General features: G+C 42.8%; 1 long non-coding RNA gene and 1 pseudogene across 1 annotated transcript in view; one reads left to right on the top strand and one right to left on the bottom strand.

The window, feature by feature from the left end:
- LOC143131562 (uncharacterized) overlaps positions 1-20,057 on the top strand; it is a 26,562-nt gene extending 6,505 nt beyond the window's left edge. The window contains exon 3 of the long non-coding RNA XR_012988123.1: positions 20,008-20,057. This is a non-coding gene — a long non-coding RNA (uncharacterized LOC143131562). The remainder of the gene's footprint in view (positions 1-20,007) is intronic.
- A 9,933-nt stretch (positions 20,058-29,990) lies between these two features.
- LOC143130829 (checkpoint protein HUS1-like) lies at positions 29,991-35,546 on the bottom strand (annotated as a pseudogene).
- Between the last annotated feature and the right edge of the window lie 36,543 nt (positions 35,547-72,089).

Here is a 72,089-nt window from a genome sequence, read left to right on the forward strand (position 1 = left end):
GTCCTTATTGCTTAGTTGTGTTTTTATATTATATACTTTAATTACTTTTTCTGCTGTTAATGAATGTGTGTGTGTTGTCTGTATGCTACTGAGACCTTGAATTTCCCCTGGGGATGAATAAAGTATCTATCTATCTATCTATCTATCTATCTATCTATCTATCTATCTACATGAGCCCTTTTGAGGGGAACCCTCTGACAAAGTCAGCCGATTACATGCAGACAAATGTGTTCCATAATGCCACATCTCATAATGTGCGTTTGTGGGAGTGGCCATACCACCATCAACATGTAACGCATATCAATAGCTCTTCTTTTCCATGTGCTCTACCTGGCCTTCTTTTCCATGTGCTCTACCTGGCCTTGAGAGACTGTGTCTGTTTGCGCCGTGTAAACAAAGTGACCAAGCCCATTATTACAGTGTCTGGGGAACTGTGTGTGTGTGTGTTTGTGTGTGTTTGTGTGTGTGTGTGCGTGCGTGTGTATGTTTGTGTGTGTATGCGTGCGTGTGTGTGTGCGTGTTTGAGTGTGTGTACGTGTGTGTGTGTGCGCGTGTTTGTGTGTGTGTGTGCGTGTGTGTGCGTGTTTATGTGTGTGTGTGTGTTTGTGCATGGAGGGGGGGATCTGCAGGGGTGGAGGGTGTGATAACATGTGTGACTGTTTCCTGTGTAAGTGCTAATGCCTGCTGTGTCTGCATTTGTGTGTGTGTGTGCATGTGTATATGTGTGTATCTGTGACAAATGTGAAATGTGTAAATTATGTTTATAGTATTTCTGCATATGTGGGCCTTTATCTTATTCATGATGCCAACATGGACAGCAATGAGTTGGTGCATCTGAGGGAGTGTGTATGACTGTTGAGAGTCAGTGTGTGTGTGAGTTTGTGTTTGTGTGCACGTGAGCTTGAACATGAACTTCGGTGTGTGCATGATTTTCATGTGCGCGTACGTCCATTTACTGTATGTGTGTATGTGTATATGTGCATGTTTGTCTGTATGTGTGTATATGTGCATGATTGTGTGTGTGTGTGTGTATGTTTATGTGTGTGTGTGTGTGTGGGGGGGTGCGTGTGTGTGTGTGCGTATGTGTGTGTGTGGGTACATGTGTGTGGGTGCGTATGTGTGTGTGTGCGTATGTGTGTGTGTGGGTACATTGCGTATGTGTGTGGGTGTGTGTGTGGGTACATGTGTGTGGGTGCGTATGTGTGTGCGTATGTGTGTGTGTGGGTACATGTGTGTGGGTGCGTGTGTGTGGGTGCGTGTGTGTGTGGGTGTGTGTGTGTGTGTGTGCGTGTGTGTGTGTGCGTGTGTGTGGGTGCGTGTGTGTGGGTGCGTGGGTGTGTGTGTGTGTGGGTGCGTGGGTGTGTGTGGGTGTGGGTGTGGGTGTGTGTGTGTGTGTGTGTGTGCGTGTGCGTGTGTGGGTGTGGGTGTGGGTGTGGGTGTGTGTGTGTGTGTGTGTGTGTGCGTGTGTTTGTACTTAACAGCTGAGTCATGGTGGGGTGCTGCTGTGTTCCATCTCTCTCTCTTTGTTTTTCTCTGTTTCTCTCTCTCCCTCTCTCTCTCTCTCTCTCTCTCTCTCAATTCAATTCAATTCATTGTGCTTTATTGGCATGACTGTTCAGGTTACAATTTTGTTACAATAGGGGACATTAATAATAATTATACTAATAAAAATGATAAGATGATAATGTAAATAATAGAGGGAAGAAAAAGTAGGTTAATAGAATAGTGAAATTGGTGGGGGGGGGGAGAAGATAAACAACAGTATGGGTGGAATCACTGGCTTACGGTTGCATTTCGTCTTTCGTGACGGCTAGTACATATTTTCCAGCTGCCAGTGCAATTTCTGGAATTTCGCCCAGGATATATTTTAGCTTACCCTCGTTATTTTCATCGAAGATTTCAGGGCGTATGGTACTTGCTTTTGTAAGGAAGGTTTCTCTGAGGTCTGTGTAAAATTTGCATTCTGTTAGGAAGTGTAGCTCTGTTTCTATTTTACTTTCCTGGCAGTGGTGGCATAGGCTGGCCTCTCTTGGTAACCAGGTCTGTTTCCTTCTACCTGTTTCGATGTTCAGATTGTGCTCGCTGAGTCTGTACATAGTCAATGTTCTGGACAATTTTGTGTCTTTGAGCGTTTTTAGATATGGGGCCAATTCATATTTGTGATTAATTGCAAGATAACATTCAAGTTTATGTTGGGTTTTTGTGATTTCTGTCCAATATGATATATATTTTTCTTTTTCTTTTTCTATGATAGAATTTGGACGGATTTTATTCGCTAATTGAATTGAATCTTTTTTAGTTTTGGGCGTTGTCAAATTAATTGGAGTGAGATTACTGTGCTTTAAGATGAATTGATTTAGGGGACTTTTCTCTATATTTAATTCTGAGCTTTTTAGGGCTTTATAATGTAATGAATTGGGGTCACTAAATTGTATGTGTTTCCAAATTTTTAAAATTCTTTTTTTAATTTTGATAATTAATGGGAACTGGCCCAGTTCAGCCCTGCAGCCATTATGTGGGGTATTTCTGTGAGCTTTAAGAATGTTTTTGCAGAAATCCATGTGCAGGGCTTCAATTGGGTGTTTTTCCCAATCCGCAAAATCATATCTTGAAAGTGGTCCCCAAATTTCGCACCCATAGAGGGCAATAGGTTTACCGACTTGGTAACACTTTCTATGAAGGTTGTATTTATAACGCCCTATGAATGCATTCATAATGTTTTATAAGGTGTCTATAAAGCATTGTAATGCTCATTATTACCATCTATATGTATTCACAAGTCATCATAACCAACTTCATGATGCATTATGACAACTAATTATGAATGATTATAATTTTAATCTGAATAATGCATTATAAATATGTCAAGATCTGCCGACTCACTTGTCAGTTTTATGATGCATCATAACTACTTCTCTCTGCTAAATGCGTAGTGATGCATAACGAGTTTTGACTTCTACTGTAGTCCTATATATCTAGAGCTATAAGTATATGTAATAAAGTTATAATAATTTATACATCTCCCTACAGCACACAATTATAAACAGCTATGCAATATCGTAAGTGTTATTTGTCAGCTCTAAGTAAAGTGACAAGAATATGACCCTATTAACAGATATAAGTTCACTGAGTAATTAAAGGGTGCAATGAACTAAGTACTGAGTCTGCCATCTTTACCCCATATGCACAATATTATAAATTACTATGTTAATGTCATTGTCAATGTCAGGTGTTATTTGTCAGCTTTAGGTAAAGTAGAGCAAATGAGGTGTTGTTATATATATAGATATAAGATCATTATAAGCAAATATGAGGCACAATGAAATGAGAGACATGAAAATAGAAAATGAAAATAAAGTGAACTAAATGCCTTTTGTCTTTATGTCCAGGCTCTCATTTCATTGTGCCTCATATTTGTTTATAATAACCTTATATCTATTTATAACAATACCTCATTTGCTCTACTTTACCTAAAGCTGACAAATAACACCTATGACATTAACATAGTAATTTATAATATTGTGCATATGGAGTAAAGATGGCAGACTCGGTACTTAGTTCATTGCACCCTTTAATTACTCAGTGAACTTATATCTGTTAATAATAGGGTCATATTATTGTCACTTTACTTAGAGCTGACAAATAACACTTATGAAATTGCATAGCTGTTTATAATTGTGTGCTATAGGGAGATGTATAAATTATTATAACTTTATTACATATACTTATAGCTCTAGATATATAGGACTACAGTAGAAGTCAAAACTCGTTATGCATCACTACGCATTTAGCAGAGAGAAGTAGTTATGATGCATCATAAAACTGACAAGTGAGTCGGCAGATCTTGACATATTTATAATGCATTATTCAGATTAAAATTATAATCATTCATAATTAGTTGTCATAATGCATCATGAAGTTGGTTATGATGACTTGTGAATACATATAGATGGTAATAATGAGCATTACAATGCTTTATAGACACCTCATAAAACATTATGAATGCATTCATAGGGCGTTATAAATACAACCTTCATAGAAAGTGTTACCAACATGGGTAACCATATTCTTATGGGAATATTGGTTTGAAATGATTTTTTGATAGCATATAGAGATCGTTGTGCTTTTTCTTTTAGGTTTTTTACTGCCAAATGAAATTTTCCTGTTGATGGAGATCCCTAAATAAGTATATTCCTGTTGAGTTGATGGAGATCCCTAAATAAGTATTTTCCTGTTGAGTTGATGGAGATCCCTAAATAAGTATATTCCTGTTGAGTTGATGGAGATCCCTAAATAAGTATATTCCTGTTGAGTTGATGGAGATCCCTAAATAAGTATATTCCTGTTGAGTTGATGGAGATCCCTAAATAAGTATGTTCCTGTTGAGTTGATGGAGATCCCTAAATAAGTGTATTCCTGCTGATTGATGGAGATCCCTAAATAAGTGTATTCCTGTTGAGTTGATGGAGATCCCTAAATAAGTATGTTCCTGTTGAGTTGATGGAGATCCCTAAATAAGTATGTTCCTGTTGAGTTGATGGAGATCCCTAAATAAGTATATTCCTGTTGAGTTGATGGAGATACCTAAATAAGCAGTGTTGGGAGTAATGCGTTACAAAAGTAATGCAATTACTGTAATATATTGCTGTTTGCGGTAACGCGGTAATGTAAGGCATTACAAAAAATAAATTGGGTAATATTTACTCGGTACAAACTTCAGTAACGCGCGTTACAATGCAGTTTAACCCAAAATGAAGCGCTTGTTTTGTTTTGATACATATTAGCAAACACCACGGGAGAACAAGGAGAAAAAATCCGTAGAAAAATAGTAGAACGTTATCTCCTGATACTGGTTGAATATGACTGTGGCTGCAGCAGACTCGCAGGCGGACTCTATTTGCGGGATGGACATAAGCCTACGCTCATTATTTTCAGCTTGTCAGAGACAAGGCTATGAAGAACATAATAGTTAGTGCACTTTGTGTGCGAAACCGAAAGATCTCTCAGCTCGCGAAATAGCACAAGTAAATTAATGAAACATCTAAAGTAGTGCCACGCTAATCTTTTTGATTCTTGATAAAACACAAACTATGCTGTTGTGCATGTCAGCTTTGTGTTGTGAACTTGAATTGAAGAGAATAAAGGGATAGAAATGCAGAAAAAGATTGTGTAGCCTGGCAGTGCCACCGCTCCCACCACGCGCATCACGCACTTTGCGTTGGGCACCAAAGGACAGAGGGGGCACCCAAATGTAACCAATGAATAGTAGCTTTACTGCAAACTACGTTTCACTCTTCATCAATAACGTTTACAATGTCAAAATGCACTAACACGATGTTACATGCAAGTTTGATACCTTTTGGGTTCTCTCAATCACCACGTAGTACTAGAATTGGTGGGTCTTCAATCATTCGTTTTCCAAGCATTTAGGCTACATGAAGCACATGATATGCTGAGTCGACTGAAACGCATTCCATTCAGATAGCTAGGTGGATACCAGGCTCATAATTCACTTGTATTCGCAAAACGAAATGTGAAGCAACATGTCATTGCATACTTCCATTTCCAAAGCAATGAAGGTTGCTTAAAACAACTTAACATTGTGCATATTATTGTTAATATTGTGCTATCAATGTAACTCAAACAAATAAGGCTTGTAAACAAGAGCTGGCAAAAGGGCATTATGACAACGTAAAGATCAATGCTCTTAAAGTGACAGTGCACCATTTATAAGTAAAACAGCATTTCTTCAGAAATTAATGTTTAAAAATACACAGTAATGGTCTGTAAATAATAGGCCTTTTATTTTACTTTAGGTGTTTGAGTTATCATTTAAATGTCACTCACTCAAAGCCACTCACATAGGGCACCGAAATGGCCAGCAGGCCACCATCTTGACATGTCTTTATTAAAGGAACCGTATGTAAAAAATGTATTTCAATTAATCATAAAATTGCCCTGATATGTCACTTGAGATTAAGAAATCATGTTCATTTCAAATTCTTATATCACTGACAACAGTAGTCTGGCCAGGATATTGTCATTTAAAAAGTGAAGTTGCAGCCCTCAACTGATGTTGATGTTGTCATGTTGTGTTTTGGCCTAATGCGCCACCCTCCACCTATCTACTAATCACAAAGTCAGTAGTGTTTCGTCATCCGGTTGCCAACTCTGCCAGTCAGAGGGGAGGGGAAGGGGATACACCGCTCTACAGTAATTTGAAAATGATTGTAGTACCCGTTTTGGCCACAATCTTACATACGGTTCCTTTAAGCTTTGATTTACAATATAGTAGGCTCTCTATTGATTTTAATGAGTAGGCCTAGGCCTTAAAGTTACAGTATTTCTATCACAATTTACCAGACTTTGACCTTTTGTCGGTTTTTAACAAAATTCTGACTATGATTGTTCCTTGTATTGCATTATGAGCACTGCGCCTATTGCATTCTACTGTTGCCTTAAGCCTAGCTCAGTCATTATGCTATACCACATCTCCCTCCATTGGAAGAGCAAGCTGCATTGAGCGTAATAAACTGCATTTAGAATGGCAAATCCATATTTCTAGATATTTTGGTGAAAGTAACTTAAAAGTAATGCAATAGTAGTGTAATGCCTTACAATTCAGAGACAGTAATATTATAATGTAACAAATTACTTTGAAATGACAGTAATAAGTAATGCATAGTACATTACGATTTTGAAGTAACTTGCCCAACACTGTAAATAAGTGTATTCCTGTTGAGTTGATGGAGATCCCTAAATAAGTATGTTCCTGTTGAGTTGATGGAGATCCCTAAATAAGTATTTTCTTGAGTTTGTTCGATTAGTTCTTTGCAAATTGAAAATTTCATAATTTTGTTATTTTTGTTTTTTCTTTGGAAAACTACAACTTTTGTCTTTTTTAAGTTAAATTCACCTTTAGTGACCAATTTTCCACGAAAATCTATCATCTCTCTCTCTCCCTCTATCTCCCTCCCTCCCTCTCTCTCTCCCTCTCTTTCTCTCCCTCCCTCTCTCTATCTATCTCCATCTCTCTCCCTCCCTCTCTCTCTCCCTCCCTCTCTCTCCCTCCCTCTCTCTATCTATCTCCATCTCTCTCCCTCCCTCTCTCTCTCCCTCTCTCTCTCTCCCTCCCTCTCTCTATCTATCTCCATCTCTCTCCCTCCCTCTCTCTCCCTCCCTCTCTCTATCTATCTCCATCTCTCTCCCTCCCTCTCTCTCTCTCTCCCTCCCTCTCTCTCTCCCTCTCTCTCTCTCCCTCCCTCTCTCTATCTATCTCCCTCCCTCTCTCTATCTCCCTCTCTCTCTCTCCCTCCCTCTCTCTATCTATCTCCATCTCTCTCCCTCCCTCTCTCTATCTCCCTCTCTCTCTCATTCATAGACCTCATCTCTCCACTCAGCAGGGGAGTTGCTGCATTGATCAAACACTCAGCCCTGCATCCCACACACACACACACACACACACACACACACACACACACACACACACACACACACACACACATACACTACAGATCTGGGGACCTGGTAATCAGCCATCACCACCACGCCACACACAAACACACTCACAAGGGACATATTTCCCTACATCATATTATCTTTCGTCTAGCTGACCCTCTCGTCCTGAATAACTCACTGTGAACTAACCGCAAGATCCACCTGGAGCCACACGGGGGTTAAATGCCTTCGGGCCCCTGGGATCGAACCCACAACCTTCGGGTGCGACACGCTGAGGGCCCCTGGGATCGAACCCACAACCTTCGGGTGTTCCACTTGGAAGTTCAGGTCCTCCACACCGTGTGTGTGTTTGTGGGAGTGTGTGTGTTAATGTCCACAGCGCTAACAGGTGCAGCTCGTTGGTTTATTAGCCTGAGGTGCTCATTTGGTTTGAACTACTTTGCCAGTCATGTGCAGAATAAGAGCAATCTCCAGTAATAAGCTTACCGGTGCATCATCATTTTTAATAACTAATCTGCGCACTAAAGTGAAGGCGGGAGATTAAGAGATCTGTGTGTGTGTGTGTGTGTGTGTGTGTGTGTGTGTGTGTGTGTGTGTGTGTGTGTGTGCAGCTAATGAAGCTTCAGGGGGTGCAAATCCTGCATCAGATAAGGAAGCCAATCATATTTAGACCCTTTAGAGGGATTGGGAGCGAGCTCGCTGGTGAACTCCCACTGCTGAACCCACAGGCCGGACTCTGGAGGAGTGGACGAACGGATCCTCACGGTCCTCTCAGCAGGAGAGGGAGAGAGAGAGAGGGAGAGAGAGAGAGAGAGAGGAAGAGAGAGAGAGGGTGACAGAGAGAGAGGGAGGGAGAGAGAGGAAGAGAGAGAGAGAGAGGGTGACAGAGAGAGAGGGAGGGAGAGAGAGGAAGAGAGAGAGAGAGAGGGTGACAGAGAGAGAGGGAGAGAGAGAGAGAGGGAGAGAGGAAGAGAGAGAGAGAGAAAGGGTGACAGAGAGAGAGAGAGAAGGTGAGGGGGGGGGGGACACATCTTATTTCCTCAAACTGTGAGATTTTCCATGACTGAAGCATGTCTTCCCAGCACGTCAGAGCGTTAAATATAACCAACCCCCCCCCCCCCCCCCCTCCAACACACACACACATTCCACGGCCTGCCCTTTTCAAACGCGTCTCATGAAGGAGACATACACATCCGTAGCTCTCCACGGCCAGTGTGGTGTAAAAGCGCCACAATGCTCCGGAGTGGAGCGTGACGCGGCGGGCCCGATTTGGAAGCCATTGTTCAGCAGGCAGCACACACTCCCCGCACCGAGCTCTTATTCTCGGGTTTGTTTAGCTTCCTGTGTGTGTGTGTGTGTGTGTGTGTGTGTGTGGGCGTTGGGGGGTGGGGGTGGTGGTTCTTTGATGTCCGGGAGGAGTGGGAGTGGAGGAGTGGTGGTGATGGGGAGGGTTGGGGAGCACAAACACACACACACACACACAGAGGGAGAGAAAGAGAGAGGGAGGGAGAGGGAGGGAGAGAGAGAGAGAGAGGGAGGGAGAGAGAGAGGAAGGGAGAGAGAGAGAGAATGGCTTGGTGATAGGAGAGAGAGAAAGGGAGGGAGAGAGAGGGAGGGAGAGAGAGAGAGAATGGCTTGGTGATAGGAAAGAGAGAGAGGGAGAGAGAGAGGGAGAGGGAGGAAGGGAGAGAGAGAGAGAATGGCTTGGTGATAGGAGAGAGAGAAAGGGGGAGAGAGAGAGAGAGAGAGAGGGAGGGAGAGAGAGGGAGGAAGGGAGAGAGAGAGAGAATGGCTTGGTGATAGGAGAGAGAGAAAGGGGGAAAGAGAGAGAGAGGGAGGGAGAAAGAGGGAGGAAGGGAGAGAGAGAGAGAATGGCTTGGTGATAGGAGAGTGACCAGGGGACAGGGGCTGGGCCGGAGGTTGGGGGAGGGGGGGTGGGATCGGTGTCACTTCCTGTCCCTCTGGGAAGGATGACACAGGAGGCAGCAGAGGAAGGAAGGAACACACGGCTTCTGTGATGTGGATTCAAAGGCTGGTCTCACGCTGACCATCTCACGCTGACCGTCTCACGCTGACCATCTCACGCTGACCGTCTCACCCTGACCGTCTCACCCTGACCGTCTCACGCTGACCGTCTCACGCTGCCCGTCTCACGCTGACCGTCTCACCCTGACCGTCTCACCCTGACCATCTCACCCTGACCGTCTCGTCTCACGCTGACCGTCTCATCTCACGCTGACCGTCTCATCTCATGCTGACCGTCTCACCCTGACCGTCTCACGCTGACCGCCTCACGCTGACCGTCTCATGCTGACCGTCTCACGCTGACCGTCTCACGCTGACCGTCTCACGCTGCCGTCTCACGCTGACGTCTCACGCTGGGTTCCACAGTCTCCACTTACGCACGCAGCGTGGCATTTGGAATGCTCCATTCCGAGTAGAACACAACCCCAAACCAAATCCCACTCCGTGTTCTCAAGCTTCAATGATGCCAACGGCCTACAGTACCTCATAAATGACCGTTACGGTATAAGGGCCTACAGTACCTCATAAATGACCGTTACGGTATAAGGGCCTACAGTACCTCATAAATGACCGTTACGGTATAAGGGCCTACCTCATAAATGACCGTTACAGTATAAGGGCCTACAGTACCTCATAAATGACCGTTACGGTATAAGGGCCTACAGTACCTCATAAATGACCGTTACGGTATAAGGGCCTACCTCATAAATGACCGTTACAGTATAAGGGCCTACTAGGGGTGTGAATCTCTCATGTAAAAGACGATACGATTCACATCTAGATACATGGGCACGATTCGATACAAGAAAAGATACATGTTCATAAAAAACGATTCAGTACGATTCGATGCGATGCGATTCGATGCAGTTCGATGCAGTTGAAGAATGGAAAGCATTCTGAAAGATTTTTTATCATTTGCTTAAGGTGCACATTAATTTTATATTATCAATTATCATGGTCATGTCAATTAGGCAAATACAAATGTGTGAATATGATTATCTTAACTGAGGTTTGTATCCTATACTATATTGAAATGAAAAAAAGAATATTCATTTCAGCCAAACAAAACAGCCAAATACAACATAAAAAGACATTTTTATAGACTTTATAGATTTTCTAGAGTTATATCTGATTGTTTTCAATGAGCTGTAGCCTATTGTTGAGGTAAGACAATACCAAAATAAAATCAAGTCTGAGTGAATATGAGCAAAATAATAATAATTTGTAGCCTACATCGTTTTAGCAGCAAGGGTCAAATTATTCTTTAACTTTAAGGAAATCCCTTCATCAAACGTAAGGCTACTCTACAGACTATCGTTGCCATTTAGGAATGCTATAGTAAGTGTTTAATTTCGCGCTACATTTTGACAAACAAAAGAGTAAAAACTGTCAAACACCGACAGAGTGCGAGTTGTCACGTGCTTAAGTTGCAGTAGATGTATGGGTAATGAAGTTCTTTGACTACTTTGGGCAATGAGTGTAGCCCAAAACGAACTATATTACCCACAAATCCGTGCCACGTGTAGTTTCAAAACAGGAAGTGGGATGAACGCGCTGCTTGCAACGTAAATCAGTCTAAGCGAGCAGAAAAGGTTGTGAACCGATTTGTAACAAGTAAATCGATATAACGACCGGTTCATTTCAGTTTTATTCCGATACGGGGCTTCACATATCGATGTAGCCGTATCTTACACGTTAAAAACGGATACCGATACGTATCGGTTAATCATTACACCCCTAGGGCCTACAGTACCTCATAAATGACCGTTACGGTATAAGGGCCTACAGTACCTCATAAATGACCGTTACGGTATAAGGGCCTACCTCATAAATGAACGTTACAGTATAAGGGCCTACAGTACCTCATAAATGACCGTTACGGTATAAGGGCCTACAGTACCTCATAAATGACCGTTACGGTATAAGGGCCTACAGTCCCTCATAAATGACCGTTACGGTATAAGGGCCTACAGTACCTCATAAATGACCGTTACGGTATAAGGGCCTACTTCATAAATGACCGTTACGGTATAAGGGCCTATCTCATAAATGACCGTTACGGTATAAGGGCCTACCTCATAAATGACCGTTACAGTATGATGTATCTTTGAAGTGCACCTGTATTGCTATAATGTGCAATTGAACATACAGTACAATGTGCAACTGATCCAAGGTAAATCATAATAATAACCTCTATGGTTTTTGGGGTTTCGGTTTGACTGGCCCCTCAATATCAGTATAGTCATTAAGCAGCACACACACACAGAGTATAGTTCTTAAGCAGCTCACACACACACACACACACACACACACACACAGAGTATAGTCCTTAAGTAGCACACACACACACACACACACACACACACACACACAGAGTATAGTTCTTAAGCAGCTCACACACACACACACACACACACACACACACACACACACACACACACACAGAGTATAGTCCTTAAGTAGCACACACACACACACACACACACACACACACACACACACACACACACACACACACACACACACACACAGAGTATAGTTCTTAAGTAGCACACACACACACACACACACACACACAGAGTATAGTTCTTAAGTAGCACACACACACACACACACACACACAGAGTATAGTTCTTAAGCAGCTCACACACACACACACAGAGTATAGTTCTTAAGCAGCTCACACACACACACACACACACACACACACACACACAGTATAGTCCTTAAGTAGCACACACAGACACACACACACACACACACACACACACACACACACACACAGAGAGTATAGTCCTTAGGCAGCACACACACACACACAGAGTATAGTCCTTAGGCAGCACACACACACACACACACACACACACACACACACACACACAGAGTTTAGCCCTTAAGCAGCAGCACAGACACACACACACACACACACACACACACACACAGAGTATAGCCCTTAAGCAGCACACACACACACACACACACACACACACACACACACACACACACACACACACACACAGAGTATAGCCCTTAAGCAGCACACACACACACACACACACACACACACAGTATAGCTCTTAAGAAGGCCTTATGTCCTTAAGCAGGCAGCGGCTTTGAATATGAGATTGTTGTGCATTGCAATATACAAAGCAGGAAAAGCCACAGTGCGCTAGATTCAGACAATATCATGCTTTCTAACGCCATGATTGCCAACGCACCAAGTCTCTGAGTGCTCTCCTGCGCTCATTATCACACACACACACACACACACACACACACACACACACACACACACACAAAAACCTACACAGAATGTAGGACACAAACAAACCTCCACAGAATGTAGGAGTCATGTCAAGTGCCTGGAGCACTGTGCAGGAGAGGCTCCTATGATGTGTGTTGGTGTGTGTTGGTGTGTGTTGGTGTGTGTTGGTGTGTGTTGGTGTGTGTTGGTGTGCCTCAAATGTTCTCTCCCACTCGTCCCCGTTCACCTGTACAGGTGAGATACAGTACACCTGTAGCAGTTACATCACTAACACTTCACCAAACCACAAAGACTGTGCTGTAGCTAATACTACAAGCACAATGCAGGTGGCCTAGGTCTTGACATGTAGCCTTACTGTATGTCTTCACATATAGGCCTATTCACTTTCACTGGAAGGCACTAATTCTATAGCTTATAGTGCATACAGACATTCAGCAAAGCCTTGCTTTCAGTCGGACATGTGACTAACATTTCGTACGCCATTCATGAAAATCTGGCTCAAGGACATGCACATCTGTGTGTGGGTTTTCCGTCCACTAATATGAGTCAAACATGGATATAATCATAATCTAGGGAAGAGTTTTCATCAGTTGTGGGATCAAAATGTATCCAAATAAATTGTTTAAATTGTAATAAACTTCAATAGCGTTATACTTTATGTGAATCAAGAGTTAATCTACTTCCTTCAAGCGAATCATACTTTGTGAGCATTAGAAGATTGAATGCACATGTGAAGTGTTTCCTGTCAGGATCTCTTATTTGAGTGGTCAGATGGAAACCCAGCTTGTGGCACACAAAGCCTCCACAAATTCACTTTGGAATTGTCTAATGAGGGGCTTGAGCTGCACTCCTGTTGTCAGGACAACAGCCGTTTGTGTTCTCACTGGTCAAGCTGGACATGAGAGCATGAGGCTTCAGGTCTCAGGCCAGAGGAGGAGGGGAGGAGAAGGAGGAAGACCCTGCCGTACTCCCCCTCCTGCTCCTCCTCCTGCTCCTCCTGCTCCACCTCCTCCTCCTCCTCCTGCTCCTTCTCTGAGGGTCCAGATCCTAGGGTTCCTGCCCTACTTCTCCAGACCGTTCGGCTGTCCGCACCGGCGCCTAATCCTGGTCCTGAGGGAAAATGTCCCACATCCCAGCACTGCGGAGGCCATGGGGTGCAGGGGGGGGGGGGGGGGGTACACACACGCGCACACACACACACACACACGTTTACCCTGGGGCTCTTTCTACTACCACAGGATCAGGCCTTTATGAGATATGACAAAGAAGAATTACTGTGTGTGTGTGTGTGTGTGTGGATGGGTGTGGGGGTGTGTGTGGATGGGTGTGGGTGTGTGTGAAAATGTGTCACTTTGGGGGGAAAGAGAGTGATGATGTGGGAGATATCAGCTGGACTTCCGTTGTTAATGCACATTTTGACCATTTCAATAAGAAAACCTGACTGGACACGCATTCCCATACAGGCTTCTAATGCGCATAACAATCTGATTGACGGGAGGGGGGAGGATTGACTGTTGACTTGCATAAGTATAACATGATTAAAAATGATGAAAACAGTTCTACATACTGTACATGTTTTCATACACGTTGACGACCTGATGCCCACCACTGTCCAGAACGCCACTGTCCAGAACGCCACTGTCCAGAACGCTTCCCTTAATCAGTGCATTTTAACACAGTGGACAGAAACACATGCAGGCTTCTCATAAATACACTTAGAATATATGAATGAGTCACAGCTAGATAGGAGACACAACTAGAGAGGAGACACAACAGGAGACACGACTAGACACACAACTATAGACACAACTAGACACACAACTAGAGACACAACTAGAGAGGAGACACAACTAGAGACACAACTAGACACACAACTAGAGACACAACTAGAGAGGAGACACAACAGGAGACACGACTAGACACACAACTAGAGACACAACTAGACACACAACTAGAGACACAACTAGAGAGGAGACACAACTAGAGACACAACTAGACACACAACTAGAGACACAACTAGAGAGGAGACACAACTAGAGACACAACTAGACACACAACTAGAGACACAACTAGAGAGGAGACACAACTAGAGACACAACTAGAGAGGAGACACAACTAGAGAGGAGACACAACTAGAGACACAACTAGAGAGGAGACACAACTAGAGAGGAGACACAACTAGAGACACAACTAGAGAGGAGACACAACTAGACACACAACTAGAGACACAACTAGAGAGGAGACACAACTAGAGAGGAGACACAACTAGACACACCACTAGAGAGGAGACACAACTAGAGACACAACTAGAGAGGAGACACAACTAGAGACACAACTAGAGAGGAGACACAATTTTTACCATTTCAATAAGAAAACCTGACTGGACACGCATTCCCATACAGGCTTCTAATGCGCATAACAATCTGATTGACGGGAGGGGGGAGGATTGACTGTTGACTTGCATAAGTATAACATGATTAAAAATGATGAAAACAGTTCTACATACTGTACATGTTTTCATACACGTTGACGACCTGATGCCCACCACTGTCCAGAACGCCACTGTCCAGAACGCCACTGTCCAGAACGCTTCCCTTAATCAGTGCATTTTAACACAGTGGACAGAAACACATGCAGGCTTCTCATAAATACACTTAGAATATATGAATGAGTCACAGCTAGATAGGAGACACAACTAGAGAGGAGACACAACAGGAGACACGACTAGACACACAACTATAGACACAACTAGACACACAACTAGAGACACAACTAGAGAGGAGACACAACTAGAGACACAACTAGACACACAACTAGAGACACAACTAGAGAGGAGACACAACAGGAGACACGACTAGACACACAACTAGAGACACAACTAGACACACAACTAGAGACACAACTAGACACACAACTAGAGACACAACTAGAGAGGAGACACAACTAGAGACACAACTAGAGAGGAGACACAACTAGAGAGGAGACACAACTAGAGACACAACTAGAGAGGAGACACAACTAGACACACAACTAGAGACACAACTAGAGAGGAGACACAACTAGAGAGGAGACACAACTAGAGAGGAGACACGACTAGACACACCACTAGAGAGGAGACACAACTAGAGACACAACTAGAGAGGAGACACAACTAGAGACACAACTAGAGACACAACTAGAGAGGAGACACAACTAGAGACACAACTAGAGAGGAGACACAACTAGAGAGGAGACACAACTAGAGACACAACTAGAGACACAACTAGAGACACAACTAGAGAGGAGACACAACTAGAGACACAACTAGATGTAACGGATGCCAGCTAGCTTAGCTGTGCTTGTGGAACGTTGGTAAACCTCACTCCCCGACGCCTCAAGAGTACTGCTGGCATGCGAGCCAGTAGCCTGGGCTATTGGCTCATTTGTTAGCGCGCTCGCCTCCCAATCCGAGGTGCTGCTGTTCGCGGGTTCGAGTCCGGGCATGTGCAGGGCTGAATCGCGCAGGTTCAACACAACGCAGGTTACATAGAGACACAACTAGAGACACAACTAGACACACAACTAGAGACACAACTAGAGACACAACTAGAGAGGAGACACAACTAGAGACACAACAAGAGACACAACTAGAGACACAACTAGAGTAGAGACACAACTAGAGACACAACAAGAGACACAACTAGAGACACAACTAGAGATACAACTAGACTATCTTTCTAGATGACCAGGGTCTGGAATCTCCAGGCTCGTCAAACACTGACCTGTAGTATACTGTATCTGATGTGGTCAAACACTGACCTGCAGTGCTGTATCTGATGTGGTCAAACACTGACCTGCAGTGCTGTATCTGATGTGGTCAAACACTGGCCTGCAGTGCTGTATCTGATGTTAACAGAGCTCTGGCTGCAAGGCAGTGGGCAGATTTCCTCTCCCTCAACAAACCTGTCTGGCCTCATACCTATAGAGTGTTCTAGATTCTGTCCTCAATACCTGTAGAGTGTTCTAGATTCTGGCCTCATACCTATAGAGTGTTCTAGATTCTGTCCTCAATACCTGTAGAGTGTTCTAGATTCTGTCCTCATACCTATAGAGTGTTATAGATTCTGTATCAGACAGAATGTATAAATCTGGCTGCTTTAGGCGTCCCAACAAATAGCCCGCCATGAGGATAACTAGCGTTGCTGCGTCCACTTGAGAGTAATTAAAGTGCAATGCTCAGTCACCATGAAGCCTCTCCGGCAGGCCTTTTGATGATTACAGCCAATTAGCCTCTATGCTCAAATGCTGCGTACGCATTCATTTTACGCTTGTTTGAGATCCAGCACTTGTGTATCAACACACAGGTAGAGTAATTCGAGAGCTGAAATACATGACATACAATCAAGGCCACTGTTCATTAATACAGTACGGGTTTATTATAAGATATATACCCCCCCCCCCCGCCCCCATGCCTGACTGCTCACTTCATTAACCACTGATTGAAATGAAAGCCAAACTGAGACAAATGTTATCTTAACAGCGTATTCTGTGATTCTAATCCAAAGCATCTGTTTTTAAACTCACTTAATTGCTTCTCCCGCTGCTCTAGCTGCCTGTTGTGTGTATAAGTATACTCTTTTGATCCTGTGAGGGAAATTTGGTCTCTGCATTTATCCCAATCCGTGAATTAGTGAAACATACTCAGCACACAATGAGGTGAGGTGAAGCACACACTAATCCCGGCGCAGTGAACTGCCTGCTACAGCGGTGTCGGGGAGCAGTGAGGGGTTAGGTGCCTTGCTCAGGGGCACTTCAGCCGTTCCCACTGGTTGGGGATCGAACCGGCAACCCTCCAGTTCCAAGCCCGAAGCCCTAACCAGTAGGCCACAGCCGCGCTATGATGCTGATTGGGCAGTAAGGGCCACCACACACCGAGCTATGATGCTGATTGGGCAGTAAGGGCCAGCACACACCGAGCTATGATGCTTATTGGCCAGTAAGGGCCAGCACACACCGAGCTATGATGCTGATTGGGCACTGAGTCGCCTTGTGTTGCCTTTGTGTGGCGAGAAATAGTTGCAACGCACACACTGCAAAGACACACAGCTCACCGTCAACTCACACGAAGGCTCTAGTGTGCTGCTTGCCTTATATGCAAATACATAGGTACAGATAAACAAACAGCCTCATAAACAAATACACAGGCACAGATAAACAAAGCATAAACAAACTCTTGCTCACCAAAGACAGTGCATAACAGGCCTATGTCTGTACTTCTATTTAGGAATATGAGGGAAAACGGGCAAGTTGCAAATGACCCTGGCATGGTCAGTCCTGGGGTTCAAATGACCCTGGCATGGTCAGTCCTGGGGTTCAAATGACCCTGGCATGGGGTTCAAATGACCCTGGCATGGTCAGTCTTGGGGTTAAAATGACCCTGGCATGGTCAGTCTTGGGGTTCAAATGACCCTGGCATGGTCAGTCTTGGGTCTTTTAGTGACGTTGCAAATGACCCTGGCTTGGTCAGTCATGGGTCTTTTAGTTGGGGAAGAAAGAAAGAGGTGGAGGAGAAAAGAAACTGAGAAAGTGCCTCATCTAGAGACAGAACACACCACAAGGACCGTGTTTAGGATATGTTTAGGGATATGTGATGATAACACTGTGTTTCTTGACAACAGGTAAGCAAACTGAACTACTAATCAGAGCAACACTTTTACCCACAGCAGATTCAACATGTCACATCGATCATGACATGTCACATCGATCGCAAACAAGCCGACGGTGGTTGGTGGGGTTTGACAGTGCTGCGTACACCGCAATTATAATTGGGCCACAGACATCGATTAATCAACTGACCCAACATTGTCAGACATCGATTAATCAACTGACCCAACATCGTCAGACATCAGTTAATCAACTAACCCAACATCGTCAGACATCAGTTAATCAACTAACCCAACATCGTCAGACATCCGACCGTCAGCAAGATGTGTGTCCCCTCTAAGCCGACGGATATCACAGAATAAAGATTCACAGAGACTAGAGAGAGACTCAAGAGTGGCACGTACGCTTTCCCAGAGACTAGAGAGAGACTCAAGAGTGGCACGTACGCTTTCTCTGCTGACTAACAAACAACCCGCATCTTCATGTCAAATTGAAGTAGGACTAGAAACACATTGTCTGAGATGCAGTCACTGTAATTAACGTAACATCCACCACATGCTGAGATGGAAATGTGTGTTAGAGGTGTATGCTTAGAAAAATGGTAGCAGAAAAAAACAGATAACCTTGGACTTATCAATAACCAACACTCCAACCAAAGTGATGAACAGAGCTGTGCCAGTCAGCCTTCCTTTTGAAAGTGCGAGAGCAAAAATCCCATCAGCTCTCATGAAACAACGTCAGATAGAATGCCTGTGCCAGCCTGCTCTAGGAGTAGAGTGAAGAAGTATTGGAGTCAGGGAAACAGCCTCTTAGATCTCTCTCTCTCTCTCTCTCCCTCTCTTTCTCTCTCTCTCTCCCTCTCTCTCTCTCTCTCTCTCTCTCACCCCCCCTTAAGCTGAAACGGTGGCTTCTCTGACTGCTACTGCATGGTTCCCCTCCTCTCTCTTGGCGTTCAGAAAGATTCGTTGTTACATAATTCTCTCAGCCTCCGTCTGTCTCTCAGAGGAGAGTGAGCATGTCAGGCACATCCTGCGGATGAACAACACCAGGCCTTTTTTCAAGTTAGTTACGATCACTCAGGCCTTTTTCACATGTTAGTTACGATCACTCAGGCCTTTTTCATTCTTTTTCACATGTTAGTTACGATGATGTCAATATGGACAGATTTACAAAAGATTTACTACATCAGACACTTGAACTTTTGCAGGGTTGAATAATTGAAACATCTTATGTAATTTTTTTAAAATATGCAATCATAGCTCAGTGGCATCCAAAGGGGAATTCTGATGGGACATAAATATTTGAACATAATTTAGAACAATGTTTTTTGACATATGCATCTCCATGTAAGAGTGGACTGTGTGTACCTCTGACAAACACACACACACAAACAATATACATACAAATGCATTCAATACATACACACACACACATATACACACACATATACACACACACACCACAACTCCATATTTCACTGGACTGGGCGTTGTAGTAAAGTGAGTGAGTAGTACACCCATCTAGCTGAGATCCTGAATGGTCAGTGGTTTTGAAAAGCATGAACTCTGGCAGTGCGCCCACTAATCCTGTGCTTACTGCCCCCTTTCATCTTGCAGGGAGCAACGAGAGAGAGGATCATGGACCAGGACTGGGGCCCACAGAGAGGAGGAGGTGGAGGGAGGGGGGTGGAGAGGAGGAGGAGGAGAGGGGAGGGGTGAGGAGGAGGTGGAGGAGGAGAAGTATGAGGAGGAGGAGGAGGAGGAGGAGAATGGGGGGGAGAAGAGGGGGGGGGAGTATGAGGAGGAGGAGGAGAAGTATGAGAAGGAGGAGGGTGAGACCAACCTGGGCCGGAATATTCTAGATTGTACAGAGATCCCGGGGGTGAGGCCCAACATTCATAAGAAGAAACTGTGAGGGGGACAGTTCTATCTGAGTTGACGTGTGATTTCCATGCATAAAGTTCTAAACGTCAGTGCATTGTGTATTACGTGTGACTTCCATCCATAAAGTTCTAGAACGTCAGTGCATTGTGTATTACGTGTGACTTGCTTTGTGGTTTGAGCTTCGAAGGTCAACTGGGAGCCCTGAAGGAGAAACAATAACTGATTTTCTATTAAAGGTTAGCAGCACCGACTGAATGGATATCTCTCCATTGCCATAAAGGTCAAGCAATTTGCACTCCACCCCTAGAGGTAAGAGAATACCAGGACAGATTGCTAACAGGCAGCTAATGAATTTGACCACAAGGGCTATTCAATCTGACAAGAGGGAGGATGAACACTGACCAGTGCTTCAAATGTTGACTGCTGCAAAGCCTAAGGGGTGTTACGCACACTGTGACTGTGTGTGTGTGTGTGATTCTATAAATGTACAGAGAAGCCAAGTCGGTGCTATGGCTGTCCCACACACGTACGTTGCGGCCTGCATGTGAAGTCGAGGGCTGTTTTCCCTCTAAACCACTGGGCATCAGAAGCCTCTGTCTGCTTCCATGCAAATGCACTCAAAATAGACTTGTTATGCCTTACCATGGCAGGGCTAGCTAGCCGTGCGTGCGTGCGTGCGTGCGTGCGTGCGTGCGTGTGTGTGTGTGTGCTCATATGGTCCACAGAGTTCCACGCCCTGCTCCTTTGATTTGACTTGAGCTAGAACTGCCCTCATAACAGAGTCTTGAGCTAGAACTGCCCTCATAAGAGTCTTGAGCTAGAACTGCCCTCATAAGAGTCTTGAGCTAGAACTGCCCTCATAACAGAGTCTTGAGCTAGAACTGCCCTCATAACAGTCAGGATAAGCACAGCATGTGGGCGTCACATGTTAGCCCAAGCGTCCAAAGAGTCCACTGCAGTGGCATGCAGTGAAGCAGAGCAACAGACCCATCCTATATATCCCCACGATGCAGGAGAACTAAACACTCTAAGCTCCTACAAACCCATCCTATATATCCCCACGATGCAGGAGAACTAAACACTCTAAGCTCCTACAAACCCATCCTATATATCCCCACGATGCAGGAGAACTAAACACTCTACCAAGCTCCTACAGTATCTTTGGAGCGCTAATGGTGTTAACCAATATACTGCTTTAAAAAGGTTTTTCATACACCTCATCATAATTCTTATATGTTGACACACATATCCCAAATCTCTTGAATGATGTTGATTCAAGTTTGAGGAGTTTGAGTAGCTGTAGCTGTAAGACTTGTTTAGGAACTTTAGCATCACTTGAGGAGTTTGAGTAGCTGTAAGACTTGTTTAGGAACTTCAGCATCACTTGTTTAGGAACTTCAGCATCACTTGTTTAAGAACTTCAGCATCACTTGTTTAAGAACTTCAGCATCACTTGAGGCCAATAACAACTAACCAAAGGCTGAGCAACGTTCCCAACACCAGAACCTTTGAGAACATGTGCTTGCACACTAAACTAAACAATGTTCCCAACACCAGAACCTTTGGCAAAGAGAACATGTGCTTGAACAATAAACAACACCAGAACCTTTGGCAAAGAGAACATGTGCTTGCACACTAAACTAAACACTAATCCCCTGAATGGTCAGCCTGATGCTGTTCACCTTACCCAGCTGACCAGGCCAGGCCTTTTCTGTTCACCTTACCCAGCTGACCAGGCCAGGCCTTTTCTGGGGAGCCGATACAATATATTCCCCCTGATGTCCAGGTTGTCTTTGGGACAGCATGCGCTTTACAAAATCCTTCTGTGCCCACAAACCCAAAGACACAGCAATGGCAGCAGCTGCAGAAGCGGGCACAACAGACCACCAGCTGGCCGCGGGACAGAGAAGCTGGTACTTACGCGTTACAGTACGGCTTTTTGTCGTAGCCTTTGTAGTTCTTCATGTTGAGGGTCATTTTGCAGACCTCACAGTGAAAACATCCTTTATGCCAGTTCTGTAATAAAAGATTATACGGAATTGAACGACCTGATGATACTGACAATAAAAGGCATATAGCAAGTTACATGAGGACTAAATTCCATCAAACATGTAATGAACAGATTATTCTGCATACGTACTGCAAAATAACTTCTGACCTCTTGTGATCTTGCTAAAACAAATGCCATTGAATTGATATGATATAATGGGTGTGTCAAATTTAGTCTTCGAATGATCAAATGATCAAGCATTGACACTATTCCTCAGTACCGGGGGGGAATAGTGAGCAAACTCTGCTCAGGGCTCTAGGGCAAGGGGACTTTACTCGAGGGCTTTTATACTAGCTATCACATGTGGGTCTAATACCATGTGAATCAATCACTGGTTCCATCAATTGGACAAGTAAGGAGACATTATAGGTGAATATCATCAAATGAGGCTACAAAGGTTCATTTGTAACAAGGTTCATATTTGTTATGTGTCTTCAGGCCTTCCACTATGCAGCTCAATCATCACAAGTAGGCCAATGGGAAAGTGACATGTATAGCGTCTATATACTATACTATACAATATTTATAGGCCTAGATGGTAGATCCCCTTACCAGCCCATTATAGGACTAAGGCCACTGCCACCATCCAAATGCCACCATGCCCAGGAGTAGTTAGGTCTGCAGCTTATTTCATTTGAATGACGTTTCTATTAGCTATACTCCATGCAAAGAAACCCGTCGTTCTGAACAACTTAAGCGCTAGGGATGCGTATGTATACTTTGTGTGCCATTGGTTTAAATGTGCATGACTGCCACTTGGCATTTGTCTCCCTTGAGTGATTAGCCTACATGACTACTTTATAGCCCACTGCTGTTTCAGAAGTGTCCTATGTCACAATATCAGCGCGACACTGAAACATCAATAATGCACAACCTTTATTATGTAAGACTTCATTAGTGTGCCTTTGAGCGGCATTCCACTGCTTACTACTGTTGAAGAAGTATAAGAACAAAATAAAACTATGTACAAACTGAATTAGGCTACAAGTTAAACAACGTATTCCTCTGAACGTTTTCAAGCATCCAACAGCAGAAACCCCTGTCAATCGCATTGTTGTAAAGCGAAGGTGTTGTGCTTTCTGCCTTGTAGTCTATACAATTATGCTGAATACGGTAGGTCCTTCAGAAAAGTCATATTTATTTCTGTTTGGGAAAGTCACCATTGAGAAATTGCCGTTTCCATTTCCAATACTTTGCCCGGCCACTGTCGCTGCACCAGCTAAGCTACAGTTATTTGAGGACTTGCTGAAGTCTCTGAAAAGGGCTGGGAACTACTGCGACAACGTAGACTGATACCAATTTTACATGTTTCAGCAGAGAATAATATTATAAACTCACCTTATCGAGGCAATTCACTTTCTCTGTCGGATAGACAATTTTCCCACATCTTGCGCACGGAGGATTCATTTTGAAAACACGCGAGTCTGTCAATTTCGTCTGTTGTGTAGGCTGCAAAAATATGGTATCCTTTCAAAATAGTTCCTAAATGCTCATTGTTCACATCACGAGTAAGGACAAGACGACAAATACACTGACGACCGGGAGTATGGTCGATCGCTCTCTTTCGCGTGCGCGCACGCAGTTAAATAAATACAGTAGTTCCCACGGATGCGATGCTCCTGTCTTGTGGGTGCCGCATTACAATTGCACAGACGTGTACAAGCTGCGCGTGTGACACAGCACCTTAAAACGACCAGACAGCGGGAATCACCGACGCGACAACAGCGACTTCCCCAAACCACATGATCCAGTTTTGCGCTCGGGCAGGCAGGGCAGTGGAATGTTTTCGTGATAGAGTTTCACTCCAGCTGGGATGAGCCAAATGCGTAGGTCACCTTTACCTGTTTGATCAAACAGTTTATAGTTACGCCAAGAGCAAATGACACCCATATGCTCATGCAAACTAGATGTGATACTTATTTTAGCCTACTATTCTTAAACTGTGACTGGACCACTGAAAAACAGCAGCAAATGTATCAGCAGAAATCAGACACTTTTGTTTTTATTTATTTTTTCACCTCGAATAGTCTTTTATGGTATTAAGATGCAAAAACTTCATGTAGCGTTCAGTAAACATGCAAAGTGCATTTGGTCTGTTGATTTGGTATGTTCGGTACACAATTGCTCAACACATCACACATGCCTAGTGCATCAATGGAGTGCAGACACGGAAAGCCTCATGGTAATTTGGACCAAGAGGAGCGTTACATAACGGGTGCCGTCAAGGAGATCAAAGGATCAGTCTGCTTTCACTGAAGGCTAGTAGGCTACACATGAAGAATGGAATATGTCGTTTGAAGAAAAGATCACATTAACATTACATTCAAAGTGGCAATTTGTGTGAGTGAGTGGGTATTTAGCCTAATCCCATTTCGAACTAATTTACCCTAATGTTCGAATTAATCGCATGCACCAAATGCACTAAAACTGTGGTTTAACTGTGGAACGTGGTAAAAGTGTTGGTCAGACACCGAACTATTTAGCTCTTGATGCTTTCTCAAACTATTTAGGGGCAACCGATTGAACTTGTGGAGCACGCGTCAAAGAGTTGCCAAGATACAGTAGGCTACTCAGAAATTTAGTATTGGTGTGTCTGACCATTTGTGTAGGCCTAACACCTGCTGACCATTCGCCAACATTTGTCATGTTTTATCGCCCCCTGCAGGATAGAATATGAAATTAATCCATGTAAGCCTACCATAGCATATATATATAGCCTGATGCAGATTATGAACCATAACTTGGCTGATGTCTGAGCATTTGAGTGACAAAGATAGACTTTTTGGACAAAAGGTCAAGAAGGGGAATATGCCTTATTATTCACATGAACAACTGAAATCATTTGACGCAAAATAGCCTAAACAAAACAGTTTGACCATCGGTCAGTCAACAAGCAATAACTTAATAGGACAATGGTGATCACAATAATGGTTGCCTACATCTTTATTTTATTTAACACTATTTTAATAACACCAAATGTATGTTGATAGGCTATTAAATATTGTTGTTGTTATTATTATTATTACTAATAAGTTTAATGTTGGCCTTTTCAACTTTATCTTTTAAACAATTATATAGTGTTTCTGTACGTTGCTTTGGACAAAAACGTCTGCCAAATAGGCTTACCATAAACATAAATATTAACACACAGATTCCGTCTAGCCTATCTATGATCCTCTGGTGGCCACCAACTATTAATTCGATTGGCCACTTCCAAGGGTATCCCATCATGCACCAGCAAACAATATGAAATAGGGTACACTATAAATACAAATATGAAATATTCGTTTTGGTGTTCATATTGTGAAATATCATCAAACCCATACTAGCCTACCGCTATGTTATCCGCTGTAAGGTATTTTTTGAACGACGCATCATAATAGTACTACCATAATAAAATGTATCACTCGTTCAGTAAGACATAAATACCATGCCCTACTAGACTATCATACTGGCTGGTCCGATGTCGTGAGTTTCACTAATTGTTATTTCTCTCAGTCAGTTACCTATGGTCCCTGTTTGAATTCCCTTCCTGCTCACTACGTGATTTGACCAGTCTTTTACGGGCTTCGGGACACACAACTAGTCTAGGCTGCATTCAGATTTAATAAATAATTTTTGTGCGCTCCCGAAAATAAATAGCATCAAAATGGACTGCCTGCATTGGCGCATAATATGTATGCTACGTCGTTTAATGATAACATAGGCTATAGCCTACGTTTCGCATTTGTCCGGTTGTAAATGTTATTATTAATGACAATCGACGGAGATTGTTATCCTCGTAGGGGTAAGATAATGATATGCATACCAACCGGCATGCATTGCGGTTATTCAGCTGTTTATAAAACGTGCAAAACAAAGATTCCTCCACAAAGCATTCAATTTTGAAACAAATGCACATCAAACAAAATACCTTTCCACATTATTAACAGCTTGTTAGGTAGTGTTGCTACTCGATAACTTACGCACCCTTACTAAAAGCACCACTAGAAACATTGCGATATAAATACAAGGCAATCACCTACTCTGATCGGTCGGTCCGAAAGCAGTGGGTATTTACAATTGATTGCTACAGTCAGTTACAGAAATCCTTGTTTCTTCTCTCCCCTCTCCCACTGCTGTACTTGACTGGCTTTTTACAGTTTTGAACGTTATCCACAATTATGTAAGACATTATGATGCTTCTACATTGCTGCCACTTTTTATATAAATAGTTCAATTGTTTGCTTCACGCCATGAATAATACAATATAGCCAAGTGGGATAACGTAACCAAATTAACTTACCACAACAGGTTTTGAAATGTCCTCTTCTTTTGACACGTCAGTCTGGACCCAAATTATTGTAGAGTAAGCCATTTAGCATGAACAAACACAAACAAACATGCCCGTTTCCACACGGATATGACCACTATAGCAAGACTTTGGCACAAAAAAGTAGATAAAGTGAATGTAGAATGTATTGTTACTTAATTACAATGACGTAATGGGAAAAACTGATGGCAAGCAAATTAAAGTATTACAAAATATATATATACATATATATATATATATATATATATATATATATTTATTTGCTATTGATAATTCAGAATTGAAAGTCAACAAAACACTCTTTATAGAAAGCACAACACTCTTATTTTGGAATATTTAGAAAAGGAAATAACTAAATATTTATAAACAGGGCATCTTATAGCATCAACTTGTTATTCAAAGCATCAAACTCACATAGGTACAATAAGCTATCTACACTGTAGTATTGAACTCCTACCAAGTATCACACACTCACAATGGCAATGATGCAAAGGTACCAGCAGCATCAACTTGAGAGCAGCAAGCTTGTAAATATTAGATTTCACTTCCTGCCTCATTAAAGATCAGAGAATGCAGTACATCACTGCCGAGACTCTAGTCATCTTGCGCCCACTCTGAAATGGCTCCTCTCCAGGACACGCAGCGTCCAGGGTCTGAACTCTTCAAAAGAGACCACACCAGATGCCCACTCATGCCACGGCAGGGATGAGGAGAGCCCACCAGATGCCCACTCATGCCACGGCGGGGATGAAGTACATCAGGGATACGTCCTCGTGTAGCAAGATCAAGTGCACAATTCGCTTGTGAACGATGTCTGTTGAAGGAGGAGCAGAAAAGAACAGAAGAGGTTCTCATTGTTGCATAACTAAAAGAACTATCGGAACGTCACCTATTACCGCCCATCCTCTATGTCCGCCCTCCTACGTGTATGTGTCACTTAATACTCATTTCTATACAAACCAAGATGGCAGATTCCTAAAGAAATGCAAGCACCCACCAGGGTTGTGCACAATTCGAATTGCTTCCTGTTTTCTACCTCAATTGAAATGCAAGTGAAATTCAAGAATTGAATTGGAATTTAAGAGCCAGTTTCAATTCAATTCTGGAATTTTGCACAAGCCTGCCACCCACACCATAAGTGTATCTAAATGAGCTATGTGCCAAAAATGACATTTGACAAAAAAATAGCTGTAAAAAAATTTGGATATTTCAGGCAGTAAAAGCCCCGGTAAGAACCAAACCAGATTTTGTTCAAACACGCACTGTTAACACACTTAAGGCTACTGAAAAATGTAAGGTTCATTTATCAAATGTTATTTGGAAGCAGGCTTGGAATTTCACCATTCTGGGGGCAAGGCCACTTGGCCTTCAGTTGGGCATATTTGGTGGGGGGCACAAAGGCCACATGTCAGGGCACCAAGGCCAAAGTTAACTATACAGTAGTAGGCTATACAAATTATCAAAGTTTTATTTAGCCTATTCACTGCAGTAGACCTGCATCACTGTATGAAACATTACAAAAACATGAAACATGACATATTACATAGAACTGTAAATCATCTGATCATCTAATATTTACAGATATCTAGGCTATATATAACATTTATTTTATATTTGGCCTGTTATAAAATCATGTATTGAACAATTTAACCACAGCTCAGCTTTAAGAAACTCAAACTGCCTAGTTGCATGCTTAGCATTTTGTGATCATTAGACTAAGGCTACTTTCACAAACTCAGTCAGCTGTCCTCTGATTTACCAATATCTAGGCGATATTTGTAACATTTATTTTGTATTTGGCCCGTTATGAAATCATGTGGAACAATTTAAACACATTGTAAAAATTAAAGCCCAAATTTGGAAACATCCATGCATGTCGAAATTTACTGCAAATTCATTGCCATGTGTGTGTGCGTGTGTGTGTGTGAGTGTGTGCCATGTGCGTGTGTGTGTGTGTGTGTGTGTGAGTGTGTGCCATGTGTGTGTGTGCGTGTGTGTGAGTGTTTGCCATGTGTGTGTGTGTGTGAGTGTGTGCCATGCGTGTGTGTGTGAGTGTGTGCCATGTGTGTGTGTGTGTGTGTGTGAGTGTGTGCCATGTGTGTGTGTGTGAGTGTGTGCCATGTGTGTGTGTGTGTGTGTGTGCGAGTGTGTGCCATGTGTGCGTGTGTGTGTGTGTGTGCCATGGCCTCCACGTCACGGCTCTGCGACGCGTCGTCACCTGCAGGGGGAGACAGGAGGACAGACCAGAGAACACGCCGCACCACACGCAAGAGGAACAGCATGAGGTTGGGGTGAGCACGCTCAGTGCTGTGTTTTCATGTGTGTGTGTGTGTGTGCGCGCGTGTGTGTGTGTGTGTGTGTGTGTGTGTGCGTGTGGTTCAGGTGAGCACGCTCAGTGCTGTGTTTTCATGTGTGTGTGTGTGTGTGCGCGCGCGTGTGTGTGTGTGTGCGTGTGGTTCAGGTGAGCACGCTCAGTGCTGTGTTTTCACGTGTGTGTGCGCATGTGTGTGTGTGTGTGTGTGGTTCAGGTGAACATGCTCAGTGCTGTGTTTTCGTGTGTGTGTGTGTGTGTGCGCGTGTGTGTGTGTGGTTCAGGTGAACATGCTCAGTGCTGTGTTTTCATGTGTGTGTGTGTGTGCGTGTGTGTGGCTCAGGTGAACACGCTCAGTGCTTAACAACCAAAGTTAATGCATGGACAGGACCTTATAATACATATATGTGTAGGAAAAAAATCTGATGAATTTGTGTCACATACTTTTTGAATGAGAAGCCCTCAAAGGTGATGATGTCTTTTCACATTATGAATTTATAGCCATTTTCAGAGCTTTGCAGAGGGGAAAGTATACAAGATACGTCTGATCCGATTGTATTTTTTAATTCAACAGGAAAATGTACTTCTATTCACATAGTTTCACTAATGTGTGTGAAATACCAAAAGAGCCAATAATACTGGAAGTTGAACAAAAAGGATTGTTCACCACAATGCTTAAAATGACTTGAAGTTTCAAAGGGCTGTAGTTTTGCAACGATTAGTTATACAGATATACTATTTAAGATCTATGCATGGATTTGGTCTACAAACACCTGTGATTTTTTTCTGATTTTTTCGGAGAGGGTCACCTGCCAAATTGTGCTGAAATTGGGTGATTTCACACGGAATGACCCTTTAGTTCATGCATGAGACACTTTACTCATGAAGTTGGTGGTTTGCCCACCGTTTACATCAAGTCATGGTCATACCAGAGACGGTTGATAAAGTTAACTATAGAATCTTTGGTAATACCAGAGACGGTTGATAAAGTTAACTATAGAATCTTTGGTCATACCAGAGACGGTTGATAAAGTTAACTATAGAATCTTTGGTCATACCAGAGACGGTTAATAAAGTTAACTATAGAATCTTTGGTCATACCAGAGACGGTTGATAAAGTTAACTATAGAATCTTTGGTCATACCAGAGACGGTTGATAAAGTTAACTATAGAATCTTTGGTCATACCAGAGACGGTTGATAAAGTTAACTATAGAATCTTTGGTCATACCAGAGACGGTTGATATGATAAAGTTAACTATAGAATCTTTGGTCATACCAGAGACGGTTGATAAAGTTAACTATAGAATCTTTGGTATGTCATACCCCACGGTGGGTTCCCAAGGTCTTTGAAGTGCTTCGTCACGGACACTCAATCTTTAGATTCATCTCACCACTGAGGTTTGCTTCAATGACCTGCAAATCAAGCACAATCATTCAAGTGTTCCAAAGCATAGCAAACATTAAACACAGGCAAGAAATTATTTTTATATAAAAAAAAAAACCATGCCCCAGCATTCTACTGTCTGTATTCAAAAGCTGCCATTTAAGAACAACTGGCCAAGTCAGTAGATGTTTATTATTACATCCTGCCAAAGGAATGGAAGGAAAATTAGCCAGCTGGCTAACACTGCTACATTGACAGTAATGTTGACTAATGTGAGTTGTCCTTATACATAAATAAAGTAATGTTGATTAATGTGAGTTGTCCTTATACATAAATAAATGAAAATGAAATAAGAAAATGAATTGGACATATTTCCAAACACTCTACAAATTAATAATCTGCGTTTCTTTGTTTCAATGCCTCCTTTCATTCCTCCGTCTCTTACAGAGAAATTGTAGTGAAAAAATGTACAGAAGTCAAAGGCTAAACAATATAGTGATGTAAAGGCTAAACAATGTAGTGATGTAACAATATAGTGATGTAAAGGCTAAACAATGTAGTGATGTAACAATATAGTGATGTAAAGGCTAAACAATATAGTGATGTAACAATATAGTGATGTAAAGGCCAATGAGCCCACTCCTTGCATGGCAGTGGTGCTTATGTAATAAAGATATTGTGTCTACATTTCACTCACCAAATAATTGGACAGGTTCTTCATCCTGTCCACAACATTTTTCATTATTTTGAGAGGACGCAAATATATGCTGACCTACAAAACAGTATACTATGGACATGTCATTTTTTACAGACATATAGAGTTGCAAAATTAGTTTTGCACTAAAACATGTTAGTTGAGAAGATCTTCACAATGTTGCCACTCACGTCAAAGTCTGGCATGCTGGGTTCTTTGAAGTCGTGCCACATACGCCGGGGTATGACATCCACTGGGATATCGTGCGTGACAACACGACTCACACTGGACAACGAGGGCTTTGGTGGAGGGACACAAATAAAGTGCATATACTTACATTTACACTTAAACACTTAGCTGGCAGTTTTATCCAAAGCCACTTAAAACAGGGAACAACCAAGGTGCAGTGTGACAAGGGCATCAATACATCATCTGATATTCATCAAACAGGTTAAAGGTGCTCTAAGTGATCTGATATTCATCAAACAGGTTAAAGGTGCTCTAAGCGATGCTGGGTAACGTCACTTCTGTTGACTTTCAAACAAAACAGAGAGCTAGCTCGCTACTTCCTCCCCCTCCCTCCCATGCTGCTCCTGTGCAATTGAAACTCTCCTAAACGCACATCTTGTCTGTGATTTGCTGGAACAGTTTGTTATGTTTTTATGGGCTAGGTTTGCCCAGGTTGTTTTTGTTGCCGTTTTTGGAGCCTGTGCTGTCCACAGACATCACGTTTTTTACAGTGTATTCAGGACACAGACAGCTAGCGGTTGGTTAGGTGATGTTTGCAGTGCAAAAATGTTTTAGCCTAAAAAACGCGTGCCATCGCTTAGAGTACCTTTAACTTACAAGGTGTAAATGTCACCTAATGACTGCAGTCTCAACTGACAGGTTAGGGTTAGACATTCTGACATTGTCTGACATTCTGAATTTTAGTAGAATGGAATGACGCAACTTACCAGCTCTGCGGCAAGGGTGAGACATGGGGCAGTGTTTCTTGGTTAGTTTGATTTTGACGGACTTGGCGTTTTGGGCTGTCTTCAGAGCTCTCGATATGTTCTCTGGAGCCAACTCCAGACATATCTCATTGGCATCCGGTGATACACCCTCTATCTGATATTTATCAAAGAAGCTCACCTGTCAAGAGTAACCATAAGCAGGTGCTATTTTGAGAGAGCAACGGATGTGTTCATTTAGCCATGTTATAAAAGGAACCTATGATCATAAGGTGCTTGATCTGAAACAGATACTACCGTACACTACACTAGCCTGCAGGAATTAATGCTATGGTACGCACACCCATCACGCGTGGACAGTATTTTTCCTTTAGGTTCGTGCATACATAGCATAACAACATCCACATGCAATAATGCAACAACAAAACAACAACGTCTACAATTACCTATTCATTTGGGCAACTTTATACATCCCTATACAGGCTAAGGCTACCTTTAGTTGTGTTATAGCGTACTGCAGGGGTCGGCAATTACGTTTGGACCCGGGCCAATTTTTTTTCAGACAATGGCATCGCGGGCCATAGCTTTTGTAATGGGGGGGGGGGGGGGGGGGGGGGGTTATAGGCCTACTATTTAAATTATTAATTATTATATTATATTAAAATAAACATCATCTAACTTTTAAAATGCATTTAATTTAATTCCATTAAAAACGTTTATTTGCTTATGTGCGCTGTTTTTATGCCGCCTGCTGCATCTCCTGTCGTCTCTCATGAAACAGGCGACTTGCCTAGCAACTTGCCGTAACTAATGTGTAGGCTACAAATATTATTCTTTTGGATGACGTGTAAATGATTAGCTGAACATTGCTATATGCTAGTTATCGATGCAAAATGTCGTTGTCAAAAGCCTTGAAAAGAAAAATTGATTCAGAATGCAGGACCTACAAAGAAGAATGGAAGCAGAGGTATGTGTTGAGCCTGCCTGCATTTCTTAATGCCAAGCCTATTAATTTAACGAAACATAGGCTATTTTTGACCTTGCCCACTGGAAGAGGGAGACAGGACACTGTTGTTGTTTTTTTGCACAAGATTACGCGCACTCGCGTGCCAATACCGTTCCGACCTGTGCGTCATGGATAACTGCAAGGATGTTCCACCTGTTTTGTCACTTTAGTAGGACTATCATCTATACCTCAATAAATGTTTTGAAATTGATGGGATTGCTGTAGGCCTTTTTTTCTTTTTAAAAACATGGGGTTAAAAAAAAAATTCATTCAACAGCAAATTAACGTCATCTCGCGGGCCAGATAGAATAGATGGCGGGCCAAAATTGGCCCGCGGGCCACTATTTGCCGACCCCTGGCGTACTGTAACGTCTGGCTTTAAACAGCTGTAATGCAGTCGTTCTGACAAGCACACCAATTGCTTAGCCAACCTTGTTCTTGCCCATCTTGAATAGCTCCTCTAGCTTTGCTGCCTCCATCCTTTCTGTTTTCGTTGTTTAAACTTGTGATATCCATGATGAGTATTGAGTTAGTGAATTAGCTCAACATTGTGTGCTGATAACAGGGTTCCTACACATTTTCCATTTCAAAATTCCATACTTTTTCCATACTCAAATGTTCAAACTTCTCGGTAGATTTTTCTGACCGTATTCTAGCCGTTGTCAATATAGTGTTCTACTAGCATTGTGAAGAGCTGTATAATAATGTTTATTATTAACTTGTTAGCCCTCAGAAAACACTTGCCCATTGTTGGATACTTTTCAATGGGGAAGTGCTGTGTTGTAAGGTGCACTAACATTTGATACAGCATACTACATGTTGGAGACTAGTGCACTGCTGGCAGAGGCCTCAGAAATCACCGTAAACAGTATTATTTGTTTGCAATAACAGTTTATCAGATAATGCAGTATCCATGTCTTGGTAACTTTTACAAAATCAAAAAAGTCTACCAGTGTTTTAGCCGAAAATAGCAGAGCTAGGTATAGGGCACGTGCATAGAACTGGGGTTTTCGACAATGTCAATGGGTCCCCTTGTGGGAGAGATTTTTTTTCTTAGGACCCCAATTCAATTGTATCTTGATGATGTGGACTGACATCTTAAGCTACACAACAGTAGGAATGGTTTATTATGACCTGAGTGAAGTGATTAGTACTGTAGATGCAATAGTCTGGAAACACAAATATTTCTCCATACCCTTGTTTCTTTTTTCCATACTTATCCAGACCTGGAAATTACTAAAATCAAATTCCATACTTTTCCAGGTTTTCCATACTGCGTAGGAACCCTGTGATAACCATATAGAAAGCCGAGTAAAAGAAAACAAGTAGCCTATGCGTGCCTGCGTGCGTATTCTCTCCTGCTCAAACATGTGTGTGAGCGTTAATGTTATATGTTGTTAATGTTCACGAACTTTACTTAATAGAAAATTGTAAATAGCCTGATGGCATGCAACTAATGGGATACTGTGCATAGTTGGAAAGGTATGGTAGGCCAATATGGTGTGAATATACACACACACAAGGTACATTTTCTCTCGTTGTTGAGTGATGGTACGCACAGTGCGTACGGACGTACACCTGCAGGCGCGCCTGGACACTATACTGAAGCTCCTCACAGAAAGCACAGGGAATTCAAACATGCAGTTAGTGAGCACAACGGAAGTGTTCATTAAGCCAAATAGCTCTGCATTGCCAGCACAGGTTAACAAAACAGACATGCTATATAAGGAGTCTGTGCTCATGAGGTGTTTGATACATACACACTTCAAAGAAGGGGATTTAAGCGTGTATACCTGTTTATATACCCACTTGTAATAACTCGCACCACATGCTAACCCCGCCGTTGGACACCTTCCCGGAGAGCACAAAGTAGAGGTTGTCAGGAGTGAGTCGCAGGACACGGTTCTTGTTCAGTTTAGCAATCGTGTTCACAACACCTGATGAGCAAAACAAAACACAATGTATAACCATACGGTTGAATTCTCTTGAAACACAATGCAGCATTTTAAGGACTGCCCAGGGCCAAACTACAAGAGCTTCGCTATCCACTCCAGCCAACACGTTAACTTGGCCGTGGTTTAATGACCTTTTGCCAACTTTACCTGAAAGATAGGCTACAGGTGCCTACTAGCTAGCTAGCTAACACGTTACTGTCTGGCATTCTGCGAGGTTGCTACCTTCACTTCAGGTAACGTAACACCACCTAAAATCGACATGGTTTATAGACATTATTAACGCTACCCAGCAAAGTTAGTCGTTTTCATCAGACTGAAAGGGTTAACTTCTTAGCTTCAGTAACCAAATTCCCCTAGATCGCATTAGAATGGTAAACATAAATCGACCGACAGTATGACATACTAAACAACAAGGCGTCACAACATACGCGTGAAGTGATTAAGACATCCCACGTCAATCATTTTTGATCGGAACTTCATGGCTGTTTAAAGATGGTGATCTGGGACCGAAAAATCGTTTGGGACAAGTTAACTGCAGAGAGCCTTCCTTCGTCCCGCTCATAGGTCCCGCTAAGAAAATAGTTCAACAATATTATTCTTCCCAAAGGAAACAAGTGCTACCCAGACTTCAGTACCGAACGAACTGAGTAGGCTACCGCCACCAAAGTCCACTAGGAGGAGCCCGACATCAACCAAAGTTCTGCGTCCCACATCTTTCTATATGGTAATGGTAATAAAGAACATTATATATAGCGCAGGGTGTTATCCCTATTTTGTCACAAGGCTATGGCATGGCTATTACAAGGCTACGGCATGATGAACACATATTTTTGAGAATATAGCCTATGTGTAATGTTAGATGCTGTTTAGGCTACTGTCCAAAGTTTATGTAAATGCATTGCATATTTTTGGCTTGCGGGGCTGTTTTGATGTAGGCCTATGTTGTTTCCCTCCTAAAATTAAACAATCTAACATCTAAACTCATGGAATTTAGGTAATTTAATTAAATTCAGTAAAAATTTTGTCTAAATTAGGCTGCCAGTACTGTAGAGAGCCGTATTCCCTGTAGCCTAATCACATGACGCCATATGGAGGTTCTCTGTAAAAGCTTTAGATAAAGTGTATGTGCTTATCATTTTCCTTCCTTGGCTTTATCATGTGTTAGCCAATATGCAAGTCCTATCAGTAGCCTATAGAGCATGTTTTTTTTTATTCTATAGGCCAACCATTATATTCTATTTTCATTTTATTTATATTCTATTTTATATTCTATTTTAATTCTGTAGGGCAGGCTGTTTTTTTAATTTGTATTCAATGAAGCGTGAGCATTTTCAGGCTGAAAGCAGAATGTATATGCTTCTGCACATTTGACACAGTCATGTGTATAACAGCAGGCTAATGAGAAATTAACCTGCATAGTATTGTTTGAATTACAAATAATGAAATGGAAGTTTGTAGAATTATCAAATGGTTGCTGTTTGCCAGATGCAAACACACACACACACACACACCGCTGCTCTTCACCCTGCACTGCAACCTGCACTGCAACCTACTGTACAGCAACGACCACATAGTGAAATTTGCTGACGACACAACTCTGGTGGGTCTCATCAGCAAGGGCAACGAGACTCAATACAGGTTGGAGGTCAACCTTCTGACCACGTGGTGCAGGGACAACAACCTCCTGCTGAACGTCAGCAAGACCAAGGAGATTGTTGTTGACTTCCGGAGAGGTCACACCCAACACCTGCCACTGACCATCGACGGTGCTGTGGTGGAGAGAGTGAGCAGCACCAAATTCCTGGGGGTGCACATCAGTGAAGACCTCTCCTGGACCACCAACAATGCATCACTGGCGAAGAAAGCTCAGCGCCGCCTGTACTTCCTGCGGAAACTCAGGCGAGCAAGTGCTCCACCAGCCATCATGACCACATTCTACCGAGGCACCATTGAGAGCATCCTCTCCAGCTGTATCGCTGTGTGGGGCGGAAGCTGCACTGAATACAACAGGAAAGCCCTGCAGCACATAGTGAACACAGCTGGAAGGATTATTGGTGCTTCACTCCCCTCCCTGAAGGACATTTACACCTCCCACCTCACCCGCAAGGTGACCACAATTGTGAGTGATGCAAGTCACCCCGCTCACAATTTGTTTGATCAACTGCCCTCTGGGAAGAGGTACAGAAGCCTGTGCTCCCACACCACCAGACTCACCAACAGCTTCATACACCAGGCTGTTAGGATGCTGAACTCTCTCCCCCCTCCACCCTCAGCTACATAACATCCTGGACTTTGGACCCACAATGGCTGCCTTGCACTACTCCACTTGCACTACTCCACTTGTACACTTACACACTTTGCAACTTGTTGTTGTTGTCCTGTTGTCCTCAAAACACTTCTGCTGCTCTTACATAACTTGCACCACTATGCCACTTGCATAGGTCAAACAGAAATACCTCAGCCATTTATTGGCCTGACTTTTGCACTATTATATTGACTGTCTACTGTACGCACAATTGCACATTTTCAACTCAAATTTTGCTGCTCTTATTTTTCTTCATTGTATGTGCCTTCTTATTTTTACTTTTTATATTGTTTACTTGAATGTTATATTTGTTTGTGGACCTAATTGGTAAAATATGTCTTGTCTCCACCGTGGGATAGTGGGAAACGTAATTTCGATCTCTTTGTATGTCTTGGTGAAGAAATTGACAATAAAGCAGACTTTGACACACACACACATGGTTATTGTGCATTTGTTCATAATAGGGCTATCACGTGTCTGATGTATGGATTAAGACATTTAGGTAGTTTATGCATTGAATTGAAATGAATGTGTTTTTGTGTTTTGTCACTCGTCTGTAACGCCAAATCTTGGCACAGCTGTTACACAGCAGTCGGCCCTGTAAACAGAAAGATACGTTATTACTATCTAACGGGAGTGTTTTGACCTCCAGTGTTTCCCATACATTGACTAATCTGTGGCGGGGCGCCACAAAATCAAAATCGGCCGCCACAGATGAATATTCTATGTTTAATTTAATTTAATTTAATTGCATTGCATGTAAATGCAATGGACTATTATCACTGTTCTTCTTATCTGTTATTATTCTTCTTCCGACCAAATTTGACGTTTAATGACAATGAAACGACTGAACCGTTTGACGTCATTCAAACACTCCTACAAAGGTCTTGTAACGGACAATTGTACAATGTATTTTTTACATTTGTAAACTTTATACTTTTTGAGATATTTACGATAAAAGAGCAATAAATTCCCATTGACTTAACATTGACCGCCTTGGCGGCAACTTTTAGCATTATGACGTGACCTCCAGCTGAAAGCAAGCCTAGCCTAATCAACAGCTGAACGCGAGCTGCCACTGGAGCTGTGAATCTTCTGAACGTCTTCGCCTCCTGTACTGTGGTCACTTTATTTGCTCGAGGCACATTTCTCTAATTACAGACAAGGTAAGTGTTTCGGTTTTTGGTATTTGAGTCATTTATGTCGTCAAACATTATGTAACGTTAGCGTTATATGTATGAAATGATGGGTCACAAATAACTAAACTAACGTTATAACGTTAGGTAACGCTAACGTTAGTGAAATAGTTGACGTTAGCACCTTGCTACGTTGATATGTATTATGTAAGGAAACCCACTGTTAATCAACGTTAATATCTCGTCAACTTTACAGTGACCTATTAGCTGTAGGTTTCGATAGCTAACGACAATCAAACGTAATGCACTAACGTTACATTTGTTAATTAGGCCTACTAACCAGCAGCGTTTTAACTAGAACGTTAACGTAAACCAGAGAAGTAGGCCTACAGATACTAGGCTCTGGTTCTATTCAACATCAGGTCACTTTTCACAGGTGTATAGAAATCAAGCACCTAGAATAGATTATGAATGCAGACTGCGTGGTGCTTGATTATAGCCTAGGGCTAGGCTGTGTGAAGGGACCTGATGAAACCCATCATGGGTTTCATTCATGGCATGAATAACGTTAGCTACTTGTTGATGGTCATAACGTTATAGCTTCTACCGTTCACATTTTAGTTAAAGTTAACAAATATATGCTCCTGTTTTTATTTTAACAAATGTTTAACGTTGTACACTGCTTGTTTGTGTATCAAATAGGCTACGTGTCATTCTACGCTCCTGATTCTTACGTAGCCTAAGTAAACACTATCACGGTATAGCCTACTATAGTTCGTCTATTGATGGGTTTCATCAGGTCCCTTTCCACAGGTGTATACAATCAAGCACCTAGATTATGAATTCATTGGTGCTTTATTAATACTCCTGTGGAAAGGGACCTTATGAAAGCCATGAATAGGCTACTGTTAGGAAATGGACAATACGACTAAAGTCTTGTTAAAACACAACAGAAGTTGAGCTATAATGTTTGTGTTGTCAACATAGGCTACAATGTTTACTTGGCCTACTAATTTCTGCATTGTTCTGGTCTAAATTAAAGTGTAGCCTGGCACGTGAATCAAACTTTCCATTTGTAGTACATTGTAATCTGTAGGAAAAAATGTGGCTGACAGACCTAGCAAACTGTTTAAGTTATAGCAGTTGGTTATCAAGATACTTAGTATCAGAATGATCCGTCCTTACTCATATGATTATCAACAGCAACAACAGACCCTTTACCTGCAAAGTTTTCTAAGCTGTTTACGTTTTTTATTTTTTTTAAAATATGATTCTATCACCTATACTAAAACTGAAAACAATAAAACACACAATTCTGCTTTGTTTGCAATTTAACATTATAGGCTAGTATTTAACTACCAGTAGCTTGATGGTGCAACAATTGTATTGTAGGCCTACTCTACCTTTTTTTAATTGTCCTAGAATTGTTTAAAAAGCTTAAAACTGTTTACCATGTTAGTCGTTAGGTTATAATGTGTCAGCCTAATGTAATGTAACAACTTCACTTAAATACCTTAGTTGTATTGAACAATTGTACAATTGCAGACATTCCTTGTTTTGGTATAACTGTTAAACTTGTTTGCTTTTGCCTTTTAGGTTCCAGACCAGACCAGACCAGTGGTGATGACCGTGTATGACATTACGTGTGTGCCTGTCTGTGTGCACACCTGTCAACCATACATCTCTGACAATGTTGCTAGCAACATACCTACTGACATACATTCTTACAAACATGTGACCATATCTCAACATATCTGTGCACATACCATTTAACCATACTGAGACTTATCTGAGATCTACACTGAGACATTCTGAGAAATATATTGTGTGAGGGCTATACTCACTAACTATATGGAACATGTATACCTGTGAATCATATTTGTCAACCATTCATACCTTTGAATCATACCTGTGCTGTAACATCTGTGAAACATAGCTGTGCTGTTAGACCTCTCTTTTTAGACCTGAGCTGTGCTGTGTGAAAAATAAGATTCTAACCTAAGTTCTGTCTAAAACTGATCATCTGAAGGGCTGACTCTTTTATTCTTCAGTGTATATATCACCATCAAATTTGACCTAATACCATTAACTGAGGCCTCTAGCTGTTGCTGCCAGTTCAGAGTTACCTGATAAATAGATCTGTCTTAGGATAATATGATTGGCATTATCAAGTTCTGTGTATATATTAGGGCTGTTAATCGATTAAAAAAAATGGTATCTAATTAATTACATACTCTGTGATTAATTAATCTAAATTAATCACATATATAATATTTGCTGTGAAAGTATTTTTAAATATTTAAATTCCAATGAATCATTGAATAATCAGCATTAGTGACATTAAAGTTCAAAAACTATTTTATTATTATTTTAATAATGGCCATAATAATCTATGATATGACCTAATATGCTGAGGAAATAAATTCAAAAGTGCTTCGGGAAGAAGTTTTTTTTCATATACAAGCTATTTCAGGCCACAGATATAACCTAGGGGACACAATGAAAATAAATTAACACTCCCCTCAATGTCAACACTATTTCTTTGCATTAATGTGCGACACCATCAGGCCGTTTTTTAAAAGTAAATGTTCCAATCAATGATCTAGGCAGCACGTTTTCTTCTCTCTCCTTCTTTTTACAGTCTAATGGTTACTGACTACAATGGCTCGGGGTCAAAGGTCATACGGAATCGATTAATCTGCGTTATTTTTTTTAATCAGTTATTTTTTCTCAAATTAATTAATCGAAATTAATAAGTTATTTTGACAGCCCTAGTATGTATGTGTATATATATATATATATATATATACACATACACACACACAACTGTGATTTTTACTTCAAGCTTACATTAGTAAGTGTTCATTAGTGTATTCTGAGTATCATTCTGCCGTATTAAAACAAAGAATATTGATCAATATTGAATTGACCATTTATTTTTACTGACTGTCATATACTCTAAGCTAACATCTAACCAAGTAAGTGGTTTTCAAGAATACTGCAAGACTGTGTAATCTGAATAATCATACTGTAAGTAATATAATGTTATACACAGCAGCTTTTTTGCATTTACATGCAATGGTAATTCCCTGGAATTGCATTTTCTAGTTTAAATATAAGATCAAATCCTTGCATTGCCATTGAGCTGCGCTTTTTACGCACGCAGCCTTTCCTTACCCCGCCCCGCTCTCTGTCGTAGCCTGCTGCCCCTCCTCTGCATGTGCATTTAACAAAATAATCACGATTGTTGAAGGATTGTTGTTGTCACATAGAAGCATTGCATAGAAGACGTCTGGCTAAATTGCTATTAAATCTGCTTAGCATCGTGACCATGCTGCGCAAATTTGTTCAAAACTGCTGCATTGAAGTTAACTCTGCTAAGGTCTTATCACAACATAGTAGCCTACATTGAAGAGACTAAACTTAAAGTTAAGTTATGCAATCAGGCAGTATCTCAAAGCTAACGTAATACTGTTTGGATGTAGAATTTAGCATGCTTAGCCTACTTACAGCTGCTTGTCAATTTCGTTGAAGGGCTCATTTTATTGATTCTGAATGTTTGCAAAATCCCGATGTAAATGGGAAATGTTTTCCAAAATTCAAAAGTGCTTGTCCCAAGGAAAGGTAGGAACCTTTATTTTAACTTTGTACAAAACGTTATGAATTGCATCCACACATCAGCAGCCTTTTAACGTTAACCCCCCCCCCCGTTGTCCAAGTCAGCTACCGCCACAAATTGAATCCAATTCTGTGGGAAACACTGGACCTCCCTTAAATATACTCTCTGCGTTGTGTTTTGTTGTTAAATCAATACATATAAATCCATGTGACAACTGAATTGGATCTTACAGAAATATATTGCCCAGTGTAACATGCGTGCTCTCAAGATGCACCATCCAAAAAGAGAGAGGGGGGGGGGGGTGCCCCAAGTTAAAGTTTATTTGTTCTGTCACTTTTATTCCACAGCCCCTTCTCCCAACACAACCATGGGGGGGAAAATAACAGAACAGAGAGACACACAGAAATCATGGGGGAAATTCAGGGAAACACAATCACTCCTGCTACACTTATGCAAACTGGATGTAATTAAACGCCGATGGTAGGTTAAACAGCAGGCCAACAGGTTCCCAGAGATGCGCTGTGTTGTAAGATCATTGGTAAACAGACTGTGCCGGGAAGGAACATGATCAACATGCCAGTAGTTCAAGGAGGAAATGCTTTTATAGTTTTGTTTACATGTGTTCAATGTAAGTCAATGGGACCCGGAAATCGGTAAATAGCAGTGGCCAAATATTATTTATCCATATAGCGAGATGGCGGTGCAGCAGGGCGTGTCAAGTGTAGGCTAGTATAAAGTCCAGGCTGAGGATGACAGTCCAGTCCGGTAGGGAGAAGGCACATTCTAGTACCTAAATTAACGTGCACAACACACCGGTAAGTCCTAGGCTTTGGCTATATCTACTCCCCTTGTAGCCCAGTTAGCATTCTAGTGGTTGTGGCATTTCTCTACGTGTAGAATTTTCTACTCACAGTGAATTGTCGTTCGTTCCAGCAAGAATCTCTCATTGATATCGAGATCGTTAGGCTGCATTTGGCTTCCTTTATTTTCTTTCTTTAGAGCTAGACTAACCTTTCCCAACGGAGTGAGTTTGGTTGTCATACTGGTTTTATTTTGCAAGCTAATGGTGTGTGTCGTTGACATCTTTTAGTTAAGGTTTTATAGATAATCATTTTAACCACTCAGCCATCCTAGCAGCACACTTTGTATTTATTCCCATTTACCACTAAACATATACAACTCTTACAAAGTTTATCTGACCCCCAATATCCACAAAACACACATGGGGGTTTGGGGGCCAATATGGCCGCCCAGGGGTTTGACATCAGTCACATGACTGTCACATGACTTTACATCCAATATGGATGCCAAGGGGGGCGTGGCATTGTTTGACACCAGTCACATGACTGTCACATGACTTTACATCCAATATGGCTGCCCAGGGGTTTGACACCAGTCACATGAGTGTCACATGACTCACAAAACAATAACAATAACAAACAACACGTGGCGACAACCACATGGCTAATTTGCATAAAAAGGAGGCGTGGTTATCACGTGATTTATGACGTTTCAGGGGGCGGGCTTATTTTTGACAGTTTGTTCATGATAAGGACTACTAATAGCATTCAACACCAAACAAAACAAAATAACAGTAAATTACTAACACCTACTGCCATCAACATCAGCAGAAGAAACATTGCCCAAATAGATCCAAGAAGAAAAAAAATCAATTAGGCTAGACTTGAATCACTTTGCATTTATTATTATTTTCAAGTCTCTAGGCAAACTGTTCCACAGGACAGATCTGCAGAATAAAGGAATGACTCCTTGCCCATAGAGGTCTAGAATGTAGGCCCCTAACCAGAAGAAAATCAGTTGAGCTCCCTCTAGTGGACCATGAATGTATATCCCTAAGCCTGTAACCCTCTCACACTCACTCCTAGTATTCAGCACATAAACACATAATGTTCAAGAACTGCAAGAGGTTCAACCCGGCGCTCAGGTACATAGTCCGTAATAGGTGCTCTTGGGGTAGGGAAAAATCCAATGACACAAAAAAAGAAGGTCCCAGGCACTCAGTCAGATGTAAAAAGAGAAAGAATGAATTAAAAAGCCTTTATTTGGTATGGCTTAAGTCATTTAAAAAAAAAAACAAGCCCTGAAGACCACTTGTTGGTTGAAACATGTTGGTTCTTGTATTTAAAAAAAAAAAATGACTTAAGCCATACCAAATAAAGACTTTTTAATTAATTCCTTCTCCTCTTTTTATGTCTGACTGAGTGCCTGGGACCTGCTTTTCTTGTGTCACCTAATATTCTGGATTTAGAATATGAAAGATATTCAATTGGCTATATTCCAGATTAACTTTGAGGTCAGAGGATCAGGCTATATTATTCATTAATTTGGGCTATGCGATTTGTAAATATTGTAAACTGTTGGTCTATGCATGTCAATAAATTCAATTATACAGTATATTTTGAAGTACTTGTCCTGATTTTTCATGTGGATCCTAGTGGGCACCAGTGTTGTAGTACTCGAGTCTAGGACCATGGGGAATTGGTCTTGGAAATTGAGACGAGGACTCGACTTTTTTTTTGTAATGTCATTAGGCTATAATTGTAATATGTCATTAGAATATTATTTGGTATAGGATTTTAATATCTAAATTATTTTTAGTATTAATATTAGTGCAATGGAGTGCTACTGCTTCATGTCATACATCACACCATGTTCCTATTAACTTTAACAGCGCCAATTGCCTGGAGACACGAATGCCCCAAAGGTTGTCAGTTTTGCATAGTGACTCGACTTGGACTTGACTCGGATGAGTAGTGGACTCGACTCAGACTTGAGTTTGATTTTTTTTTTTATTGACTTGGACTTGCCCCCAGACCCCCCAAGCGAAATGATTTGCTTTCATAGGGCCCAGCTTTTTTAGCCGCAAAAATATGACTTTATGTTATTTGTGGAGGACTGGTCAGACATCACGCCAGTTTTAAATAATTTTGTTGAAGCCATTTCTATGGAATTAATAATATTTTGAGTTTATTTTGTAAGAACGGAGAAAACCTGTGTTGCAAACGTTATGTAAATTGGAATGTAAACAGTTGACCAGTAATTAAGAATGATGTAATTTGATTGGCTGTTAGATTTAGTATAAAATAAATAGAACCCCGCGAAACAGTCAGAAGCCACTGGACTTTGGAGCAACACAGTCTTTTGACCTAGCCTACACAGAACATTCATACGGGAGATCAGAACAATTATAGAACATTCATACAGGAACTACACAGTTAATCTAAGAAAAGTAAAGATCCTAAGTTTTTTATGCTTTGTGATTCGAAATTCATGAGTAAACAGACAAACAAGGAACTTTTGATTCAAGACTTTTATTTTATAACGTTTTGTGTTGAGTACGAAAGAACTTTGAGGTCCTAGGCTAATGAGTCAGCTTGCTGCACTTACATCAAAGTCAAAAGACTGTGGCTCATACTGTAGTTAAGAAAAAGATTGCTCGACATTGCAAATTAAGATTGCTCGACGAAGCGGACAGACAGACGAGCCGCGTGAGAAGACCGCAAAAGAAGAAGCCAACGACTCGTGAGGACGACTGGGCTAAGCTGAAACTTGCTAGCGGCTGCTACCAAAGAAAATTGACCAAGAAGGCTGAAAACTACGCCGCAGCTCAAAAACACAGAAAGAAAGACAGAGGTATCCTACCTTGAGTGTGAGTCGTCGGCTCAATGAAGCTTTCCTTTCAACAGGTCTGATATTGTTTTCTTGATTCTATTAGCCTCGTGGCGATGCTAACGCTAACCATCGTCTAAACGTAAAGTAAATGTCACACTGGATATTCGGGTCTGAAAGTCAAGTAGCTTTATATTAAGAAATTCTACACATTCAGTAACTCTTATCACAAGTGGTTGTGAACACATAAGAAGAGTTGAAGCTGTGGATAATTCGAGGAATTGTGACAGTTTGTGTGTGAAGATTTTAAAGTGACATGACATGGCAGATAAAAACACAGCTACGCGTGTTGACCAAAAGAGGGTGCCAAAGCCCACAGAAAAGGCTGTAGAAGAGAAAATACAAAGGCTAAAAGGCGAACGCAAGGGAAAGTTGGCACAAGTAACTAAACAGAAGAATGACAAATTGAAGGAAAATGAACACAATGTTACTTTCGTTAAAGATGAAGCATTGCTACTGTTTGAAAGATACTTAGGACAGTATGAACGGATTAATGAAGAATTGTGTGAGTTAATAGATGAAGATGATAAGAAAGCGGATCAAGATGCTTATGAGAACAGATATTTAGAATTTAAGCGGTTTATAGAAAACACAAACAAATGGATTGCAGATGTCTTAAAAGATGAGGAAGATGGTATTAGGCCACATGACAGTGTATCCAAAGCTAATTCTGTGGCAAGCCACACTTCCAGTACTAATTCTGCAATGCTGAGAATTAAAGCAGATCGTGAAGCACTGTTGGCAAGAGCTGCAGCAATGAAAAAGAGAGAAGCAATAGAACAGGAAGAAATTAAAAAAGAGCAATTGGAGCTTGAAACCGAGCTTGCTGCTTCAGATGCCAAATTAAAGGTGTATGAAGAATTTGAAGATGCTCATGAACCTATAGATGATTTATTTGAGCCACCTTCAAGACCCAGATATGAACCCCTGATGCGTAGACAAGAAAAACACAGTGTTGGCGATTATGTGCGTCGTGGAGCTGGTAAGCCATCTCTTACCTTCAATCCAAATCCAGCCACTCAAGTTGGTGCTTCAGATAGAAGAAAGTCATCGTCAAGGTTTGATGCTGGCAGCAGCACGTCACGTTTTAACCATCATAATCACACTGATTCTTCTACAAATAGCCTGCACGAAGTGCTACAGCAGGGGTCGGCAAATAGTGGCCCGCGGGCCAATTTTGGCCCGCCATTGATTCTATCTGGCCCGCGAGATGACGTTAATTTGCTGTTGAATGAATTTTTTTTTTAACCCCATGTTTTTAAAAAGAAAAAAAGGCCTACAGCAATCCCATCAATTTCAAAACATTTATTGAGGTATAGATGATAGTCCTACTAAAGTGACAAAACAGGTGGAACATCCTTGCAGTTATCCATGACGCACAGGTCGGAACGGTATTGGCACGCGAGTGCGCGTAATCTTGTGCAAAAAAACAACAACAGTGTCCTGTCTCCCTCTTCCAGTGGGCAAGGTCAAAAATAGCCTATGTTTCGTTAAATTAATAGGCTTGGCATTAAGAAATGCAGCCAGGCTCAACACATACCTCTGCTTCCATTCTTCTTTGTAGGTCCTGCATTCTGAATCAATTTTTCTTTTCAAGGCTTTTGACAACGACATTTTGCATCGATAACTAGCATATAACAATGTTCAGCTAATCATTTACACGTCATCCAAAAGAATAATATTTGTAGCCTACACATTAGTTACGGCAAGTTGCTAGGCAAGTCGCCTGTTTCATGAGAGACGACAGGAGATGCAGCAGGCGGCATAAAAACAGCGCACATAAGCAAATAAACGTTTTTAATGGAATTAAATTAAATGCATTTTAAAAGTTAGATGATGTTTATTTTAATATAATATAATAATTAATAATTTAAATAGTAGGCCTATAACACCCCCCCCCCCCCCCCCATTACAAAAGCTATGGCCCGCGATGCCATTGTCTGAAAAAAAATTGGCCCGGGTCCAAACGTAATTGCCGACCCCTGTGCTACAGCATCAAAACGAAGTCACCGAGATGCTCATTAAACAACAGAGTTTGTCTCAACTGCCTCAAAGAGATATATCCACGTTTACAGGAGATCCTCTGACTTACAGATCTTTCATAAGGGCATTCGAGCATGCTATTGACAGTAAGACAGACAGTCATCAAGATCGGCTGTACTACCTCGAACAGTTCACGAGTGGAGAGCCACTTGATCTCATTCGAAGCTGTGAGCACATGAGACCAGACAGAGCTTACAAAGAAGCCAGAGACCTGCTTGATCGTCACTATGGAGATGAACAGACCATCGCTACAGCTTATATCAAGAAGGCTATGCAATGGCCTCAGATAAGGCCAGAAGACAGAAAAGGATTGAATGCCTTTGCTTTGTTCCTGATTGGATGTTGTAACACAGTGAATGATGTGGACTACATGGACGAAATGAACAATCCTACCAACATGAAGTCCATTTTATCCAAACTTCCATTCAAAATGAAAGAAAGATGGAGAAGTTATGCTTACGACATTCAAGAAAGAAGAAGAAAAAGAGACAGGTTTCCTGATTTAGTGGAATTTGTGTACCGTCAAGCAAAGGTTGCCAATGACCCCCTATTTGGAGATATCCTGGATTCCACTTCAGGTAATCAGAACAATTCAAAGAAACAACCTAGCATCAGAAAAGGTGAGTCTAAAAGAAGCAGCTTTGCTGTGAATGTATCTGCTACCGAAGATAACAGTTTCAGTAAAAGCCAACCTGAGAAGAAGCCTTTTGCAGTCAAGTCAGCAGGTGTTTTCCAAAGTCCCTGTCTTTACTGCAAGAAGAACCTGCACTGAATGTGTGCAACAAGACTCGAGAACAGCCTCTGAAAGAAAGAATTCAGTTCTTGAAAACTAACGGCCTTTGTTTTGGATGTCTGACGGCAGGTCATATGTCCAAGGACTGTAAGAAAAGGGCCTCTTGCCCAGATTCTCAAGCACCCAGCTATCTTGCACGTTGTTAAGGAAGATGTTTCATCAAAGAACAACAGTGCAGATGACCGCTCACAAAGCACAAGTGAAGGCACAAGTGAAGTCACAAGTGCTCTTGTGTCTGCAGGGTGTAGAAGAGGTGACCATACTGGGGCCGGGAACGATGAGTGTGTTCTTCCCATCGTACCTGTGCAGATAAAACACAAGAAAGGCACAAAGATAATCAAGACCTATGCTTTCCTGGATCAAGGAAGCACAGCGACTTTCTGCACTGAAGACTTGGCGAAGAAGTTGAATATGCTTCGCACTATAGCGCAAGAACAGAAAGTGAATAGCTATGTACTTACTGATCTGGAGGTGTGTGGCTTAGAGGAGCAAGATTATATCCAGCTGCCCAATGTGTATACTCAGCCAGATATACCTGCAAAAAAGGCCAACATTCCACAGAAAAAAGATTTGGTGAAGTGGTCTTACCTGAGTCGAGTCCATCTCCCAAAACTCGAAGCAGAAGTTGGTCTCCTCATAGGTGTCAACGCGTACAAAGCCATGGAGCCATGGGAGATCATCAGTAGCCAGAACGACGGACCATACGCTGTGAAGACAGTTCTTGGTTGGGTTGTCAATGGGCCAATCAGCAGATGCCAAGAGAAGGAATCAGATGATGGCAAAAGACAAAGTTTCCTTGTCAACCATATTTCTGTGGTAAGCATTGAAGACATGCTGATGAAGCACTACAATGCAGATTTTCCAGAAAGACGATGTGACGACAGACGAGAACAGTCTCAACATGACAAGCAGTTCATGCACACAGTCACAACGTCAGCACAACTTGTGGATGGTCACTTCTGCATCAAGTTGCCTTTGAAGGATGACAAAGTGAAGATGCCATGCAACCGTGGTATTGCTGAACAGAGGCTTTACTCTTTGAAGAGGAAGTTCAGTAGGAATGCAGACTTCTTTCAAGAGTACAAGGCTTTTATGGACAACATACTGGAAAAAGGCTACGCAGAAAAGATTTCAGAAGAACAGTTGAGTCGCAGTGATGGAAGAGTATGGTTCATCCCACACCATGGGGTGTACCATCCGAAAAAGAGGAAACTCCGAGTTGTCTTTGACTGTGCGGCAACTTACCAAGGCGTGTCGCTAAATGACCAGTTGTTGCAAGGGCCTGACCTAACTAACACCCTCATCGGAGTGTTGCTGAGATTCAGACAGGAACCTGTCGCCATGATGGCAGATATCGAGTCCATGTTCTACCAGGTATGGATTCCAGACACAGACAAAGATATGCTACGCTTTCTCTGGTGGCCAGGCGGCAATCTGAACGTGGAAGCAGAAGAGCACAGAATGTGTGTGCATCTGTTCGGTGCTACATCATCCCCTAGTTGTGCGTCATATGCACTGAGAAGAACAGCAGAAGATGCAGCATCAAAGAGCACCCCAGAAGCCACACAGACAGTCCTCAAGAACTTCTATGTGGACGACTGTTTGAAGTCGGTAGCCACAGAAGACAAAGCCGTCGCTCTTGTGAGAGAGCTGATGACGTTGTACGCCAGTGGTGGTTTTCATTTGACCAAGTGGGTCAGCAACAGCAGAGTCCTGCTGGGCTCCATCCCTGACCCTGAAAGAGCGGTTGAAGTCAAAGATCTCGATCTGGAGCATAATGAGTTACCAGTGGAACGGGCATTAGGCGTGCAGTGGTACACAAGTTCTGACAGCTTCAGGTTCAAAATACACCTGCCGGACAAGCCATGCACAAGACGGGGCATTTTGTCTGTCGTGAGTTCGGTGTATGACCCAATGGGTTTTTTGGCACCACTCCTCCTACCTGTCAAGCTCATTTTAAGAGATCTCTGTCAAGAGAAGAAAGGTTGGGACGAAGAGCCATTAACGAAAAGCCATGCCGGACATGGATGAAGTGGCTGACAGACTTAGACAAGCTCTCAGAACTCAGTCTGAACAGATGTTTCAAACCCCCTGCATTTGGGCCCACAAAGGCTGCTCAAATCCACAATTTCTCATATGCCAGCCAAGATGGATATGGCGTTGTGTCGTATCTCTTGCTGACAAATGACCAGGGTGAGAAACATGTATCATTCTTAATGGGAAAGTCCAGAGTCGCTCCACTCAAACAAATCACGATTCCGAGAATGGAGCTGACGGCAGCGACAGTTGCAGTCAAAATTGATCGGATGTTGAAAGAAGAACTTGAAGTTACCCTGATGGAGTCGGTCTTCTGGACAGATAGTACGACAGTACTAAAGTACATTGAAAACGATGCCCTTCGTTTCAGGACGTTTGTGGCAAACCGTGTCTCTTTCATTAGAGAAACATCTTCTCAGTGGAAGTACGTCAACAACTCACAGAACCCAGCAGATCAGGCTTCAAGAGGTTTGAAGATCCAGAGCTTCATGGAAAGTAAGAGCTGGTTTCAGGGGCCTAGTTTCCTGCGGAAAGAAGTTGAATGGCCAAAACAACCTGAACAGTGTACTTACCTGACTGAAGATGATGTTGAGGTGAAGACATCCGCTGCAGTGTCATGCACAAACTCAAATGAGTGCACAGATCCACTGAACCAGCTTGTTGAGTATTACTCCAGTTGGCATAAGCTAAAAAAGGCAGCAGCCTGGATTTTGCACTTGATAGGGACGTTGCGGCATCTTAGTGAGAAGAGAAAAGAGTTTGAGCAGAACATACAGCAGAATGAGAATGATCCAGAGAAGTGCAGATCCATAGTTGAACAGCAAATGGTGATGTGCAAGAAGAACCTGGAGAAAAGAATACTTACCGTGGAAGATCTATCCAGAGCTGAAATGGAACTGGTTAAATACAGTCAGAGACAAGCTTACATGGTGGAGATACAAACCTTGCAGCCGGGAGGCTCCCGTGTGAAAAAGAACAGTTATATCTTCATACTGGATCCATACTTGCAAGATGATGTGTTGAGAGTAGGAGGACGTCTGAACAGATCGGCGATGCCTGAGGAGGCCAAGCATCCCGCCATTCTGCATAAACAGCACAGAATAGCCCACCTCATTCTCCACCACATTCATCAAGAGTCTGGACATGGAGGTAGGAACCACGTCTTAGCCATACTTCGACAACGGTATTGGATACCAAGAGCCAATGCAGCAGCAAGAAAAGTGATTTCAGAGTGCAATCTCTGCAGAAGAATGCATGCAAAGGCAGGAGAGCAGAAAATGGCGGATCTGCCACAAGACCGTCTGCTCCCCGACAAACCACCCTTCACCAACACGGGTGTGGATTATTTTGGACCTTTCGAGGTCAGAAGAGGACGTGCAAAGGTCAAGCGTTATGGAGTGCTCTTCACATGTTTAACTGTCAGGGCAGTGCACATAGAAGTAGCCCATTCCCTTGACACCGATTCATGTATTAATGCCATACGGCGTTTTCAAGCCAGAAGAGGCCAAGTGTCAATCATTCGTTCCGACAATGGCACAAACTTTGTCGGCGCCGAACGAGAGCTGCGTGAGGCATTAGCGGAGCTGGATCAGTCTCGTATCAATGAAGTCATGATGAGAAAGGGTGTGCAATGGATTTTCAACCCACCTGCTGCGTCCCACCACGGCGGCATTTGGGAGCGCCAAATCCGCACAGTGAGAAAAGTGCTGAGCTCTGTTGTGAAGCAACAGCTCTAAGAAGATGAAGGACTACATACTCTCTTATGTGAAGTTGAGAGCATCATCAATGGGAGACCCTTAACCACCAACACAGATGACCCCAATGATCTCGAGCCGCTGACACCGAATCATCTGCTCGCATTGAAAACACAGCCTAGTTTTCCACCTGGTGTGTTTGCTAAGGATGATGTCTACGCTCGCCGGCGCTGGAGACAAATACAGTATATGGTGGATCTGTTCTGGCGAAGGTGGACTCACGAATACCTACCACTCCTGCAAGAGCGACAAAAATGGCTCAGCCTAAAGAGAAGTTTCAAGGTTGGAGATGTCGTCCTCATTGCAGATGCGCTCCTGCCAAGAAACTCCTGGATGTTAGGCAGAATCATGAGGGTGATGCCCGACTCCAAAGGCGTTGTCAGAAGTGCTGAAGTTCGGACGAAGACCAGCATCATTCAAAGACCCATAACTAAACTTTGTTTATTGCAGGGAGAAGACTGAAGATAGAAGAGAAAGATTTGAATAGACTAGAAATACTTACCAGAGTGGATTGAATATTGAATAGAATAGTCTGTAAAATGTAACAAATTACCAGTTTGAATAGTCTGTGAAAAGTATTTAGTTGTTAATACTTACCAGTTAATGTTTACCTTTAAATACTTACCTGTGAAGTGAAGAAGATTATTAATATAAGGAATTGAGAAAAATGTTAAATGTAGGAGTGTAAATGGCTCCAGTTTAAGTTTAAGTTGATAATTGATTTGCTAAGGCCTAGTCAATTAGGGGCCGGGATATGTTGAAGCCATTTCTATGGAATTAATAATATTTTGAGTTTATTTTGTAAGAACTGAGAAAACCTGTGTTGCAAACGTTATGTAAATTGGAATGTAAACAGTTGACCAGTAATTAAGAATGATGTAATTTGATTGGCTGTTAGATTTAGTATAAAATAAATAGAACCCCGCGAAACAGTCAGAAGCCACTGGACTTTGGAGCAACACAGTCTTTTGACCTACACAGAACATTCATACGGGAGATCAGAACAATTATAGAACATTCATACAGGAACTACACAGTTAATCTAAGAAAAGTGAAGATCCTAAGTTTTTTATGCTTTGTGATTCGAAATTCATGAGTAAACAGACAAACGAAGAACTTTTGATTCAAGACTTTTATTTTATAACGTTTTGTGTTGAGTACGAAAGAACTTTGAGGTCCTAGGCTAATGAGTCAGCTTGCTGCACTTACACATTTATTACAAAAATGACAAATAGTAAAAAAAAAAAAAACTTTTTGTGTTCATTCAAGTCTCCTTCATGCTACAGATGTCATGCTTTCAGCAATTTCCTTAATTCACAGAGTTTGTAGAAAACCTGTAATCTCCCATAAAAGTGTGTCAGTTTGATGTCACGTCCATAACACTGATAAAATGGCATGTATTTTTAGGATATAGATTTCAAACGTTTAAACAACTAGCCTAGCAAAGGCCATTGATATTAATGAGGTGTTACTTCCTCACTCTCTACAGTTATATATAATACCTCCATGGTGTGTCCAAACTTTTGACTGGTAGTGTAACTAATGAAAAATCTATTCTGGGTAATTGGGTAATGTAGGATATAATGTTGCAATCTCAGTTTCCATGCACTTGAACACAATTACAAAACTGCAAATAAATGCCAAATCATGGCATGACCTATTTGCAACTAATTAGTGATGATGACTCAACTGTTAATTAGTTCCAAACCAGAAAGCAATGTTCCTGTGGCTCCACTGGCAGATCAGGGTTCAAGATTTCACAAAGGAGCACAAAGGTCAAGATTTCACAAAGGTGCACAAAGGTCAAGATTTCACAAAGGTGCACAAAGGTCAAGATTTCACAAAGGTCAAGTATTCAATTCTTAGGGAGCATAGATACAAAATAAATGCATACCTGCACTGTACTCTAACTTGATTTGTAGACATGTCTGCTATATTAATACACGTGAAATGCAAACATATCATTAGAACAATAACTGCCTGCCATGATAAGAGTTGCATCATTACAATATCCATGGGGTGGCCTGCTCTGTCCTCTGCGTTATGCCTCTACTGGGAGATTATTAACGGTTGAATGTATCTCCCTTGATACAGCCCCACCTGGAGCAGCTGGTGTGTGACCTGTTGATCTGGTCTGCTCAGGATGTGTTTAGCCAGTCCACAGGGGCTCTGGTGTGGCTGAACTAATTGCTTCCCTGGGATTGTCTGAAGTGGATTGGTGACCTCTAAAAACATGTTTATCCTTTCATGGACTTACCCTAGAGTCAAAAACATTAATCTCCTAACCTCCCTGGTACAAACCAAAATGAAAAAAAAAATTCAAATTCAAAAATACTCAAAGCGGCCATATAGGTTTAGTCATAGTTTTTTTTCTTCCAGATTTTTTTTTTCTTCAGTAATTTTGTGTCAAGGATTCCCGGGACACTGAAAGACCGGGGTGCACGGAACTTGGTAGGCATGTAGCCCCACAAGGATGACACGGAAACCATTGTTTTTCGTTTTGATCCATCACCCTCCGCCGGACTAGACCCTCCGAAAGGAGGGTAGGGCGGACACAGTTTTCTGTGAATATCTCGAGAACCATAGGACCTAAAGGACCACACATTTATTTGGTATGTTGGTCTTAACTCATTGGTTCTCAATACCAATTTCAAGTTTTTGCCTGAAATTGCACAGCGCCTGCTTCAGAGGCCACTGTTCCCACCTAGTTTAGCCTCTAACCAAATGCTTCAGAATCAGAATAACTGTGTGATGTACTGACACAGAGTTACAGAGACTAGAATATTGTTTTTTCTTTCTGCCGGATAAGCATCTCTGAACTGACCACATTTCAGCCCTCTAGGTCACTTGATATGACTTAGAAACACAACTGAGCCCTAGCACCAGGTATTGTGAAGCTGTGTGCAAAAGTTGGTCAATATAGAATGAAAATATGACCATTATTTGCCAAGGTATGCTCATGCGTTTTGTAAAATGCTCGGAAACTCCCCATAGGACTTTTGGGTATCCAAAATGCATATTGACAATCAAATGCTTACTGCATATGAACCCCTTTGTGTAGAAGCATAATCTTGGTCTCAAATGAAATAGTGCACCTATAATGCAAAAGCAAAAATGAGGTGTTGTAATCGCAGGTATCTCTGGCTGACATGGTCAAAACTGCACGAAATTCATGCACATTATGACACCCTCTGAATGCATACCAAGTTTCGTGGAATTCCGTTCATGGGGAGCCATACAATAAATTAATTTATGTGTACATTGTAGGGCTGTAACGATACACCAACATCACGATTTTTGACCCCCGGTTCGATACAAACCTCGAATTTTCTTTTTTTGGAGGGGGGCTAGACATTTTATTAAATAACATTTCAATAGCCTACCTTAGAACACCAGAGGATTGCAATATAATATATAATATAATAATATATCTGTATTATTTTATATCCTGGTATAAAAAGAGAGAATACTGAATGTCTGATATTTATGACAGCACACGTTATGCAGATTGGCCTATAGCCTAGGCCTACTATTTCTATTACAACTCTACCTCATTCTGCTGTCTGGTTGAAGCCTGAAAATATTTTAAACAAAGAAGCATAGTTGGCAAGCTTATCATAGTCTACTGATTGGACTGTTCAGTTTCCCCATGTGTGTAAGTTTCAAGGTACCGTAATACTTGTTCTCTTTGGGACAGGCCCTTTTGGGAAACATTGGTATTGAGATGATCAGTCAAATTGAATGCAAGGGTTTTAAACAAATATGTGCAGCATGCTAATGATGCTAAGCGGATAATAATTTAGCTAGTCGTCTTCTATGCGTCCTTGCTTTCACGATAGTGAATGCTTTATTTGGATTGTGTTGGCCGAGTCGCGCGTGTCCATTAAGCGAGAGAGGGAGGGAAGGAGAGCGAGAGAGAGCGGGGCAAGGAGAGGGGGTTTACTTCTATACTGTTTGTTAAAGTTGAACACATAGTCTACAATGAAAGCAATATTTATTTATTTATTTTTGGACAACGTAGCCTAGGCTACCGGTAAAGCGGGAGATGTGTGTTGCTTATGCGGCCGCGTAAGCTGCAAAGCACTGCGTGAAACACTAGAGAGCAAAGATTCTAGAGCGGAGTAGAGGGTGACAATTTTTCGGGACTCCCGCGGGTCACGGTATTCCCGCGGGTTTCCCGCAGTACGGGAGTAAATTTCACTGTTGGTAACGTGATTGGGACGGGACAGGAAATAATAAACGGGAGCTGGCGGGAAGCCAGAGATTATTAACTTAAAAAATGACGCTGCAATGCAGTGAGTGCGCCCAAAGACGTGAGGCATTTCGTTTTAGAAAAGAGAACCAATTACAACCCACAAGTTTGTTGTTGATTGGTAGCCTATCAGAGCAAGACAAGCAGCTGCCCTGTTCACAATCAATCAGCTTCAGCGATAGGCCCTAAGGCAAAATGGATGCAAAGAAACAGTTACAGGCGAAAGTATCAGCAAAGGACAACTCTATTCAATTGCACGAGCTGTCCGGGAAAGCGATTCTCGTTGAGTTTAATGTGTCATGCAATGTTGGGGCATGACACCTTGACGATCGCATTCCTCAATATATTTATCGCATAACCCTGGCGGAACACAAAAAATTGTTTTGTTTACTCATAGCAACGTTGCTATGCTTCGCTGGTTTAACGTGATGAGAACGGTGCAAACTTAACTGATGGGATGAGATCTAACTATGAAATGATTTAAGCATAGCCTACAGCAAAGTACTGTAAAATATGTAATTTTAATATAGCCCAAAATGATCGGCTATTAAAGAAAAGTTAGACAAGGCTTTCTGCCCTACCAAAATGCATGGTCACCGCACGCTACTGTAGCCTAACAGTCGGATAACTTTAGACATCAACATAGGGAGCGGGACGGGATTCGGGAGTCTTTCTCTCGGGATTTTGCGGGACAGAATTTTTTTGGGGGGGCTGTCACGTGATCGGGATATGACGGGAGTATTTGTGCGGGCTCGGGATGGGACGGGAGTGAAAATTGCTTCCCGTGTCACCCTCTAGAGCGGAGCTCTGTTCTAGAATCTTTGCTAGAAAGGGTGTGTCGCGGTTCTGCCTTTTCACACCGCGACACGGGATTGTGAATATGAATGTCAGGCATTTCGGTTTCGAATCGCATATCGTCGTTACAGCCCTGGTGTAATCTTACCAACTTTTTTAATTGTTTACTATGAAATTGAACTATTGTATTGTTATTTGTATGTTGCTTTTGGACAAAAGCATCTGCTAAATACCATAACCATAACATTTAGTGACTGTACACCAACTGGCCTGTAGATGGCCAGACGGGATTTCTAGGGCCTAGAATGACCAATTATTTTTGTATGCTGGCCTCTGGGGGCCATGTCAACCCAACCCATCCCATATCCATCATTCATTTGATTTATAGTGGCAAAAATGAAAAAGCAAAAATGAGGCATTGTAATCGCAGGTACGAAAGTGGAGGTGTAGGATCATTATGACACCCTCTGAATGCATGCCAAGTTTCGTGGAAATCCGTTCATTGGGGACCATACAATAAATTAATATATGTGTACATTGCCAATGAATATGTACCAATGCAATATGCCAATTACTCGTAGTAATGAGCTCAGCACTATGTCCAAATTCAGCCCTGATGACTTTGACACTCAGTTCTTCTACGTCTGAGCTGGACATTCTGCCCACCAACTTTTTCAAATCCGTTCTCCACCTAATAGCAACTGATGTGCTTATGATAATCAATACTTCATTACAGACCGGCATATATCTCAAGTCCCTAAAAGTGGCTGTTGTAAAGCTCCTACTTAAAAAGTACAATCTGGATGCATGTCCTCAACAACTACAGGCCAATATCAAATGTACCTTTTATTATGACCGCCGCTATGTGTCATCTACTTCCTGAATTTTTGGTCAACGATACCCGGGACACCGAACCACCAGGGCACATGGAATTTGGTGGGTATGTAGCCCCACTAGACTTTTACGGAAACATTTCGTTTGGTCCCCGGGGGCCACTCCCCCACCCCCCCGCCCCGCACTGGGCCCCCCGAAACCCAAAAAATGCCGTTTTTCCTAAATAACTACCTGAACCGTGGCACCGAGGATGAAGAAATGTTTATGGTATGTTGGTCTCAAGGGCCCACATCAACCTAGCCCATAATCACTCATTTGTGATTTGCACCCCCCCGGTAAAAAATTCAAATGCAATATCATTCTGCTTTAATCGCCCCTCTCATCAGTTAAGATGTTCAGAACTGCACCAAATTTTATGTGTATGATCAACCTGAAATTGTCTGGGGGGATGCCAAGTTTCGTAGAATTTCATCCATGGGGGGGTCTAAAAAAATTAACGGTAACACTTTATAATAACTACACACAATTCATCATTTATTAGGCCTTTGTTACTTATTAGTTAATGGTTTGTTCATCATTAGTAATTTCTAATTTATCATCAGTAAAGCATTTGTTCACACAGTTATAAATAGTTTGTTCATAGTAAATAAGCCTATATCTTAAATATGTTTATACATTATTGTTAATACTTAATAAATGATGCAATAATATGTTTTTATTAAGTGATATTTAAATTATTTAACAGTACACATGCACTAATGATTAGTTAGGATGAGGATACATATTTTATAAACAACTTTCTAATACTATAATTAATAATTAACTCAGGAGTTACAAGTGGAGCTCATCTAAAGTGAGGACGTTTTATGCCTTGCAACACATTTACAAATGAGTTATAAAGTTTACACTTGCATTTATTCATTTAGCCAACAGATTCACCCAAAGCGACTTACACATGTCAGTGAAATTAAAGTGCAAGGCCACATTGGTGGACACCGGGGTTTGAACCCCCAACTTTATGGGTTACTGCATGTTAACCCGGCTCCCTATCCACTACACTACCTCTGCCCAGTGGTATTACAACAGTCAATTCAAAAATATAATATAGATATGCGTGTTTACTATGAACAAACCATTTTTACCTGTGTGTAAACATGATTTACAGATGAGAATTAATGTAGGAATAATGCTTTACAAATGAAGAATACAGCATTTAATAATAGTTTATGTTTAATAACAGTGTGTAGTAGAAGAAAACAGAAACTCTTGCATAGTTGTAGGGGTTTCTATCTGGGCTAAGGTAGTGTAGTGGATAAGGAGCTGTACTAGCATTCAGTAGCTTGAAAAGTTGGGTGTTCGATTCCCAGCTTTCACTCAGGGGCGTCACTAGACTTTATTCACTGGGGCACGTGCCTTAGTAAAAGTCTCCAGTGCCCCAGTAAAATTCTAACGCTGCTCTCCCTGGAAACGACATTCATGAGTGAGCGCATCTCTGTGCCTGCTTTAGTCATGACTCAAGCCTGTCACTTACCAGCCAAAAAAAAAAGGAAATAGAAAAGGGCCATAATAGCCAATCAGGAAATAGCACCTCTGTAGCTGGGTAAGATTGAACGCAACAACCAATGAAAATCGTTCACAAGATTCTTCCGAGTATTTCGTCCGCTGGAGCTCGTCATATCACTTTGAGCACAGAGTAAGTCATCCCCTGTTTTAATGTTTCAACAAATTCACAACTTGTTTGAAAGAAAAAATGACAAGTTGATCGCTGTTAGAGAATGTTGCCCACATAATTAGCATCTGTTTTTCAATGCTTAGCGTCGTAGCCTAAATTTAGCAACAGTTTACCAGCTTGTGCTCTCTCCCTCACACACACACTCACACCATGTGTAGGCTGCATGCACACATGCAGACAATTAATAATGATTTATACGTATACTGGAGAGAGAGTTCTGTAAAAGTAGCCTATACTGTTTGTGAAGCTGTCCTACTGTAAAACTAAACATAGCCTTCTGATAAACTATTCAGAGATGGACATCAGACAATTCTTCCTGAACAGAGGCAGAGGGAAAGGAACAGTGAGGAGAGATGAGGAGGATGAGGGAGGTATGATAATTGCCCATATTAAAGGTAACATTTATGCTGGTAATAGTCAGTTCTGTGATTTGATCAATGGTTTAATGGCAAACTTAAATAAGTTTGCTGCATTTGTAAATGTAGCCTATAATAATCTACACAGAATCAGACTCAGAATAATCAGATTAGGCTACATTTGCAAATTATCACCAAAAGTCAGTATGAAGGCTTTAGTAGGCTATTTAAACTACAAAGAACTGCAGTATTGCCAGGATGACTACAGGACCCTTCCCTGGGAGGGAAGTATATCTCAATTTTGACTAAAAATAAGCTTCCCTTGTGTAGGAAAGCCTATTAAATTCATGTAGTGAGTATACAGTAGGCCTACTTATGCCTATGTGTTTGGATGTTGCTGCAGTGGCTGCTACAACAATTGAGGGAGAGAGTGCTGGAGGAGAAGGAGGAGGAGAAGAAGGTCGAAAAGAAGGAGAAGAGGGGAGAAAGAGCACAGGCTGGGCAGTCCAGTACCAGGCAGGAGTAGGAGGAGGAGGAGAGACAGGCAAGAAATGGATGAGGACCTGATGGGGGCTAGACGTAAAAGCCATTTATTTCATATTGCGCGCACATTTAAATTGTTTTTTTTTTATGTATTGGGAGTTGGGGGCCTGTGCCCCAGCAAAGCTCTAGGTCTAGAATCGCCCCTGCTTTCACTGTTATGTCAATGGCCTTCAATTTAATTGACATGTGTACGTCGCTTGTCTGCTAAATGAATGAATGTGAATGTAATCTTTACAACTTATTTGAAAATGTGATGCAAGGCATAGAAAGCCCTCACTTTAGATAAGCTCACAAAATATCATTGACTAACCACTTGTAACCCCTGAGTTAATCATGAATTAGAGTATTAGGAAGTGGTTTATAAAATATGTATCCTCACCCTAACTATTCATTAGTGCATGTGTATATTGCATAATTTATTAAGTATTAACAATAATTCATAAACATATTTTAGATATAGGCTTATTTACTATGAACAAACTATTTATAACTGTGTGTACAAATACTTTATTTATGAGAATTAACATAGGAACAATGCTTTACAAATGATGAACAAAGCATTTTGTAATAGTTTGCAACTGGTTTATAATAAGAAAATGATTTCATTATAAGTGGTTGTTTCATTACTTATTAAGTATAAATTATGTACTTACAAACATATTTTTTGGATAGGCTTATTTACTATGAACAAACCATTTATAATTGTGTGAACAAATGCTTTACTGATGATAAATTATGTATGAACAAGAAATTACTAATGATGAACAAACCATTAACTAATAAGTAACAAAGGCTTAATAAATGATGAATTGTGTGTAGTTATTATAAAGTGTTACCAAATGAACTTATGTGTACATTTAGTGACTGTACACTCATTGGCCTGTAGATGGTGGTGCACACATATACACACGCACACACACACAGGCAAGCACATACCATCAGTATCGGCAATTACAACAGCCGATACATAATTACAAATTCAGTAGGATTAAAGGAAAACCAAATATTCATCATAATAATTTGGCTGCATTTCCAGTATTGGCGTCACATAGTCGTTTGTCCACCAGATGGCGCATCGTTACAGTGAGACGTAATTTTGTTGGAAGTTAATCTAAAGTGGGTTGGAAAGACACTACTCTTCCTACAAGGACAAGACTGTAGTTTACCGCAGAGAACGTCTAATAAGGGTAGGATGATTTCTGCATGACATGTAATTCCCATTTCTTCTTGAAGCCGAAATAAATCTGAGAATGTTTATCAGACATGCTTGGTTTTTACTGCAGGTAGGCTACGTTAATCTTAAGTTATATCAATAGCCTAAAGTAGGTAAAATAATGTTACCGTTAGCATTGGTTGAGTGATGGAGGCCAATTTGATTATTGATGTATTTGTAGAAAACCATAAATGCGGTTATAGGCTACCAAGAAAATTGATAACAGCACTAATTGCATCTTTCAACTGTCATCTCATTTGCTTATGACCATAACCTAAGCTACTAACAGGAGCTAAGTGAGTTAGCCAAAACACGTTCGCTACGTGATGGTTTCCTAATGGAAAATATATAGGCTACCTGAAAGATAAACTGTCTATGATGCATCCTAAACACCGGGCTGGGAGCTCAAAGTCTCAAAAAGCATCTGAGTCAACGTTCATTCCCAAACACCCATATAGGCTACTTCAATACCCTATTTTCAAAGGTGATTCAAGTAAGGAAGAGCATGGCTCAAAGTAAAGTAACTAGGACTGAAACTACATAAATTCGTCAAAGTGAATCATTTGTGTCAACTTGCCGCAATGTAGATTTATTAACGCACCCGTGATCTACATCTCCATTTAAACCAAATGTTTTAGAGCGCACGTTGAGAGATGTATCCAGGGCAGGGCTGTACCTACACATATTTGTTGCACGTGCTACAAAAATCATTCTTTGCGATGGATGATTTAGTACCAACGTTACACCGGTCCAATACAGTTTTGCCTATGGCTATGGAGACGTTTTTTGTTTGTTCGAAATGCGTGTTTAGGGTGTGAGAGGGGAGTTGATGTGCTTTGATTCCAGCTTGGTAGTAGTAGTATATGCGATTAAAAAACATGTGTGGTTGAAGTATCCAAACAATGATAACGCTTTCATTAGGGCTGCTTTAGCCACAGACCTTGAGCTAGCCTACTGTACAGTGGGTTCGGTTCTATTTAGAAGTGTCGCTTTCCGTGATTCACACAGCTGCGTGAAATGTATTACTACGATATGCAAAACTATTAACTTTTCGCCAAGAGGTGGCAGCTTAAACCGCTTGATACTGTAAGCCATTGGTTCCCAAAGGAGATTTTATTTGGGTCGCCAGCATAGCCTAGTGACAATTTATGTTGTGTAATAGGCCTAGCATAGGGCCTACCTTATATAGCTTATAGTTTGTTAACAGTCACGGTTTTGTCACAACTCCCTCTATGCATTTTTGCATTTTGAATAGCTCTGAAACCGGGGGCGAACTCATTGCAGGGGGGGGCGCCAGTGCGTCGCAAAATTAAACAATATTTCTATCGGCGCCTACCATGGACTAGGCTGGGTGAACTCAGCCTGATCTGCCGGCGATTCCTTTTCGATTTCTTAAAAGATTGAGCTTGGTCTGGCGAAAGCCAGACTAACCATGGACCTCATAGTTGCAAAATGCAAGGGACCATGAATCAGCATATTATTTGCACAAACAATAACGGACAGTAGCTCTTAAACTTGGCCCGTTAAAATGTGTATTAACAGTCTAGCAACGCATTTCATGAAGGCCCTTTTGGACATGTCAGTTATTTGCACCACTGGGTAAAACGGCATTTTGTTTTAGACTATGGTATTTAATTTGTGCATTGACAATAAATCTGAATATCATATGAACTAGATGACTAAACTTATGCATATGTAGAAGAAGAAACTGTCAGGATCTGGTTAAGTTTGTGCCACCCTGGTGGCCATTTTGTGTATTGTCCTGTGTTTGCTTTTGCCTGTTCCCCATGTGCTTTGTGTTCCCTGCCTGTCACCTGTCTTTGTCTCCGCCCCATCTCCTTATTTGGTCTGTGCTTCCTGTCTTGTTTGTTTTCCCTCCATTTCTGCCTCCTCACCTGTTCCCTGTTATTGTCTCGTTGGTTTCGTCCAGTCCCGTCTTTCTGTTAATTGGTATGTGTATTTCTATCCTCCTGTTTCTCTGTTCCCTGTTGGATCATCTCTCTGTTAAAATAAATCGTGTTTTGTCTGTAATTCTGCCTGTTGGAGTCTTGCACTTGGGTCCTCCTGCACAACCGTGACAGTACGATCCGACCACAAATGGACCCAGCAGACTCGAATTTCCTAATGGAGGCACTAAATCAAGTGGAGTACACCCTCAGCAAGCTCAACTCAGAGCTAGTGAAGTCCACTGACTTGGAGCGCCGGCATGCCATTTGTTCCTTAATGGAAAGGACTATTTCCTCAAGGCCTTGGCTACAGAAGGTTCCAGGAATGGCTACCCTGGCCGACCAGCTCTCAGGTCTGGGTAAGAGCCTTCAGTCCCTCCTTGTTCCCTCCAGCAATCCAGTTTTTGAGGCTGCTAGTCTCCTGCCTGACCCTGACCCTCCAGCTCATTGCCAGGGGCTTAGGGTGGGCGTGCTGCGCCTTCAGCCGGCCGCTTCAGGTCTAGAACCCCAGCCTGAGGAGTTCCAGTTCCCCCCAGACGTGCCAAGCGTTGGCCAACCCGGTCATCCGACACCATGCCTCCTGTGCCCAGCCCAGAGGTGCCCTCTCCTGTGCCCAGCCCAGAGGTGCCCTCTCCTGTGCCCAGCCCAGAGGCGCCCTCTCCTGTGCCCGCAGCAGAGTCCGCTCCTGTGCCCGCAGCCCAGTCGCCCAATGCCACGCCTGCAGCCCAGCCTCTGCCTGTCTGTCCAGCCCAACTTCTGCCTGAGCCGGATCCGCCTCCCTCTGACTTTCTGGCCCCGCCTCTGCCCGAGCCCGTCTCTGTTCCTGTCTCTCCTGAGTGGTCTGTCCCTGTCCCCGTCTTTGTGCCTGTCACCATCCCCGTCACCATCCCCGTCACCGTGCCCGTCTCTGTCTCTGTCTGTGTCTCTGTCCCAGTCACCATCCTAGTCACCATTCCAGTCACCGTCCCTGTTACTGTCCCCGTCACCATCCCAGTCACTGTCTTTGTTCCTGTCCCTGTCCCCTGCCCCTGTGTCTGAGTCTGTCGTGTCTGAGTCTGTCGTCCTGCCCGAGTCAGTCCAGTCTTTGTCTGTTTGTTCCCTGCCCAAGCCGTCTGAGTCTGCCCCGTCTGAGTCTGCCCAGTGGTCACGGTCTGTCGGGCCAGTCCCTCCGTCCAGGCCCCCTCCACCCACCCTGGTTGGACTTTTCAGGGGACGCCGGGAGGCGTCCGTTGAGTGGGGGGGTACTGTCAGGATCTGGTTAAGTTTGTGCCACCCTGGTGGCCATTTTGTGTATTGTCCTGTGTTTGTTTTTGCCTGTTCCCCATGTGCTTTGTGTTCCCTGCCTGTCACCTGTCTTTGTCTCCGCCCCATCTCCTTATTTGGTCTGTGCTTCCTGTCTTGTTTGTTTTCCCTCCATTTCTGCCTCCTCACCTGTTCCCTGTTATTGTCTCGTTGGTTTCGTCCAGTCCCGTCTTTCTGTTAATTGGTATGTGTATTTCTACCCTCCTGTTTCTCTGTTCCCTGTCGGATCGTCTCTCTGTTTCTCCTTGTCTAGCCCAAGTCCTGTTTGTTGTAAGTAAGTCTAATTGTTAAGTTCGTGTTAAAATAAATCGTGTTTTGTCTGTAATTCTGCCTGTTGGAGTCTTGCACTTGGGTCCTCTTGCACAACCGTGACGGAAACATTCACAAAAATCCATGAAATGACCTTCTTGATAGCTGTTGAAAACTGCATGGAATTGACAGGGATTGTTTTGTTTAATAATAAATACATTATGCTGCTACCTTCTGCTTTTCCCAAATACAATGTAGCCTACAGGTTTACCTTTCATCAGTCCAGTTGCAATGGATGGACTGTGATGAACTGCCCTACTTGTGATTGTTTAGATATTCTAAAGGTTTTATAACAATGCTACAATTTTTTTGGCAAGTGCTACAAATCTATTCACCTTTGCAGCGCCAGCCAATCCTTGTTTGGAATGTGTGTTTGCGGGCCGCACACAAAGTATTGTGTGCGGCCCGCAAACACACATTCCAAACAAGGATTCACAAAAGTTTCAAGAGTGGGGGATGGAGTAGAAGATGGAGGCAAATTCATTAATATGATTTATTTTCGCGGAATGGATGTACACGACTGAGCGGCGGTCATATTTTGTACCGCTATGCGGTACATCTAGTTGGTAATACTATTGAAAGAATTGTCTTTAATGAAGTGTCTGCTTTCTTGACTTCAACTTTCTGCTTTGATTTCTATCAATCAGGTTTTAGAGAATATCATAGCAATGAAACAGCTCTTATAAAAGTAGTAAATGATATTAGGCTAAACAATGATTCTGGCAAAACTACAGTCCTGATGCTTTTGGATCTCAGCGCAGCCTTCGACACTGTTAACCATATTATTACATACAGTAGACTTGAATATTGGGTGTGTCTCTCTGGCACTGTCATCTGTTGGCTGAGGTCCTACTAACGGCTCCCACACACAGCTGCGTTCCGTCAACGCATGCCAGTGGGTGTTCCCGACGGTAGCTATGCAAATGACGAAGTAAAACCGTAATGTGATTGGTTGGTGCCGTCCGTGGATTGGCTTGATTGGCCGGTGCCGTCTGTCGGTGCAGCAACGGCTGAACTCCTCAACGCGAGCGGCGGGAGAAACGCGACGCGACGGACCCACAATTCAGTTCAGCAACGGATCACGTGAGCCCATTTAAAGTGAATGGGATGCGTCTCCAGCAACGCGATGCACGCAGCTGTGTGTGGGAGCCGTAAGAGCATAGAAGTTTTTATGTGTCGATTTTACCTCAACACCAATATCATTAACCTGCGGTGTCCCTCAGGGATCGATCCTCAGGCCACTCTTGTTCAATCTGTATATGCTCCCGCATGGCCAAATCATAAAGAATCACTCCATTTGCTACCATAGCTATGTCGATGACACACAGGGTTACCTAGCTCTGTCTCCAAATGATTCTGCCCCCCTAGAATCTCTCTATCAATGTCTTAGTCAAGTTAAAAACTGGATGTCACAGAACCTTCTTAAATTGAACACCGACAAGACTAAACTTATATTTGGAAAAAAGGAGCAAAGACTGCCGCTCTACTGGGCACAAAGGGTTTTGGCAGCAGACACAGTGAAAAATTTTGGAGTCATCATTGACAGTGACCTATGTTTCAGCAGCCACATGAAGGCAATCACAAAACTTCATATCACCAGGAGACCAAGAAAAACGTATTCATGCATTAATTTCTAGCAGGGTGGGCTACTGTAATGGTCTCTTTACGGGTCTCCCCCCACAATGAAATCTCTCCAAATCATTCAAAATGCAGCTGCAAGGTTACTGACTAGAACCAAGAAAAAAGATCACCTTACACCAGTTTTAAAATCACTACACTGGCTACCTTTGACCTACAGAATTGATTTTAAAGCTATTTTGCTTGTTTTTAAAGCACTTAATGGCCAAGGACCTCTGTATGTAGCTAACATGCTCAAAAAGCACAGTCCCTCTATATCACTTAGATGGGCAGAACAACACCAACTTGTTCAACCCACCGGGAGAGGCAGCGTTCCGTCTATGGAACCGCCTCCCTCTAGACTAGACATCAAGACTTCTCCCGTCTATGGAACCGCCTCCCTCTAGACATCAACACTTCTCCCGTCTATGGAACCGCCTCCCTCTAGACATCAAGACTTCTCCCGTCTATGGAACCGCCTCCCTCTAGACATCAAGACTTCTCCCGTCTATGGAACCGCCTCCCTCTAGACATCAACACTTCTCCCGTCTATGGAACCGCCTCCCTCTAGACATCAACACTTCTCCCGTCTATGGAACCGAACCGCCTCCCTCTAGACTAGACATCAAGATTTCTCCCGTCTATGGAACCGCCTCCCTCTAGACTAGACATCAAGACTTCTCCCGTCTATGGAACCGCCTCCCTCTAGACATCAAGACTTCTCCCGTCTAGACATCAACACTTCTCCCGTCTATGGAACCGCCTCCCTCTAGACATCAACACTTCTCCCGTCTATGGAACCGCCTCCCTCTAGACTAGACATCAAGACTTCTCCCGTCTATGGAACCGCCTCCCTCTAGACATCAAGACTTCTCCCGTCTATGGAACCACCTCCCTCTAGACTAGACATCAAGACTTCTCCCGTCTATGGAACCGCCTCCCTCTAGACTAGACATCAAGACTTCTCCCGTCTATGGAACCGCCTCCCTCTAGACATCAACACTTCTCCCGTCTATGGAACCGCCTCCCTCTAGACATCAAGACTTCTCCCGTCTATGGAACCGCCTCCCTCTAGACATCAAGACTTCTCCCGTCTATCGAACCGCCTCCCTCTAGACATCAAGACTTCTCCCGTCTATGGAACCGCCTCCCTCTAGACTAGACATCAAGACTTCTCCCGTCTATGGAACCGCCTCCCTCTAGACATCAAGACTTTTCCCGTCTATGGAACCGCCTCCCTCTAGACATCAAGACTTCTCCCGTCTATGGAACCGCCTCCCTCTAGACATCAAGACTTCTCCCGTCTATGGAACCGCCTCCCTCTAGACATCAAGACTTCTCCCGTCTATGGAACCGCCTCCCTCTAGACTAGACATGACTTCTCCCGTCTATGGAACCGCCTCCCTCTAGACATCAAGACCTCTCCCGTCTATGGAACCGCCTCCCTCTAGACATCAAGACTTCTCCCGTCTATGGAACCGCCTCCCTCTAGACTAGACATCAAGACTTCTCCCGTCTATGGAACCGCCTCCCTCTAGACATCAACACTTCTCCCGTCTATGGAACCGCCTCCCTCTAGACATCAACACTTCTCCCGTCTATGGAACCGCCTCCCTCTAGACATCAACACTTCTCCCGTCTATGGAACCGAACCGCCTCCCTCTAGACTAGACATCAAGACTTCTCCCGTCTATGGAACCGCCTCCCTCTAGACTAGACATCAAGACTTCTCCCGTCTATGGAACCGCCTCCCTCTAGACATCAAGACTTCTCCCGTCTAGACATCAACACTTCTCCCGTCTATGGAACCGCCTCCCTCTAGACATCAACACTTCTCCCGTCTATGGAACCGCCTACATCTAGACATCAAGACTTCTCCCGTCTATGGAACCGCCTCCCTCTAGACATCAAGACTTCTCCCGTCTATGGAACCACCTCCCTCTAGACTAGACATCAAGACTTCTCCCGTCTATGGAACCGCCTCCCTCTAGACTAGACATCAAGACTTCTCCCGTCTATGGAACCGCCTCCCTCTAGACATCAACACTTCTCCCGTCTATGGAACCGCCTCCCTCTAGACATCAAGACTTCTCCCGTCTATGGAACCGCCTCCCTCTAGACATCAAGACTTCTCCCGTCTATCGAACCGCCTCCCTCTAGACATCAAGACTTCTCCCGTCTATGGAACCGCCTCCCTCTAGACTAGACATCAAGACTTCTCCCGTCTATGGAACCGCCTCCCTCTAGACATCAAGACTTTTCCCGTCTATGGAACCGCCTCCCTCTAGACATCAAGACTTCTCCCGTCTATGGAACCGCCTCCCTCTAGACATCAAGACTTCTCCCGTCTATGGAACCGCCTCCCTCTAGACTAGACATGACTTCTCCCGTCTATGGAACCGCCTCCCTCTAGACATCAAGACCTCTCCCGTCTATGGAACCGCCTCCCTCTAGACATCAAGACTTCTCCCGTCTATGGAACCGCCTCCCTCTAGACTAGACATCAAGACTTCTCCCGTCTATGGAACCGCCTCCCTCTAGACATCAACACTTCTCCCGTCTATGGAACCGCCTCCCTCTAGACATCAACACTTCTCCCGTCTATGGAACCGCCTCCCTCTAGACATCAACACTTCTCCCGTCTATGGAACCGAACCGCCTCCCTCTAGACTAGACATCAAGACTTCTCCCGTCTATGGAACCGCCTCCCTCTAGACTAGACATCAAGACTTCTCCCGTCTATGGAACCGCCTCCCTCTAGACATCAAGACTTCTCCCGTCTAGACATCAACACTTCTCCCGTCTATGGAACCGCCTCCCTCTAGACATCAACACTTCTCCCGTCTATGGAACCGCCTCCATCTAGACATCAAGACTTCTCCCGTCTATGGAACCGCCTCCCTCTAGACATCAAGACTTCTCCCGTCTATGGAACCACCTCCCTCTAGACTAGACATCAAGACTTCTCCCGTCTATGGAACCGCCTCCCTCTAGACTAGACATCAAGACTTCTCCCGTCTATGGAACCGCCTCCCTCTAGACATCAACACTTCTCCCGTCTATGGAACCGCCTCCCTCTAGACATCAAGACTTCTCCCGTCTATGGAACCGCCTCCCGTCTATGGAACCGCCTCCCTCTAGACATCAAGACTTCTCCCGTCTATCGAACCGCCTCCCTCTAGACATCAAGACTTCTCCCGTCTATGGAACCGCCTCCCTCTAGACTAGACATCAAGACTTCTCCCGTCTATGGAACCGCCTCCCTCTAGACATCAAGACTTCTCCCGTCTATGGAACCGCCTCCCTCTAGACATCAAGACTTCTCCCGTCTATGGAAGCGCCTCCCTCTAGACTAGACATCAAGACTTCTCCCGTCTATGGAACCGCCTCCCTCTAGACATCAAGACTTCTCCCGTCTATCGAACCGCCTCCCTCTAGACATCAAGACTTCTCCCGTCTATGGAACCGCCTCCCTCTAGACTAGACATCAAGACTTCTCCCGTCTATGGAACCGCCTCCCTCTAGACATCAAGACTTTTCCCGTCTATGGAACCGCCTCCCTCTAGACATCAAGACTTCTCCCGTCTATGGAACCGCCTCCCTCTAGACATCAAGACTTCTCCCGTCTATGGAACCGCCTCCCTCTAGACTAGACATGACTTCTCCCGTCTATGGAACCGCCTCCCTCTAGACATCAAGACCTCTCCCGTCTATGGAACCGCCTCCCTCTAGACATCAAGACTTCTCCCGTCTATGGAACCGCCTCCCTCTAGACATCAAGACTTTTCCCGTCTATGGAACCGCCTCCCTCTAGACATCAAGACTTCTCCCGTCTATGGAACCGCCTCCCTCTAGACATCAAGACTTCTCCCGTCTATGGAACCGCCTCCCTCTAGACTAGACATGACTTCTCCCGTCTATGGAACCGCCTCCCTCTAGACATCAAGACCTCTCCCGTCTATGGAACCGCCTCCCTCTAGACATCAAGACTTCTCCCGTCTATGGAACCGCCTCCCTCTAGACTAGACATCAAGACTTCTCCGTCTATGGAACCGCCTCCCTCTAGACATCAAGACTTCTCCCGTCTATGGAACCGCCTCCCTCTAGACATCAAGACTTCTCCCGTCTATCGAACCGCCTCCCTCTAGACATCAAGACTTCTCCCGTCTATGGAACCGCCTCCCTCTAGACTAGACATCAAGACTTCTCCCGTCTATGGAACCGCCTCCCTCTAGACATCAAGACATTTCCCGTCTATGGAACCGCCTCCCTCTAGACATCAAGACTTCTCCCGTCTATGGAACCGCCTCCCTCTAGACATCAAGACTTCTCCCGTCTATGGAACCGCCTCCCTCTAGACATCAAGACTTCTCCCGTCTATGGAACCGCCTCCCTCTAGACTAGACATGACTTCTCCCGTCTATGGAACCGCCTCCCTCTAGACATCAAGACCTCTCCCGTCTATGGAACCGCCTCCCTCTAGACATCAAGACTTCTCCCGTCTATGGAACCGCCTCCCTCTAGACTAGACATCAAGACTTCTCCCGTCTATGGAACCGCCTCCCTCTAGACATCAAGACTTCTCCCGTCTATGGAACCGCCTCCCTCTAGACATCAAGACTTCTCCCGTCTATGGAACCGCCTCCCTCTAGACATCAAGACTTCTCCCGTCTATGGAACCGCCTCCCTCTAGACATCAACACTTCTCCCGTCTATGGAACCGCCTCCCTTTAGACATCAAGACTTCTCCCGTCTATGGAACCGCCTCCCTCTACACATCAAGACTTCTCCCGTCTATGGAACCGCCTCCCTCTAGACATCAAGACTTCTTCCACCTTCTCCATTTTTCAATCCAGATTAAAAACCAAACTA

The sequence above is a fragment of the Alosa pseudoharengus genome, unplaced genomic scaffold (assembly GCF_046254945.1).
Source record: "Alosa pseudoharengus isolate Yale_2024_CS ecotype anadromous, Long Island Sound unplaced genomic scaffold, YU_APseudo_1.1 YU_APseudo_1.1_scf_18, whole genome shotgun sequence".
Taxonomy (NCBI): domain Eukaryota; kingdom Metazoa; phylum Chordata; class Actinopteri; order Clupeiformes; family Clupeidae; genus Alosa; species Alosa pseudoharengus.